Here is a 72,089-nt window from a genome sequence, read left to right as displayed (position 1 = left end):
ATCTTATACTGGTCCTGGAATGACCCAGTGACAGTAAGCCAGTAAAGTGCTGAGCATAATATCTGGCACAGAGAGCAAGAATTCAATTAATGGTAATGATGATAGCTGTTATTATGACGACTTCCATCCCTGGCCTCAGTTTCCCTGGAGGTTGGACTGCTCAATTGCCAAGGCCCTTCCAGCTCTGACAACCTGACTCATTGGCATCCTTCTTTCAGGTTTTTATTAGATCTCCACCACTGACTCATCTTCCTCCATTTCTCTCCCTTATCATCACCCTCCGTGAAAAACGAGTCCTTCCCTGTGTCCTCAGACGATTGTCCCATCATCTCTGCCCTGGGGGGGAGGGGGTGGAATAAGCCAAGTCAGCCAAGCCCCTTGTGTGCCACCATCAGTTTGAGTCAGATTCCATTGGATTTATAAGGCACCAGAGGAGTAGGTAGTCGATATGAATAACCATTGCGCTGGGGAGGGCTTTTTCTTCTCTCTCTGACTGATGACAGCTAAATTGCTGCTAAATATAGGCCCTGAATTTGCATGAAGCTGCAGCTTGCCACAGCCAGGCTGGGGGTCTTATTGACAGCTGAGGCGCTGGCGGCAGGCGGGCACCTGCTCCATACACCTCTTCTGGAGGAAGTGTGGAGGCAGGCACAGCGTGCCCCTCCCTCACCTCCTCTTCAAGCCACACACTCTTCTCTCCAAACCACCAGTTCTGTTGGTTCCATGGAAAGAGACTAGGCTGTGGGTTTGAGTCCCAGGTCTGCCATCTAGCTGTGCAATCCTGAGCAAATTACCTACTCACTCCCTCCTTCTTCCCCTGCCTTAGTTTCTTCACTGGTACAGTGGGATGAATTAATAGCATAAAATGGCTAAGATCATCTCACATAAAGAGAAGTTCTGAGGTAGGCTGCTCCAAGTTTTCATCTGGTCACACTAGCATGTTTGCTTCTGTCCTTAGGTTATTGCTTCAAAACCCTAAAATGGCAAACGTAGGCATCAAATCATGTCACAAATTCAAGGCAGAAAATAGGAGGTCATCTAGGTCCGTCACTTTTTTAAAATCAAGGAGCATAATCTTGCATAGAAGCAACAAGGAGACTTCCTTTTACAGCTCAGAATAATATAAATAACAATAATATTTATTGAGCACTTACTACCCGACAGACACCTTTCTGAATATTTTATATGAGTTAACTTAATACAACAATCTAAGAAACAGGTGCTATTTCTATGCTGCAAAAGGTTAAAAATCTTGCCCAAAGTTACTCAAAAGGTAACTGTCAGTGCTGAGATCTGAACCCAGGAAGGTCAGCTGTAGATATTAGGTTCTGTAATTAGAAGTGGAATGGTGATATGTTCATTTGTTAGGAATTGGACCATGTCTGGCGAATGATAAGACCCTGGGAATGGAGAAGGGACCTATCTCCCTGAGCACATGAGAGTTGCCCAACATGAAAACAAAGTGAGAGTCTAGAAACAAAGGCAGAAGGATAAGGTGTGGAGTCGAAACAAAGTTGTCTGCACCACTGTGTCATAGGGCTGTTGGAGGGTTCGAAGACAGAATGCCCCTGTCTCGGTCTACTCAAGCTGCTTGACAAAATGCCAGAGACTACTGGGTGATTTGCATAGTGTTTTTTACATATCACAGTTCTGGAGGCTGGGAAGTCCAAGGTGCTGGCAAGGTAGGTTTCATTTGAAGACTTGTTCCTTTGGGCTGTTGATAGCCACCAGGGCCTCACCCTCATGATCTCATCTAACCCTGGTTACCTCCCAAAAGCCTCATCTCCATTAGGCTTTGACATATGAATTGGGGTGGGGTGAAGTCCTCAATTCATCATAGTAGTCATCAGAGTTTTCTTCCTCTTCTGCAATTACTGATTCAATTAGCTCTTTGGACACATAATATGAGCTTAACTTGAAGGCACTACAGTCTTGTTGGGGAGAGAAGACAAGAAATAGTTAAGTCACACCTCACAGTGGCATTTGTTTAGGGATGTGCCAGATGGAGCAGAGGGCTCAGCTTCTCCTGCCGATCATGGTGGCCAATCCATTGAACTTCTAGATCTTTTCTGGGCTGAGATGTACCACAGTAGATCCCAGTTAACTTAGCAACAGGTTTTCAGACATCCTGGGCTCAACTATTTGAGGACAATCTCAGCTGGCAGAACTAGTTTTGGAAAAGATGATTTTCTGTGGTTGGGGGAAGCTGGACTAAATGTGGATGTGGCTCGTGCATCCAGCCTGTGACATCATCACAAGATATTTAGGGAGAGATTCTCGTGAGGGGAGACGACACACATGGTAACAGGTCTGGCCGGCCTGCCTCCGGGGTGTTAGCTGGCAGTGCTGTGGGTGGGCTGATACTTGAGTGAGGATTGAGCAGAAGGACACCACTGCAAAGTTTGGAAAACAGTATTACTAAGGGAGGAGGTTGGCATTAAGAACAATGGCTTGGAGCCATGTGGAGGAAGCCACAGTCAGGGCAGAGATGTGATTCAGCTGCCTAGAGCTCATGCTACGGTCTGAGGGAGAGGACCAACCAGAGCTGAGTTCAAGTCCTCACCAAGAAGTGTGGTAGCTGTGGTTACAGAAATGCCATAGGAAAGGTCATCAAACAAGATGTCTCTGTGGTGTTACTGCAGATGTCAATTTAGTACAAGTGAGGGAGGGGTTGTGGAGTTGCCCAATGGTGGGGTTCCCAATGGAATAGGGTCTGAATCCAAGCTCTATCATTAATAACTTGTGATCTTGGAAATTAACTGAAACCCTTCAAACATCATTTCTTTTTTACCTAGCTAGTTAGTGGTGATCACTGAGGACTACAAAAGATGTGTACACAGTGTCACAAGTACATGGCACATAATGGGAGGGAGACTCTGGGCTCTGTCCTTTTTATGTTAATGGAATGTTGGGTGGAGACAGGTCTCCTGTGTCCCATGGGTCCTCTTACCAATAGGACAGCTACTGGAAGCTTTAGTGATGAAAACCTAGTGACAAGAAGAACGTCACCTGGAAGCAGCAATCTGAACCCTGCCTTGATGGAGGATGAATCCATCGTCAGCTGTGTTCAGAAGCAGGTCCCCCAAACCCAACTTTTCATCAGGTTTTCTGCCATCCTCAAGGTCTCTGCAGGAAGAACTCAACTTTTATTTTCAGAAAGGAGTGTCTGTGGCTCTATCCCCACCTGGGATCAGCACTGAGTTCTGAGCAATGATTGCTCCAAGGTTCTACCCCTTGGAACACCCTAGGTGTGCGGCCAGTTCTAACCCAGCCCAACAGCAAGAGGTTTGTCCTAGAAACATCCGTGGGTCACAAACAAGCCTCTTGGCAGAGCAAAGACAGAGAGATATCTGGTAAAGATGGGGTGGCTGCCTGGCTCCTTTCTGAGCAGCTTCTTTGTCTATGTCATGTTTTCCTGTCTGCCTCCTCCTTCATCTGAAGGTGTCTTGCTTTCTTCCTGGGTCCCCAGCCCTCCTGCCTCCTTCTCACATCCCTGCCCTGGGTCCAATTTTGTTTTCCTTTTAGAAATCTAGAAAAGACCTGGCTCTGAGTCTTTGTCTCTTCTCATCCCCACCCTGCATTTCAGAAACAGCTGTTTTTACTCATCTTGCCAGCGGCACTATTCTTCCAGGACCATGAACTGAGGGGTGCGTCTGCCCATACCCTTGGATTCCATCACCATGGCTGGCTTCCCTTCATACAGTTCTGTCTGCAGTTGTCCTGTATCTCCATCTCCGTGTCCTTGGATGTGTCCACCATCTCCCCAGCAGGATCAGCCACCAGCCAGCCTCTGCTCAGCTGCTGCATGGATATGGGGGCTAAGAGGCTAGACACACAGACTTTAGGACATCATCTCTCATTCCCCTGAGGACTTTAAATCTGGATATAAAATCTTGCACTGGCATCCATGTGTATATCCAAAGTTTTCTTTAAGTGGTCCATGATCCATGAAAATGTCACAACCCAGTGGACAGGAGTATTTCGTTTACTTATTCATTTTGTGGTGTGGGAATCAAACCCAGGGCCTCACACATGCTAGGCAAGTGCTTTATCACTGAGCTCCACCTTGAGAGTCCTTCTCCATACTTTGTAGTCATACCTTTGTAGTCAAAGGTAGAATGGTGGTGTCTTGTTCATCTTTGTGTCAACTGTCCCTAGCTCAGTGTCTGGCACATAGTAGGTGCTCATTAAATTGGTTGAGTAAATGATCAATGAATAAATGGACTAAGATGTGTGCATCCTGAACCCCGTGGGGGAAGTGATGGGGAGAGTCCTCTTTCACAAGACAACTCACTATGCTGAGTTTCTATGCAGAGCCGAGCTCTGGCTTTCTTCAACTTCTACTCTCAAGTTTTGGCCTGGGAGGCTATGCAGGATTCAGACCCCCTCTTGGGCCCTTTAAGGCTACACATCAGTTGTGCAGGCATCACTCTTCAGCATCTGAACACTAATGATGTTTGCTGTGTCTATCCAGGCCCCTCCCAAGACAAGTGGGTTTGTTCACACCCTCTGTGACATATCAGCCTCAGACAGATCAACACATTACCAGGTCTCTGTTCCCAGAATGGACCATGATTCCCTTGACAGAACAAAGAGGAGGAGAACAAAAGAGCACTTTAGAGTTCATAGAAACTGATTACCTTAATTTATGATAAGCATACTGGTGCCCAGAGAGGTAACTCCGCAGGCCCTGTGCCTAGATCCATATCCTCGCTCCTTGGGCTCTCAGCCCAGTGCTCCTCTTGCCGGGCTCTGTAGGCTCCTCCCTGTAGCCTTTGGCATGACACACAGGGGTAACTGGTGTCCTGCACCGCCCGATAGGTTCCAAATACCTGTCCCTTTGGATGGTTAGACTCTCCCTCATTTCCCAGTGGTCAGAGCTCCTTCCTCCTATGCTGAAGTGTAGGAGGGCCTAGGGGCCAATCCCTAAGCCTGTGCATATGTGCTCTGCATGCCAACTTCTCCCATCACTTAAGGCAGTGTTTAGAGCATGGTCCCTGGAGTCAGGCTGTCTGAGGTTCAAATCGTTGTTCTGCCATTTTGTGATCTTGGGCAAATTACTTAACTTGTCTGGGCCTTAGCTTCATAATATACAAAATGAGATCATAGGGCTCTTTGAAGCCTAAATGAAGCTAGTGTTTATGTCAGTGCTAGGTGTTAGTTATTATGATTTCTGTCTTGACTTCCCTACACTCACTGGAGCTAGCTCATCTGAGACAAGGACCACCCCTACAGGGACCTTGGCCCAGATAGCCTTTTGTGCACAAGAAACGATCCTTAGCATTTCTGATGGGGCGGGGGTGGGTAGGCTCAGCAGGGGTCCCTGTTTTTAAGGAAACATGGTGTCCATAGATGCTTCTATGGTCCAAGGAGGTTGCTTCAGCCAGGTAGTGTAGGCAATAGTTAGAATCACTATGGGCTCTTGGCCTGACTTCCCAGATTCACATCTCAGCCCCACCATTTCCTAGCCATCAAGTTACCTTATCCCTCTTTGACTCAGTTTCCTTCTCAGCAAAAGGAGGATGATAACACTTGCCCTGAGCACTGTGTGAGAATTAAATAACAGATGTGACAGATGGTGTCTGATGTTCAGTATATCCTTGTTAGTAGTGATGTTAGCTAATATTTATTGAGCACTTAGTGTGTGCCAAGCACTGTTTCAAGTGCTTTTAGATATATTAATTCACTTAATCTTCACAACAACCCTATGAAACAGATACAATTTTTCTCCTGTTTTGCCAGTGCAAAAACTAAGGCATGGAGAAGTTAAAAGCGACTTGCTGGTGACTAAGATTTGCAGCCAGGTGCTTGTGCACTTATCCACCACCTGACACAGTGGGGTGTTGCACAGGTTGGTAATGGCTGCAGAAGCATCCTGATTTTATTAGAATTTGTGGTGTATCTCAAGCAGGCATAAGACTATCTGGAGCCATGTTTCTCTAGAAAATCTGGGCTGGCCCTGGCGATACAGATTAGCAAGAGAAAAAAGGGGACAGAAAGTGACCCTGGCGGAGATCAACTGCTAAATTTACTATGCAATAGCCACTGAACACGTGCCCAGACTCACAGCCCAGGGTACAACAGTTGTTGGCACCACCCTCTAGGAGCATCTGCCATTGAGACTTGGAGTGGTTTCATTACAATTGTGGCCTAAACTGGTGTTTGGAGGGAGGATAAGGGCAGTGCAGCGGCTAAGACAGGGTCTTGGGTACCACGGCCTAGCCTGGGTTCCCCAGTCCAGCCTTGGATTCCCATGGAGCTTTCTGAACCCCACCCCCCACACCTCTCCCAGAACTAACTGGGTATATCTCAGTCACCAATCTATCAGCATTCACAACCAATCCATTCTCCTGGCTTCTTCTGAAATGAAGTCAATCCATCTTTCTAGCCCTTAGCTTTCTGGGAGCTTTGCCAAGTAAGATCTCTATGCTCACTGTTAAACTCACTCTAAGAAGCTTAGAAAACTCCCAGACCAACCTATATGTGTCTCAGCAGGACCTGGGGTGAGGAAGTGGATTCAGTTTTTATGTTATTCCTATCGATCCTACAGACCACCAGTGAACCTAGCACACAGTAGGTGTGAGGATACTTATTTACCTGCCTGGCACAAGGTAGATATCAAGGTTACCACCATACCAAACACACAGTAGGAGTCAGGTCTCGTGTGCCCAACCCACAGTAGGTTTTAAGGCTACCACTGTGCCCAGCATATAGTAGGTATCAAGGGTAACCGCAGTATCCAGCACACAGCAGGAGCCAATGTTACTGATGAGCCACTATTTAGGGGATGCTGAGCAGGAGGTCGGAGGGGCAGGAAGAAAAATCACCTGGTCGGAGATGTAGTCAGCCGTAGGTGGTACATGAGCAATGGTGCTGGTAGTGGTGTGTATGGGGGGAGTCAGGGAAAGTTCCCTTTTCCCCTCCTCCTCCAGTCAGCTGGGCACATGACCACAGCTCCAAGGAACAGTGCTCAAAACCCTAGGCACACTCAACCCTGCGGCCCTCACATGGAGTCTGAAGTGTTCAGAAGTCCAATAAGCAGCATCTCGCACTCCAGGCAGACAGCCCCCTGCTCTGCAGGCAGTGCACACGGCTCCAGGGAGCAGATCTGAGGACTCTGAGGTCAGTGCACGTGGCTCCAGGAGGAGAATGTGGTCTTCCTGAGAGCAGAGCCCACAGTCAAAGCACAGTTCTGAGGACCTCTGGAGCAAGTGCTCCCATAGGAGGCTCCTGAAGACTGTGCTGGGTCACCATGCAGACTGTATGTCGCACATTGAGAGCAATGGTAATGAGGACATGCATTGCAGGAATGGGTTTCTGGCCTTCCGTTTGTGAGACTGCAGGCAGTTGTTAGTGACCTGGCCAGAAAAGAGCAGCCCCATCATGTCTTTGCTGAGGACCCAGATGGTCAAACATATTTTGGATGACAGCCTTCAACAAGAGCCCAGTTCTATCTTTGGGCCACCAGGTAGGCAGGAACAGCCTCACATTTGAGGGAGTGGATTCTTCCTCATTTAGAGTTAGGCTAGAACTAGTCTGCAGTGGAGTGGAGAGAGCCTTATTACTATATATCTTCTGTATTGACAGTTTTTCTTCTAGAAATAGTCTGTGCATACGTAATCCTTTTTTGCATTGATGATGGAACACTCAGTACCTTGCATTTTAAATATTAATTTATCTTTGATGGGGGGCTATGTCACCTGTCTTATCTTTCTTTTTTCATGGCTGCTTAATTTTCCATTGCATGATGTTCTGTAATTTATCTAACTAGTTCTCCACTGATTGACATTTAAATGATTTCCTGTCTTTTGCTATTACCACCCATCCTTAATTGTCCTTGCTTTTGGCACACACGTGAACATCTCTGAAAGCTAAGTTCCCAGAAGATAGATTGCTAGATTAAAATGTATATACCATTTTAATATTTCTTTGGGGAGGAGGGGCATGAGGTTCCTTAAGGAAGGAACGGTGGATATACACAAAGAGAATGTGGTGGATGTTTGGATGGCTTATGGAAAGAGTAATCCAAGGATACATGCACGGCACTGGAAAACCACTCCCATCACTATGAGGAAGCTAGCCTGGGGCGTAGCTCTCACTATCACTATCTCCAAGGACATGCTTACCAAAAGATTCTCCATCATGCTATATATCCCAGGCCCCACCTAGTAGCAATTGATTCTGTGGTTGGAAAAGCTCGTTCCATGTTTGGAGAAACTGGTTCCAGGGTGACTCCAGCCTTTGATGAGTTGCATCTACTCATTCAGGTAACGTGTCTCAGAAAATTCACAATGTGGGGGCCTGTTTTATCCACGGCCACTTTGTGCTATTTTTCATAATGACCAATTCATACTCGTGTAATGTACACTTCACAGCACCTAGCCCCTCCACTTTTGTAATGTTCTGAAGGAAGACCGGCTACCTTGTAGTAGCTGCTGCTTCATTGGTTTCTAGCTGGTTGCTCTCTTAATGGCTGTTGACAAGAAAACACTCCACAGAGTAATTCAGTCACATCATCCTGATCCAAGTGGTAAGGCAGGGACAGGGCAGGAGGAGGCAGAGCTCCAGGCATGGAGGGAGCTCTCCAGTGCTGGTGGGAGTTTATGGGGTACATGGGATCCTGGTGGGTGGCTGAGGATGGATGCACCTGGGCCCTGAGGAGGTGCTGGTTCAGCCCAAGTACGGCCAAAGCAGGAGCTGCATTCACTGAATATCTGGCCCACTCTTCATTTTCATAGATGCTGCCAAATTCCCAGCAAAGGGCCTGCCTCAACTTGTTTCCACTCACAGTACCCCAGAGTGCCTATTTCCTGCCCATGCTATCACCAGGTCTTATTGAAGCTCTGAATTTTTTTCAATCTAATAGATGAAAATAACGGCTCCTTTCAAAGGTACATTTCTTTAATTAAAAAATATGGTTTAAATATTAAAAATATTAGCAGCCATTTACAAGTCTTTCTTTGAGTTGTCTGTGGGTTTTGACATATTAAGCTTTTGACATATTAAGTAAGCTAGGCCTTTGTCATATGCATTACAGATTCTTTTTTTCTCGGTTTGTTTGTTGACTTTTGAATTTATTTATGGCACTCTTTGAAGTTCAGAAAATTTAATTTTTCTACTCAAATGAATCAGTTCTTTACTTTTCCAACTTGGGGCTTGTGTCTTGCTTAGAAAAAGGCTGTCTCCACTCCAAAGTCATAAAAAAATTCTTCTGTGTTTCTTTCTAGTACTCTTACGACTTTATTTTTTATGTTGAAGTCCTTGCTCCATCTGGAATTTGCTTTAGTGTGAGAAGTGAAGACAAAATTCAGCCTTGCTTTTCCAGAGGGCCCGTTGTGTGTCTCAACACACCTTATTGCATAATCCTTTTTGCCTAACTGGTTTGAAATGCCACATTCATCCTGTGCTAAATTCCAGTGTGTTCTTGGATTTCTATCTGAACTCTTCTTCTTTATTCAACTGGCTTCTCTTAGTATCAAACAGTTTTAAGTATTATAGATTTTTATTATGTCTGGCAAGTCTTGTTATTTTCCTTTATTCTTTTTTATTAAATTCAGATTTTTGTCTGGCTAGTATCTCATGTTTGTTTTTTTCCATGTAGACTTTGATTTAGCTCTGTTTTTCCACATCCCTAAATCCTGCAGATATAATCATGGGGATTTCAATGCCCGGTGAGCATCTCTCTTTCCCAGGGAGAGAACAGAGTCTCCTTGGGCTCCTAGTCCCTTTGGATAAGGGTCTGTATTCAAGTTTGAAAAACAGCATGCTCAACCCAACTTCTTGGCAGAGATTCCCTCATTCCTTCCTTTCCCCTCACAATTGGTGCTGTAATGCAAAGGTTTTAATGGTTAAATAAATTTGGAAACCCTTGGGTTAAAAAAATTAAACGATTTTTCCTTGATAACTTGTTCAGAAGATATTAATGGGTACCTGCTGTGTTGCGAGTGTTGTGTGCAACATCAGAAAAACTGAGGGAAGACATCAGATGCAGTCCTGGCCCTCAGGGGCTTACAAACCAAAACAAGCTCAGGCTTGTGACTTTTGGTGCCAAAGGGGAGCCAGCAAAGGTACAATGAGAAAGGAATGCTGGCCTGAGTTCCTGCCCTTTGCTGGATGAGGAAGGTCTTGCTGATGAGGTGAAGGTAAGTAGGGAAGGTACCACTGGAAGCCGTCAAGGCATAGCGTTTCTCAAACTTTCTGGCTGAGGAACTGTTTTCAGGTGACTGTTTGGACCCATTCCTGAAGACTGCTCTTTGGGAGATACTAATATTTTACTCCCACCCCAAGGTCTACAGCCCAGATCTGTCTCATGAGTCAGGTCTCTTTAGTGAGGCTGATTGGGCTCTCTGAGCCTTGCTGTTCTAATCTATGAAATGCTGTAACAAATTACCGTAAACTTGTTTGCTTAAACAACAGAAATTGATTCTCTCACAGTTCTGGAGACTGGCGCTCAAAAACAAAGTGTGGGCAGGACCTCACTCGTACTGAAGGCTGGAGATGAACACTTCCTTGCTTCTGTAGGCTATGGCTATGCTTTGGCTTGAGGTTGAATCCCTCCATCTATGCTTCCATCTTCCTATCCTCCTTTTCCTCTTCTCCCTCCATGTCTTTTTCTCTTCTGTCTCCCACAAGGACATTTATTGGATTGGATTTAGGGCCCACCTAGATAATCTAGGATGGGCTTATCTAAGATCCTCAATACAATTACATCTAGCTGCAAAGACCCTTTTCCAAATAACATCACATTGGCAGGTTCTGGGTCATATCTTAGGGGAAGGGGGTACAATTCCACTCACACAAATGGGAATCATGGCGATTGTTTCAGAGAATTATCATGCAGTTTCAATGAAATAAAGTGTGAGAAGCTGCCCATTCCAGAGCGGGGTAGATGCTAAAAGATACTTTTCTCCCCAACTTCTCCATCCCCAGATTCTAACCCATACTGAAGCAGGGAGGGGTGAAGAGCTTCTTTCCTTACCCTGCTTCCACTAGAAGTGGGAATAAGGGAGGAAAATCACTCCTCTTTTTCTTGGGGCTTTCTCTTCAGAGTCCTGGGTCCCTGGACCCTACAGGTGTCATTTATTTTCTTTCCTTTGGGAGGGTCCTAGCCAGCTGCTCCTCTGCACTCATGGCCTTTTCCATCCTGCACCCATCCATATCAATTCATCAGCACAGATGTTTCTGGAGCTGAGGGTTGGGGAGCTGGTAAACCCTCCCCCAATCATCTCCCACTCCTCTGACAGCTCCCCGGGGACTCCCATCTTCAAAGAGCGCCTTGATGCTTTTCTTCATCATCTCCCAAGTTTTCAGTGCAAAACAAAGACAACCTTTCCAACCTCCTCTCTTTCCTGACTTTCCTTGTCGAGATGTGCTTGTCAAGCTGATGCTGGGAAGCTCGAGTGAGATGTTGTTGGGGGAGGGAATAAGCAAATCAGAACTTGGCTTCAAGGCCCTGTGCGTCTGGGTGTGTTCATAGTCTTGTTCTGCGATGGGATTTCTCCCCATGGCCTAGACTCTCCCCATCCTTATGCCTCTTGGTCCCTGAGTCCCTCTGTCCCTAGGCCTCTTCGCACCTCCATCTCTCATCACCATGCTCTTCCTCCCACCTCTTCCCGTACCCCCTCGTAATGACAAATCGATGGTAATTGCTTAAGTGCAGCTGTTCAATTCTCAGACTGTTGAGAGAGAACTTAATGTCCAAAGAAGTCCCCAAAGAACCACATGCGGCTTGAATTATGTAAAGGTGAGCGAAGAAGGGTGAATTTCATATGCAGAAATTCTTTCTGGCATTAAAGTTTCATGGGAAAAACTGAACCCGTGGACTCATATTTCTGGTCAAAGCTTATCTTCTTTCATTCAGTACACATTTATTGAACTTTTATTATGTACAAGACCACAGTCTAGGTGCCATAGGGAGAAAAGAGAGACTAATTAATCAGTCTCAGACCTTTCCTGCTGGCTCCCCTACCCCACGTGCAGGCACCCGGGAGCCAACAAGCTAGTCTGAGGTGAAACCATACCCAGGTGGACATCAAATCATCCATCCGTCCATTCACCCACTCACTGCACGAATTTACTGAGTGCCTGCTGTGAACCAGGTTCTGGATGGGCACAGGAAGCCCTGAGCAGGGTGTAGAATGAGATAGTTATTTAAAGGAGGAAGTGATTAAGTTTTTACAGGAGGTTCCTGTAAATGAGGTGCTTTCTAAGCTGGGTCTTGACTGGCAAGTACAATTTAGGCAGAATGTTTGTGTGTGTATGTGTGTGAAATAAAAGTAAGATCAGGTTTCCCGTCTCACTTCCTTTTCTTCCCACAATTTACATGCCTTCTAGGGCAAGGTCAGTTCCAGCTCCCTCAGGAAGCTGAGCCTCATAAACTTTTTCCCTTCTGGGGCTGTCTTTTCTCGCTGCTTTACATTAACCCTGTAGGAACCTCACGTTCTTGATTTTCCTAAGAGTCACTGTATTAGTCCATTTTGTGTGGCCATGACAGAATACCTGATGCTGAAAATTTCATAAAGAAAAGAGGTTCATTTAGCTCACAGTGTTGGAGGCTGAAAGTCCCAGATCAGGTGGCCCCACCTGTTCAGCCTTTTTTAGCACCCCTCCCTGACCGGCTATATCACAACCTGGCAGAGAAGCAGGAAACAGTCTTCCCAGGAGAGGAAGAATACACACCAGAGAGCAGTAACAATCAATCCCTTTGGAGAGCAATGCACCCATAACCTGACTACCTTCCATTAAGTAAGCCCATCTTCTCAAAGATTCCACTGACTCAACACTGCCACCCTGGGGACCAAGCTTCCAGCACATGAACCTTTGGCAGACAAGCCACAGCAGCCACCACCACAAAGCATCATTTTTGTGTAGGTAGCAGCAGATCCTCTTTCTGGCTTGCCCTCTCCATCAGACTTGCATATCTAAAGGGAAGGAGGCTCAACTGAACAGTGCCCTTCATGCCTTACTCCCCACATGGGCCTCAGCAAAGAGATCAGCATGAGGCTCCTTCCGTTGATAGGAATGTAAGCCCCACAAAGTAGGGAATTTGTCTGTCTTGTTCACTATAATATTCCCAAGACCTATAATAGAACCTAGAACAGTGTCTGGTACGTGGTAGGGACTCAAAAAACATTTGTTTAGTTTGTTGAATGGATTATGCCACACTCCAACCCCCTCCAATCACTGAGGCCAAAGACAAGGAATGAGGTGGGGGACATAGGTACAGTGACAGCAAGCATCATGGTGCAGGGCTCCCCCTCCTATCTTCACATGTTTAGAGCAGTGCCTTCCCTTGTCACTTGGTGCTCCAGTGGCACTGGCTCCTGTGACCATATCAAACACACTGTTGCTCTAGGACCTGTTACATAGGCTGTTCCTCTGCCTAACTATGCTTCCCTACCATCTAACCCTACTCTCTCACCTGCCTCAGGTCTGATCTGTAGCTTTACACCTCAAGGGCTTTGGCTTTTTTGTCTGTTACTGCAGTGCATGGAACCGTGCCCAGCACACAGAGGCCACCACATAAATATTTGAATGAATGAATGGTAATGAATGAATATGGGTCCTACCACAAGGCTCTGATGAGGCTGGACAAAGGCCTGCAGGAATTCAGAGGTTATCACCCAAACAGCCTCAGAAACAAGATCCATGAGGGAGCAAAGTAGAGATGAGGAGCTTGTGGCCATATTGAGCGTGGACAGGCAGATCGTGTTAGACCATGAACAGTTGTCAAGGATAGTGGGAAGGTATAAAGGCCCCTGCAGGTCCCTGTAGTGCTCTTGTATAAATAAGAAAATAGTGCTCCTTGCTCTAGATGGATGCACACTTATGAAGTGCACTGCATGGGTGGAGACTGGATTTCAGCTGCCACCCATCACCCATGGGCAGGTGCCTCTGTACAAGCCACACTTTACATAACTCTATTTGGCAGTCTTGGACACACTCTGAGTGTCCACAGTGGCATATGTTGTCCAGTTTGGGGGAGAAAAATAAACACCCTGATTTTCAGCTTGGTGAAGAGACTTGCCTGAATTCACACATATGCTAATGGGCAGAGCTGGGATCTGAGCTCCATCCTACATGACAACTCAGAGCGTGGACTTGCATCACTCTTTATTGCTCAAAGTGCGGCAGAGGCCAGCTGTGTCAGCATTGCCCAGGAGTTCTTATGACCTGCTGTGTTTCAGGCTCTGTCTCAGACCCACTGACTCAGAATATGCATTTTGACGAGATCCCCAGGTTACTTCTGTCCACATTAAAGTTTGAGCAATACTACAACTCTCTGGGTTTCATGTTCTTTCTATTAATTTCCACTCAACTTGCAGTTGAGTCACCTCTATTTTGTCTGTGTGACTGGTTACCAAATGTCCAGTGCCAGCCAGCTTGTGGTTCTAGAAAGAACTTTTGAGATTTGGTTGTACTTCAATGGCTGTACAATGTTGAACATATCTTTCACTCCTCAGAGTGTAGGCCTCCTAATCCAGGGGTTTAAAAAAGGGAATAATGACCTAGCACTTTTGTGGGGCTCAAATGACATGATGGATATGTAAGTGCCTTGTCAATTGTAGAATTCTCTGTAACGCTAAGGATTTTTGCTTCCACACAGTATAATATGAAGGCCTCTGATGGAGACCACTTGTCTCTAGAATGCTACTTCAACAAATTAGGAGGGAGAAAAATGAATGGTCTGGGGTAAGTAGATACCAATTAGCAAGCTAGAATAGACTCAGGAGGCCACAGATTCATTTGACTTACAGGAGTAACTAGTAAATGCCTGGGGTTTCAAACAGAACTTTGATTGTGGGGTTTGATCCAGTCTGGGAAAATTATGAGTGGGAAAAGAGGGTAAGGGTTAGATGCAGTGTTTTCTAGGAAGGAGATGGAAGGATAGGAAGTCTCCAGATAAACTGCTGCTCTCCAGAGCAGCTGAGGATACTTTTCTCACTTCTGTGCCCAGAGAACACCTGGCTCTGGTACTTTTCCTTTTGCTTCCAGATGTTCTGCCCCTGTGGAAGTGGTCAGTAGCTTTGGACTTAGTTGGTTAGCCATGAGCTTGGGGAATGCCTTTTGTTAGAGAAAAGTGTCTCAGACCACAGTATCTTTCTGGGAGCTCAGAGAGATCCCTGAGAGAGATGGTGGCTGGGCGCTGCTGACCTCACTCCCTACCTCCTCCAAAAGGTTGGACCCACCAAAATCCCAAGGGATAGATAAATGAATGAATGAGACCTTTGCCTCTAGGAAGTTTTGTCTGTCACAGTAAGGCCTACCATAATCATCTCATTTCAAATTTAATCTCACACATCTCTGCCATTCTCAATCCCTATCACTTTCACATTCAGTCTCTCTCTCTCTGTCTCTTTCTCTCTCCTCTTTCCCTTTCCATCTTTTTTTCTTTTGTGATCTCATATCCTTTCTTAATGTGCAATTTAAAATATAATTACATTTATTCTTTCTTGTCTGCCCCCCACCAGGATGGAAACCCACTAGATCCAGGATCTTTACCTGCTTTAGTTAACTGATACATCCCTAAGACAGTGCTTGTTTCATAGTTAATGATCAAAAAGTTTTTAAAAATTAAATTGAATTAAATTAATTTGCGAGAATGGCAGTGTCACATATGTTTATTTTTCTTGCTCTGCCACCATATCATTGTGTAATAAGGATTCACATCTCCACTTTTTGGTGCCTCAGTCTCCCCACTTTTGTAGTGAGGAGCTTTTTGGTCTAGGGGGAACTTTCAGCTCCAATTCTGTAGCTCTGTGACGGTCATCTTTCAGGGTAGCTTTAGAAGACTGCTCAGGAGGCAGAGAAGAGAACCCTATAAAAGAAGACCTAGGTGGGGGTTCATGCTCTGACACTTCCTAAGCACTAAGACTTTTGATGAGGCATCTGACTTCGATTCCATGTAGGATGCATAGCCCGGTGCCTGGCATGTCTTAGGAACTGACTAAATGTTAGCTTCTCCCTCTTTTCACCATCTGGGCTTGCTTGCTTTGTGCCAAATAGCCTCAGCTCACATAGTCACGCAGCAATGGCCTGAAAGAAACTTTGCAAACTGTAAAGTGTTCCCCAGATGTAATGGGTTATTGTGGTTACACATATACCCACCCAATCCCTGGCCTTCCTACACACAGAGGAAATTGGGACCATAGTTGCTATTTATACCAAAACCATCTCATGATTCACCAGCCTCACTGCTCATCAGAAATGTTGCACCTGACGAGACCAAATTCACATTGGGTTTATCAAAGTCTAATTAAAACTTGATCGTCGTGTATAACATGTTGCCTTATTATTTTGGCTTAATTAGGGTGATGAGAGAGGGCTGAAGGCAGCAATTCCAGCAGTGCTGTGATGCAACATCTGGAAAGGAATGGGTCTTAGCCAGATGAGCAATTAAGTTGAGCTACACACACATAGCAAGGGTCTTTGCATCTGACAGCTGTCTGGCCAGCCCCTTCCTAGTTCAGGCTTTGTGAAAGCAAGGTTGATGTTCTTCCTTCTCTACCTTCAGAAGTACCAGGAAGTGGTCAGAACCTCAGGGAACAGGGTAGCAAAGTCACCTCTGTGGGGAATATCTTCCCCCTTAGTCACGGGGGAAGAGAGTTGGAAGCATCAAGTGGGAAGAGTAAATAAATGTTCCATGTGGTCTTGGAGTTGGTCCGCAGTGGTCACGATACTGATGTGGATCATGCTGGAAAAACTCAATTCTATTTGAAATGTCATCACCACCTCTTCAGTTTCCAACATTCTAAAATTGGGTCCTTCTGTCTTTTCTCCCAGGAACAGAGAGGATGCTTAGGGCAAATGTTCAAATAACCTTCAAAAACACTCACCAATGCCAAAGCTGAAAATTGCTCCATTAGGCTTATTATAATAGGGCAGGATAGCTGCTGTAACAAATAGACTTTGTATCTTCCAAGCATCCTGTCTCTTGGCTTTTGTACTCTGTGCAATTCTCCTTTCTTAGCCTTTGAGTGTGACTTAGTGAATGTTGCAAAAAGAAGAGATGTCATTTCTGAGATTAGGTTACAAAGACCATGAGTTTCATCTTGCTCCCTCTTGCACTCTGGCTTCTGCTTGCTTGCTGTGAAACAAGCTGCCATATTGTAAGCTCCTTTGTGGAGAGGCTCACATAGCCAGGAACTTGAAGGATGCTTCTGACAGACATCCTGTGAGGAGCTATATCTTGTCAACAGTCTCATGAGTGTTGGAAGAAGATATTTCCTTCCCCAGTCAAGTCTTGGATTATGGTAGCCCTGACTGACTACCTGAAAGGGACCTAGAAATAGAGGATCCAGCTGAACCCCACCTAGGCTCCTGACCCATAGAAAATGTGAGATATTAAATTTTGTTTTAAGCTGCTAAGGCTCGGGGCAATGTGTTACACAGCAAAAGAGAGTTAATACAGACTCCAATAAGTACAATGGCTCCCATACAATAGATATGTACTTATTGTACTTGTAACCATGCTTATAGAAACTATCATTTTCAACACTTCAAAAGGCTTCTAAAATTGCCCTGAAATTGTCTCCATTTTCAGCCCATTGGAAGGGAATAGAATTTTTTTTTAAATTTTGAAATTGTGGTAAAATAGACATAACGTAGAATTTACCATTTTAATTATTTTCAAGTGCACAATTCAGTGGCATTGAGCACGTTCACAGCGGTATGCAACCATCACCACCATTCACCTTCAGAACTTTCATCACCTTCTAAGACTAATTCATGGGACTTTTGAAGGGCCAGGCCTAGAAGTGGTCCTTATCACTTCCTTTAGTATTGCAAGAGCTAGAACTTATTTTCATGGACACATCTAACTGCATGGGTGACTGGGAAATGAAGTCTGGCTGTGTAACCAGGGAGAAAAGTAAAACAGATTTTTCTTGAGCATCTATTAACCTCTGTCATACTTATGTAAAACAGTATCTGCATTCTGAAATCAATACTAAATTATTATTATTATGATTACATTGAAAACACTCTAACTCAAGGTCAAACTAACTCTTACTCTGTACTCTTAATTTTAGACTCAAGATCTTAGAGAAATTTCTTAAAGGATAGATGACTAAAGATTTCCTGATTCATCTCTGAGAAATTTCAAAATGTATTCTGGACATGTTATGTCACCATATCAGAGTTTCCTCCCTGCACACTTTATAATTGTTCCATTAATTGTTTGGGACATTTTTTAGAACCCAGGATTCTATTCTCTGAAGACTCTCCTCTCCTAAAAGCGACTTCCTTCATCACTGTCTTGTCATATCAAAGGTGGCTGAAGTGGAAGTGATAGCTCAGTACTGTATGGAAACTTCCCTTCTCCAGTTGGATGACAGTAGCTTCTGATAGAGGGAGCCTGGGAAAGTCTCACCCATCCCATAGAGATTAGCTTTCATTGTCAAAGGCAGGTACCCTTTTGAGGCCATTTAAATCTCACATTGCCTGAGTTATAGCTAAGGCCACCACTTCCAGTCCTTAAATCTCTCATTTCTAGCATGTTTTATAGTCTGTTTTCGGTAGGAAATGTCTATGGTGAAATAAAGAAGAGTAGAACCTCTGTGACCTCTTGTAGTTTCTCTTCAAGTATGCATATTTGGGTGTAGGGTGAATGGCTTTGCAAACTCTCTATGAAAATTTCATTTTAAGACTCACTGCCTTAGAAATTGCCAAATAAACTGAAGTTTCATTTCTATTTGAGTAGCTGGAGGTTGAAGCAGTTTGGGTACTCAGGTTCTACTTATCTGACCTTGGGATATGCGAAGGTCAGCAACTATTCTTTTAGATGATGTTGGATCACAGTGACTGAGTGGGTGAAGTGGATATAGCATCGGTCTTGCCCCTAAGAAGTTCACAGCCTAGGGCGAGAGACCTAATTTCAGTAAAAGGCAGTGGGAAGAAGATAGAAATGTGTAGGAGATGTTATGGTGTCAGAGAAGAAGGTCCTCTGATCCATTCTGGGGAAGGACAGGAAATGAGAGAAACTTCTCCAGGAGGTGATATCCACGCCAAGTTGTGAAGGGTGAGTAGGAGTGAGCCAGAGAGAGCAGAAGGATGGAGCATATAAGGAGAAAAGTCACATGAATAAAATTAGAGGCATGAGAACATAGTACATACTTGGAACTGCAAGTAGTGCGGAAGGCAATATAGTAATGAAAAACAAGATCTGGAGTCTGAAATACCTGGGTTCAAACCCCAGATCCACCAATTTCTCATGGGTCATTAACCTTTCTTTGCCTCAATTTTTCTATCTGTAAGAAAGGGTGATGAAAATTTCTATAACATAGGGTGTTTAAGAGATGTACTATTTTGTCTGCCATTGGCAAAGATGAGTACATGCTGAATAAGTAGGTGCATATCAATGTGAATCTAGCTTTAAGAAGGCAGATCTATGATAGAGATGTAGTCTAGGAAATCAGCAATGTAATGACAACCACTGAAGGCATGGGAGGAAGTAAAACTGTAATAGTTTTTGTGCATAGCAAACCATCCTAAACGCAGTGACTTCTAGTAGCCACAAATTGTTAGCTATGAGTTTCTATGATCTGGGCTAGCTCAGTTGATCTCCTATTGGTTTGCTCATGTGTCTATAGTCAGCTGGTGGGTTGGGTGAGACTGGCTGGTCTCCAATGGTCTTATTTACCAGCTGCTTGGCTGGCTGTACAATGGGGTGACTGGACCGTAGTACTCTCAGCATCCAGAGCTTGCTCAGATTTACTCACGTGGTGGAGGCTCAGACTGGTGACAGGCACAATGTTGCTTTGCTATATCCTATTGTCCAAACCAAGTCAAGGCAAGTCCAGATTCAAAAGGTAGATAAATACATTCTACCTCCTCATAGGAAGAGTTGTATTATAAAAGCATAAATAGAAGGAGGGGTTAGACTTGGGACCCTTTTTATAAATAATTTACCATAGAACCTATCCAAGATAAGGATATAGAAGGAAAAGAGAAGAAAGTCCAGCACATTAACTCTGTCATTCAAGGTCAAGAAGAGGAAGACTGAATAGTAGCCTAAGAGCTATGAGAAAATCAAGAGTGTGGTGTCACAGAAGCCAATGGGAAGAGAGAATTTCTAGAGGGTGAAGTGGTTAACAGCATTCAGGTTGATGAGAATCCAAGGGACATCATGACTAAAGCGTGGCTATGAATTCCAAATGAAGGTTGGTGATCATAGTGAGGGCAGGTTCATGGTGGTGGCAAGACAACATTGGCTCACAGACAGAATGGACAATATGAATTGGACACAAAAAAGCGTTGACACATGCAAAGCCCTGAGTTCAAACCCTAGTACTGCAAAAAAAAGGCTGGCAATGTTTTCAGAAAAGTTTCATGTGAATAAAGGAGAGACATCTTTTAGAACTAATTTGGAGTAGAGGAAAGAATAGGTTCTTTATTATTGTTTTTTCGTTTTGTTTAGAACAGGGAGACCTGAGAAAGTTTCAATGTAGTTGCACAGAGGGAAAGGAAGAAAGAGAATAAATAGAACAATATTCCAAACAAGTGAGAAGGAATAAATCCAGGCTGAAGTACTACTCTCAAACAGAAGAAGATACACAAAACTGGATAAAGGTAAGAAAAGATAGTTTTAGTCTTACTTATAAGTGAGTTCATAGGGTGCTGGAAGAAGACTGAAGAAGCTCCCCCTTTCTGATGGCTTCTATTTTCTGTGGAGAGGAGTGAATTCATGAGCTCAGAGAGAAGGATTTAAGAGAGGGTTAAAAACCTTTAAGAGTCACTGTGGAGAATGAGAGAAAGCTGACAAGAGAAATAGAGAAGAATTGCCAGGCAGCATTGGGGTCCATTTGAAGTCAGAGACCATAAATTTAGAGTGGCATCCATAATTTATAGTGATACCAATCTGTGTGGAATTCCAGCAGTGCTTAGCAACCAGAGATGAGTGATAATTGGATTCATCCAAAGTTGGTGTTTTGCCAGAAGTTGTATTGGGGAAACATCGGGACAGGAGTACTGGTAAGAGAGAAAGGTTGAAATGGTAAGAAATGGTATCTGGGCTGGATAGGGAAGGAAGTATGGACAGGAGGGGGCTGATCTACAGAGAAAAATGAACGTTGGTGTCATGAACTAGCAAGGTAATTTCTCAAGTTCATCTCTAAGGAGGGAACTTTCCCAATGCATTTTATAGGCCAGGCTCCTCAGTCTTCCCTATACTTTGATATTTTTCACAGTTTACTTCCTATCAAGCCCTCCACACTCTCATTATCCTAACAGCTCACAGACCATAAAGATCTGGACAGGCCAGGTGATCAGTAGAGACAGGATAGTGAGTCACCATCCATGCCATTCAGCAAATGAAACCAGTATCCACTCTATCACCCAAGCCAAATTTTAGAGTCATTCTTGATCCCTCATTTTTCTCACTTTCCTTCACCAAATCCATCACCAAATTCTCTCTTTCCAAAATATCTCAACTTTATCTCCTTCTCTCCATTTGTACTGCCACAACCAAGGTCCATACCTCCATCATTTCTCACCTGAACTTCAGAAATACACTCTCCACTAGTCTCCTTATTCCATCTGTGCCTCTTCAAATTTACTCTTCCTACAGTAGCCAGGTAGTCCTGGCTACTATATAAACCAATATACAGGAATATAAACCAAAGCATATGTAGTCATCACTGTATTTAAAATTCTTCAGAGTTACCATTGCTTTTAAAATAAGATCAAATTCATTACCCCTGAGTTCAGGCTGAGGAGTAACAAGATCCTCCAGTAAGAGGGAGCAGAGCAAATAGGAAGTACTGAAAGTGTGAAGGTATGGATCAGTGGAGGTAGCAACAAGGAATTGGGAAGTCATGTTTTGAATAGCCCACTTTGGCTGCTGTGTGGAGGCCTGCAGGGAGGCAAGAATAACTGCCATTACACCAGTTATGAGGCATTGTAATAAGTTCATGCAGAATGAGTGGCAGATTGAACCAGTTGGATGGCTTTTTTTTTTTTGGTGGTACGAGGGTTTGAACTTAGGGCCTACACCTTGAGCTACTCCACCAGCCCTTTTCTGTGAAGGGTTTTTTAAAGATATGTCTTGAGGAACTATTTGCCTGGGCTGGTTTCAAACCTTGATCCTCCTGATCTCTGCCTCCTCAGTAGCTAGGATTACAGGTGTGAGCCACCAATGCCCAGTGAGAATGGCTTTAAGACTTATTTCAGGAGGTAAAATGTAAGGCTTGGAACATGTCTCTATCCCCTATTCTTACATCCACTGGTTAAGACCTACTCATGATTCTGAGGCCCACACTAGGTTATACAGAAGGCCAATGTTTGTGGATTGACATGATAGACAATGTCCCTATAAAGATGAAAGTGACTTGAGCATGCATATGGACTAAGGGGAACTTATAGACTGGTAGAGAGGGAGAAATCGAAAGTATCAAAAAGGAGGAGTAACTGGTGGAGTGATATTCCCAAGGAGGACAGATGAAGGGATTGACTTGGATCAGAGGAAACCTGTAGCTTTGCACCCTCAAGGGGCTGGTATTTATTTCCCCTGGGAGCACTGACCCCTCACTAGTGACTACACCAGTGTTACCAGCTCTTCCTAGTTTGAAGCCCCCTTCTGAACTTGAAGATATTTCCTGGAACCCCAAATATATACCTTTAATATCTATCAATTGAGAAAATACATAATGGCAGAAGCTCTATGAATTAATAAAAGCTTTCAAATGAGTTTCCTTTATGTCAATCACAACTTTATTCACTCTTCTTTAAAAACAGCACATCTATGGGTGAAATAACTATTTCATCCCTTGGGTGCTCTCTGCTTCCTGCTCCTCAGTTTACAGATTGCGAATCAGGATCTAGTTTTAACCATCTTCTAACAGGAATTGATCGTACCCATGACTGGCTGTCTTCTCCTAGACTGACAGATTATTAGGGAAAGGAATTCTGCTTTTTTTATACCCTGGGTATCTAGCATAGGACATGAGACAAAATGGGTCTGTAGAAATTCTTGTTGGATGAATGAAAATAGAATTATTTACATGATCATTTTACTATTATGTAACTTGAAATGTCCAGATATTCTCACATAATCAGTTTCTAAAAATAAAACATCCTGATTTTCTTTTCTCTTAGTGATTAAGATCATTCAAATGCAACCCGTTTCTTTAAGGTGCTTGCCTGTTTGAACAGAGAGAGCCTGCCTTGGCTCAGGTTCATTTTTCTGTTTCTAGACAGCCTTTGCCATGCATCATCTCAGTAAAGTGCCTGGCTCCTTCCACAGAGTAAAATGTACTAAATGTGCAAGCACATCCTGTCCTTCAGATGTTCCAGCTCCAAACTCAAATTTCTGCATTTGCACATGCTTATTTTGGCTAAATGTATCTTGTAGGATTAGTTTAAGCCGCTGCACACAGCTGACTTTTTATTTTGAACATTAATGTGCAAAGCTGGAGGGAGGAATCACCTGTCCTTACGTGAATGAAATAAAGAGGCATTTCAGTCCTTGGCACTTTAATTGGATCCTTTTGATGGGAGAGGCCAATGGAGATACCAAATCCCAGGATGTGATTCTTCAGCTTCAAGCTGTCCTTGGGAAAATTGAGAACAAGCTGGCTGTGTGCTCTTGGGGGCACTACTCACCAGGAACAAATTGACAAATGGATTTGAAAGTTCAATCGTGGAGTCAGCTGCCATTTCGCAGGTGGCCCCATCTTATCACGGAGTGAACATGGTTCTTCCAACCACCAAGATGAAGTGGTGAGAAGGTCCCACGTGGATGGTAGACTATGAGCATTATTGCTTTAAAGGTGGGATAGGCTTCATGGTAGCCTTGAAGTAGATGGACTACACATGCAGATACACACACGTAACTATAAACACACACATATGTGTATATATAAATAGAGACACACAGATGTTGTGGGGCGAGGGCCCAGACAGCTGACGTAGACTCCTGCTCTTCTTGGCAAACTTCCTTATATTCTTAGCCTCATCCCATAGCTTCTCATCTGCCACTGTTGAAACATGGTTGTTTCTGAGGATATCATTGCTCTGGGGGCCTTCTCAGTAAACCTGCATTTACTTTTTATTTCTAAACAATGTGAACAACTAGGACTGGGGGCATGGTTCAAGAGGTAGAGAGCTTGCCTAGCAAACACAAGACCCTGAGTTCAATCCCTCATAAAAAAGAAGAATTATAGTGATATATACTTGTGGGATAAAAAGTGATGTTATGATTTATGAATACAATTAGAATAATTAAATAAAGCTAATTACATACCTATCTCTTCAAATACTTTTCAAGTTTTTGCTGAGGACATTTGAAATTTGCTCAATAATTTTGAACTAGATAATGCATTATTATTTATTATATTCACTCTGGACAATTAATCTCAAAGTACAAATCTTATACCTCTGGTCCAATTGAGACTTTGGATGCTTTGCCCACCACCTCCCATCCCTCCATCCCCTGCCTCTAAAACCACCATTTCTCTGAGTTTGATTGTTTTAGATTCTACATATAAGTAAGAACATGTATATTTATCTTTCTGTGTCCAGGTATTTCACTTTTACACTTCCAACCATATTATCACAAATGACAAATTTCCTTCTTTTTTAAATACCAAAAAGTATTCTTTGATGATGTCACTTTTCTTTGTCCATCCATTTATGGACACTTAGAGTGATTCCATAATTTGGCTATTGTGAACAGTGCTGCAAGGGAACACAGGAGTACAAATATCTGTCAATACAATTATTTCAATTCCTTTGGATATATATCCAGAAGTGGGATTGCTAGATCATATAGTACGTCTATATTTGAGGAACTTCCACATAGTTTTCTAAAATGATTGTACATTAGCAAATTGTTACATATTGTACATAATGTAAATTATTACATTCCACTTATAATGTTTAAGGGTTTCTTTTTTTTTCCACATCTTCACCAACACTTGGTGTCTTTCATTTTTATGATCATAGGTATTCTGACAAGTGTGACGTGACATCTCGTTGTGGTTTAATATTTCCAGATGATCAGTGTTACTGAGTGTACTGTTCCCATATATTTACCACCTATATGTCTTCTTTTGAGAAATATCTATTTAAGTCCCTTGCCCATTTTTAAATTGGATTATTTGTTTTCTTTTGAAAGAACTGTTTGAGTTCTTTAAATGTTTTGGATATCAACCCTTATCAGATACATGGCTCACAAAGATTTTCTCCCAGTCTATAGGTTGTCCCTTCATTTGGTTAATTGTTGCTTTTGTTAAGAAGAAGCTATTTTGATGTAATCCCATTTATCTATTTTTTTTTAGTTTTAGAACATTTTTATTTTACTTTCTTTTTTATTGTTTATTCATTTATTCATATGTGCATACATTGTTTTAGCAATCTCTCCCCACTGCCCCCCTTACTTTTTTTGCTTGGGGTCAAGCCTAAAAAATCATTGCCCAGATCAATATCATGTAATTTTTCCCTATGTTTTTCTTCTAACAGTTTTACCATTTTAAATCTTACACTTAAGTCTTTAATCCATTTTGATTTTTTGGTTTTTATATATAGTGTGAGGTAAGGGTCCAGTTTCACTTTTCTGAAGCATATAGATTTCTAGTTTACCTACCAGCATTTGTTGAAGAGACTTCCCTTTTCACTGTGTGTACACTTGTTACCTTTCTCAAAATCAATTGGTTCATTTCTGGGCTCTCAATTATGTTCCACTAGTTGATGAGTTTATTTTTATGCCAGTACCATGATGTTTCAATTACAACTGCTTTGTAATAGTGTGATGCTCCCAGCTTCGTTCTTTTTGCTTATGGTTGTATTTGCTATTTTGGGGATTTTGTGGTTCTTATGAGTTTTGGGATTACTTTCTCTATTTCTGTGAAAGATGGCATAGGGATTGCATTTAATCTATAGATTGTTTTTGTAGATGAATATTTTAATGATATTAATTCTTTCAATTCATGAACACAGGATATGCTTCCATTTACCTGTGTCTTCAATTTCTTTCATTAGCATTTTATAGTTTTCAATGCATAGGTCTTTCACTTCCTTAGTTAAATTTATTCATAAATATTTTATATTTTTGTAGCTATGGCACATTATTCTCTTGATTTTTTTGAATTTTGAATAAATTAAAAGGGAAATTTAAAAATATTTTGAGATAACTTAAAATGAAGATATAACATACCAAAACTTATGGGATATAACAAAAACTGTTCTAAGAGAAAAGTTTATCACAAGTGCCTGCATCAAAGAAGAGGTAAGATCTCAAATAAACAACTTAATGCTATGCTTCAAAGAAATAGAAAAAGAAGAATAAACTAAGCCCAGTGTCAGCAGAAGGAAAGAAATAATAATGATCAGAGCAGAAACAGATGAAATACAGACTAGGAAAGTAATACAGAAGATCAACGAGACTGAGTTGATTCTTTGAAAAGATAACAAAACAGACAAACTTAGCTAGACTAACAAAAGAGAAGCCACAGATAAATAAAATCAGAAATGAAAGAAAAGACATTACAACCAAAACCACAGACATTAAAACATCATAAAGAGACTATTAGGAACAATTATATGACAAAAAATTGGAAATAGATAAATTCTTAGATTAAATCAAGTAATTTAGCCAGAATCAAGAAGAAATTGAAAGTCTGAATGGACCAATAATAAGTAATGAGATTGAATCAGTAATAATAATAAAAAAGCCTTCCATGAAAGGAAAACCCAAGAACTGATGGCTCACTGGAATTTTATCAGAGATGTAAATCCATCCTTCACAAACTCTTCCAAACAAATGAAGAAGAGGGAAACTTTGAAATTCTTTGTATGAGGCCAGCAATACCCTGATATCAAAGCCAGACAAGGATATCACAAGGAATAAAATTTCCAGGCTAATATCTTTGATGAACATGTATGTATAATCTTCAACCAAATGGTACCAGATCAAATTCAATACCACATGAAGAAAATCTTTTACTGTGATCAAATGGGATTTATCCCTGGGATACAGGATGCTTCAACATAAGCAAATCAATACAGTGATGCATTATATTAAGACAATGAAAGACAAAAACCTTCAGATAATCTTTATTAGATACAGAAAAATCATTTGACAAAATTCAATTTTTTCCACGATAAAAAAAATTCAACAACTCACATATAGCAGGAATGGACCTCAACACAAGAAAGGCTGTATAAATAAACTCACAGTTAACAGTGTATTTAGTGGTGAAAAATCGAAACTCTTTCCTTTAAGATGCTGAACAAGACAAGGATGCTCAGTTTTGCCACTTCCATTCACCATAGTATTGTTCCCAGAGCAATCAGAGGAGGCGGAAATAAAAGGCACCTAAATAGGATAGGAAGAAGTAGAACTGTTGCTTTTGCTGATGACAATATCTTACATACAGAAAACACTAAATTTTCCACAAAAAACTGTTAGAAGTAATAAAGAAATGCAGTATAGGTGCAGAATACAAAATCAATACACAAAACCCAAAAGCCTATATTTTCAAAATTGTGTTTCCAAACTCTTTAGGACTGGGAGGGAAGCTGGTGTTCTTATTCCTCATAGCTGCTTCTAGAGCATCTCTCTCCTTTGAAAACTCCCAGGATAAGTGCCCATCAATGGATGCATGAATAGAGGAAATGTGGTGTATATACACAATGGAGTTTTATTCAGTCATAAAGAAGAATGAAATTATGTCATTTGTAGGGAAATGGATGGGCCTGGAGGTCGTTATGTTAAGTGAAATAAGACAGTCTCACAAAGATAAGTATTTCATGTTTTCTCTCATATGTAGAATTTGGAGGGAGGCAGGGAAATGGCATTGCTATAGTTTGAATATGAAATGTCCCTCACAGGCTCATGTGTTGAAGGTTTTGACCTGAGCTGGTGGCACTATTTTGGGAGGTTTTGGAGACTTTAGGAGGTGGGACCTACCTGGAGGGAGTAGGTCACTGGGGGGCATGTCCTTCGGAGCTGTAACTTGTCCTGGGCTTCCCTCTTTCTCTCTGCTTCCTGTCTTCCGTGAGTGAAGACCCTCCCATGCCACCCACTGCTGCTGCCATGATGCTCTGTCTCACCAGGGGCCCAGAAACACAGAGTTAAATGACTGTGCACTGAAACCTCTGAAACTGTGAGCCAAAATAAATTTTTCCTCCTCTTAAGTTGTTTATGTCAGGTATCTGGTTACAGTCACACAAAGTCTGACTAACACAGACATGAAAGTAAAAGGGGGACTGTTGGGACATGGAGGGGGAGAGAGAGGAGAAAAGGGGGGAAAAGAGAAAGTAGTAGGGGGAGAATATGATCAAACTATATTATATGCATACATGGAAATGTCATAATGAAACACATTACCTTGTACAATTACTATATTCTAATTGAGAAAGCCACCAGTCCTCTGAGGCTCATAAAGAAGAATATATCTCACCACTATCACACACAAGTCACCACTGAGCCTGCCACTAGCCCAGTCTTAACCCCTCATTCATGGAAGAATTATATCCTACTTCTTTATCTCCCCCATTACTGAGTGCTGAGTACCCTGAAGTCCACATGAATGACTCATCTAATGCCATGTTATAATGGGCTGAGTGCACACCCTTCCCCCTAAATTCCTATAGTGCCAACCTAACCACTGCATCTCAAAATGTGAGTGCACTTGGAGATAAGGCCATTAAACAGCAATTGAGGTCAAATGGTGGGGAGGTCCTGAACCAATATGACTGCTGTTCTTACAAGCAGAAAAAAGTAGGACCCTCCCCACAAACACCCAGACTGAGGGACAGCCACAAAGGGACATGGTGAGAAGACCATCATTTTGAGCCAAGAAAACACCTGGAAAGAAGCCAAACTTGTTGATAGTTCAATATTGGGTTTCTAGCCTCCAGAATGCTGACAAATTAAATTTCTGCTGTTTAAGCCACCCAGTCCCTTGTGTTTTGTGATGGCATCTTTAGTACACAAATATACGCAGCCTTTAAATTTTTCTAGTTTCTTTTTCTCCAATGACAATTTCTTCCACCTTACTACCGATGTCTAAGTCATCCCCCTTGGCTCTAAAGTATCCCCAAATAGTACTACTACCTCTAAATAATAACTGCCAGTTGACTACAGCCTGTACTTACATTCCCTTTCTCACATGCCCCCACAAGATCATTCTAAAATCCAATTACTAATTCCCACCCCACCCCAAACATACACACATGCATGCACACACTTTCTCACCTGCTGTTAGCTCCTCTTTGTCTTCACTTTGCTTCTTTACCACAAATCTTGTGGCTTTTTGCTGTAATTATTCCCATAAGTCCCTTGTCCCCCCCCCTTCATTTACCAAACTCTTCTGATAAACTCCAACTATGGGTGAACTCAATTACTTGTCTCTTCCAGGCATATATCTAAGCATCACACATCCAAAGTGATCAGCTTCTTTTGTTTTATTTTTGAAACTGACCCCTTTCTTCACTGAGATTTACCCTAAAGAATAGTATACTAGTTTGCTGTGAGAACAGCCTGTTTTAGGAGAACTCTCATCAGTGGTCAACAAACCCACAGTTGCCCCAATACTTCATTTCCCACTCCCTAAGGGGCCTATTCATGCTTTCTCTCTGGCAAACCTCCTATGCCCCAATTTTCTTGGCTCCTTTCATAGCAGTGTCTAAAAAGAGATGCCACATGGACTCTACACATTGTCATCCTCAGCTATTCCTTTACTTAGAGCAATGTAGATTCAGCTGCCATGCCTCAACAGTGACTGATTTTATTAAGTTACCATCAACCACCTTGTGACTAAATCCTGTGGACACTTTTCTGCCTCATTTTATTCTTACTTAACTTTTCAGCTTCATTTAACACATGGGATTATTCTCTCCTCAAACATTCCCCATGACATCATTTTCCAATTTCCCCCAGCTCTGGCCACTTCTCCATCTTCTTGAAAGTTTCTTCTTTTCTAGCCACCCTCTCTGTGGTCTACTGTGCCAGCCCCGGCACTCGCCTTGGGACCTTTTGTCCTCTCTGAACTTTCCTCTCATCTATTTCCAGAGCTTCGAATACCACCAGAGCCTGGTGACTCCCTAATTAATACCCCCAAAACAAACTGTCCTTGGACTTTGACATGCTAACATCCTACCACCTCACTACCTTCCACTTGGTTCTCAGCTACACTGGGCTCCCCACATCCTGACTTCTCTCAGCTTTTCCTACCTCTGTAATTTATACTGCCTTCTTTTCACTTTCTCAAGTTAGAACTGGTTACCATCCCAGCTTCTCTTTCTCTTCCAGTACCTTCCCTTCTGTCAATTTAGTAGCAAGATCAAGTCTCCATCTCATGAATAGCTCTTGAAATGATAGGTTTTCCTCTCTCTGCTTCTGCTACTTACTAATCCCAGTAACTGTCATCTCTTACTAAGACAGCTGCCCTTTTTTTCTAGGTTCTCTGATTTGGCTCTTGGCTTCCTCAGTTTATCCCTCACCTAGTTGCTACTGTAATCTTTTAAAAAACACAAATTGGACTGTGATGTTTTCCAACTTAAAACCCTCCAATCACTTTCCATTATACTTTAAAAAAATAAAAAAGAGCACTCCTTATGCTGGCTTAACTATGTGATCTGGACCACATTAGCTCAACGTTTTTCTTATTCTGTTCTCTTTCCCATTAACTCTATTCCAACCCCATTGACTTTAACCTTCTCAAACAAGAAATTTGTTTTTGTTTTTTACTGTAATCAGCCTTAATAATTCCTGCTGTACGTGTCTTTGACATTCTTTTCTTACTATACATGACTGGTTTCTTATTTTATATCTTATTTGTATTTTAAAATAGTTCTTAATTTTAAAATAAAATTTATATATATATTGAAACACACAAATACAAGCTATACAGATTCAACAAATTGATGGATAGCTCAGTAATCCACCTACTCATTAAGAAAGTTCCCTCTCAGTAAATTCTCACCACCACCCCAGAGGCAAACTACTGTTTTGATTTTTTTCACCATTTTTTTACATATGCATGGGTTAATACAATATGAAATCATTTATGTATGGCTTCCTTTCTTGTAGCTTATCTTTTTTTTATCATTAGTTAGTATTCCATTATGTAAATAGATCACAATTTTTAAACCTGTTCTCATATCCGTGAATATTTGGGTTGTTCCATTTATTGGTTATTAGGATTAAATTTTTCATGAACACCTTTTGAATGGACATTTGATTTTATTTCTCTTGGGCAAGTGCCTGGAACTAGAATTACCTTACCACAGGGAAGTGCTAAGCTTAACTTTAAAAGAAACTGCTAAAGCAAAGCTTTTTCCAGTGTAGATGTACCATTTTACAACCCCACTAACAAGAGAGGAGAATTCTGGTTGCTCTACACTCTTAGTAATATTCTGTTTTCAATCTTTTTTTTCCCATTCTAATGGGTAGTAATGCAACTGATTGTGATTTTAATTTGCGTTTCCCTGACAACCAATGAGATTGAAAACCTTTTCATTTGTTTTCTGACCACTCATGTACATTCCTTTCTCTGTCTCTGAGAAGTACAGGCCTCTCTTCAAGTCCTTTAACAAGGTGTTTATTGGGTTGTTGTACTGTTTTGTTTTGAAATTGTGGTTCTTTATGTATTCTGGATACAAGTCTTTTGTATGACAAATGTTTTGTGAATATCTCCTCTTATGCTGTGGATTGTCCGTTCATTTTTTTAGCAGTGTCATTTCATGTGCAGAAGACTTCAGTTTTGATGAAATCTAATTTATCAGCTTCTTATTTCATAGTCAGTACTTTCTAGGCCAGCCTTAAATGATCTTTGACGACCCAAAGTCACACTAGTGCTTTATGGTTCTCTTTTCTCTAAAGCTTTTTGGTTCCGGGTTGCATTTAGGTCTGTTATACATCCTGAATTGATTTTTGTATACAGTGTGAAATAGGATCTGAACTTCATTTTTTCCACATGGTCATCTTAGTGTCCTTTATTGTGGTGAAATATACGTAAATAAAACTTGCCACATTAGCCATTTTTAAGTATACAATTCAGCACCATTAATTACATGTGCTGTATTGTACAAGCATCATACCATTTCTGAAACATTTTTTTCACCATCCCAAACAGAAATTCTATAACCATTAAGCCATAATTCTCCATGCTTTTACCTCCCCTCTCAGGCCCTGGTAGTCTTTGATCTATCTATTTTATGTCTGTATGACTTTGCCTATTATGGATATTTCATATAAGTGTCTGGCTTATTTCACTTATTATTCTTTGAAGGATCAGACATGTTGTAGCATGTACCAGCATTTCATTCCTTTTTGTGAGTGAGTAATATTCAAACTTTGCATATATATTCAAATTTTATTTAGTCATTTGTGTGTTGATAGACACTTGGATTATGTCTACATTTCATCTATTGTGAATAATTCTGTAATGACATTGGCCATATAAAATCGTTTTTATCTCTGTAAGCTTGGTATTAATATTCCTACATCAACTTCTTCTTTGAGGAGTTTGTTAATGTCTTTTTTTCATTGTTGGTCTAGTTAAATGCTTGTCAATTTTATCAATCCTTTTAAAAAATGAACATGTTTTCACTGGTTCTTTCTGGGTTTTTTCCCCCTATTCTGTTTTACTTATCTCTACTTTTAAAGTTTTTTCTTTCTTCTGCTGGTTTTGTTTTTAGTTTGTTCTTTTTCTAGTTACTCAAGGTGTTCAGTTGAGTTATGGCCAGAGATCTTTTTTATAGCTACCCATTTTCTCTTGCGCACTGCCTTTGTTGTGTTCCATAAGTTTTGGCTGATTGTGTTTTATTGACATAAATCTCTAAGAATTTTTCAATTTCTCTTGTGATTCCTCTGTGGTCATGGTTGTTTAAGAATGTGTTGTCTTATTCCACATATGTGTGAGTGCTCCAGTTTTCCTTATTGATTAAAGCATCATTCTATTGCAGCCAGAGAATATATTGTGTTTGGTTTCCATATTTTTAATTTTATAGGGCCTTGTTTTGTGGTCTAACATGATCTATCTTAGAGATTTCTCCATATGCATTGATAATAATGTGTTTTCTGCTCTTTGGAATGTTTGACCTATGAGATGTTTTATATGTGTGTGTGTGTCTGTTAGGTGTGGTGGGTTTACAGTGTTACTTAAATCTTCTGTTTTTATTTATTTCCTACCTAGATGTTTCATCTGCTACTGAAATTAAAAATCTGGGAATGTCTTAATTTCTCCTTCATCTCTGAAGGACAGTTTTGTCAGATGTGGAATTTTTCATTATGCCTTTTCTGTTAGCACTTTAAATATGCTGTCCCATTGCTCTGGCCTCATAGTTCCTGATGAGAATTTAATCATATCCAAGCATCCCTGGAGGATTAGTAACTTCTTTATTGCTTCTTCTAAGATTCTTTCTTTGGCTTTTGACAATTTGACTATAATGTCTCTCCTTGTGGGTCTTTTTAATTCTATCATACTTGGAGTTTCTGTTCACTTCCTTGATTTGTAGAATCATGTCTTTCAACAAATTTCTGCTTGGAAGTGAGGGGCTGTGGGGGAGAGGGAGGGGTGAGGGAAAGGGAAGGGGCAGAGGGAAAGGGGGAGTAATAACCCAATCATTGTATGCACATATGAATAAAGGAAATAAAAAAAAATCAAGATCTTTTCTGGAAAAAAAAAACAAATTTGAGAAGTTTGGGGCTATTTCTTCAAATATCCCATCTCCCCCTTTCTTTCTCTCCTTCTGCAGCCCTTGCAGTGTGTGTGTTGTTTTGCTTGATGGTGACCCTCAGATCACCCAGACTGTGATTTCATGTATATTACCTTTAATTTCACCACTTCTTTCTACTGCTTCCTCAGTCTACTGATGAGTTCTTCCAATGATATTCTCATTTCTGTATTCCTGAGTACTGACAAATCTGGTCTGATAGTCTGCTTATTTTTCAATTTTTTTTGTACGCGTGTGTGAGTACTTAGAGCTCCTCATTGTCATTTTGTTTATATCACTGTTATGAAAAAAACTTTATTTTTTTTTAACTTTTATTGGCACTTTTTTATATATATATAGTGTGAGTCATTTTCTGGAGACTTTATATTCTGTTTCAGCAATTATTTATTTTGCCTACTTTTATGCTAATACCATACTTATCTTGATTACTGTAATTTTATAGAATTCATTCAAATCACACAGTATAAGTAATCCAGTTTGCTCATTTTTAAAGATTATTTTGGCTTTTCTAGGACTATTGCATTTTTCTCCTTTTATAGATTGTATTTACATACTTTTAAAAATTCCATTACACATTATAATTCTTTCATTTAGCTATTAAACATAAAGAATTCAAGCAGAAAAGAACAGTATATTGTATTTGCCCATGCACTTGTCATTTCCGTTGTGCTTCCTTCATTTCTGATGTTCCAAGTTTCCTTCTGGTGTCACTTTTGGTGTGTCTTAAATACTTCTTTTAGCAATGCTTTTAGAGAGGGTTTGCTGCCAACACATTCTCTTAGCACTCCTTCATCTGAAAATGTCTTTATTTCATCTTCTCTCCTGAATGAGTTTTTGATGCTCTTGTTGTTTTTGCTAGATAGAATTCTGGATTGAGAGTTTTCCCCAGAATTGAAAAAAGTGTTGGGATATTTCCTTCTGGTCTCCATGGCTGTTGCTGAGAAATCATAGTCACCCAAATGATTGTTTCTTTACAATAATGTGTCACTTTCCTCTGGATGTGGCCAGGATTTCTTTGTCTTTTGCTTTCAGCTGTTTACAAGATCTCAGAAGCATGTATATGGAGGGTTTACTGTGTTTGCAATTCACTGAATTTATGGAATCTGTAGGTGGGTCTTTCATTAAATTTAGGAAAAACAGCATCGTTTTCTGTGACTTTTTATTTTTCCATTTGTTTCAAGAATGCTTACATGGGCTGTTGGAGCATTTTAGGTTACATTTTCAGATAATTTCAGCATCAGTCCCATCTCATAGTTGACACTTGCTGACTGTCTTTTACCAAGAGAGTTGAGATTATTATGAGGAATTTTGGGATTTTATTGTGGCAATTTTGAATATTGTGTAAGCAAATGTTGCATTTTATGTATTCATATACAGATGCTGATACTTTGGAGACAATCAACCTAGTTAGCATCACGCAAGTACAATTCGAGGGTAAACCCAAGAATTAAAAGCAATTTTATGAGTTTTCTTTTTTATCTCTTTTCTCTGTTTGATTTTCCAGATACTTCCTGATTTCCTGAAGCAACCCTTTTTGGTCCTCTGACCATCAAGTGAGAGCTTTAATTACCCTATTCTGCTGCATGCTTCTGTAATTGCATCAGCATCAGGGCCAAGCTGCATGAAGAAAAAGACAGAGAAGATGGAAAAAAGTCAGTGGAATTTTCCCCTACCTTCTTGAGATTACACCAAGGTCCTCTGTACTCACACTGAGTATTAGGTGATTGCTCTCCCACCCCTTTAGGCAGAACTTAAAGATCTTTCTTGGAGTTCTTTTTTTTTTATTATTATTATTTCTTCCCATCCTAGTGCTCACTTCTAGGTTTGGGGGCTGTATTAAAATCTGGAGATAGTAGGAGAGAAAGAAAAATCTAGTGAATTCACTACCAGTTTGGTACTTTGCACATTTTTTCTTCCCCAATCTACTTGCTACTGTTTTCAGAGTCCTCACATAGCCGGTCTATTTGCTTTGTCCACATTTTATAGCTGCATTTGATGGAAAGGGAGTGTGGAATGTGCTTAGGCCATCTCACCCCAAACTGGTACTGCTTTGATAGCTTCCTAAGACAGAAGTTTAGATAACTGATTTTGACCTTTCTAATAGAAGTGTCTAAAATATAAGTATCTCTTTAGGCATTGCTTATGTTGCATAACACAAATGTTGATCTGCTGTCTTATCATCATTCATTGTCAACTAGCTTCTAATTTCCCTTGTGATTTCTTTTTGGACACATGGGTAACATTTAAAGTCTATTATTTAATTTAGAAATATTTATGGTTCTTCTGAATATCTCATTATTACTTAGGTTTAATGTTGGTTAGAGAATGTGTCTTGGTAACATTTCAATATTTTAAAACTTTACAGAGACTTGTTCTTTGGTCCAACACATTATCTGTCTTGGTGAACATTCCATGTGTCCATGAAAAGAATGTGTTTTCCTGGTCAAAGCAGTTGGTAGGGTTATTTAGATGCTTTAAAATATTACTAATTAAAAAAATCAGCTATTTCATCAATTGCTGACTACCATGATTATATATTTTTTTCTAATTCTTCCCTTAATTCTATCAATCTTAGCTTCTTGTATTTTGAAACTCTATTATTAGGTGCATATGTGTTTGTGCCTCAGTCCTTCTGCTGCAATGACAGAATACCACAGATTGGACAATTTATAAATAAAAAAACTTTATTTGGCTCATGGCTCTGAGGGTGAGAAGTCCAAAAGCAGGAAAATAGCATCTGACATGGGCCTTCATGTCACATCATCACATGGCAGAGGGTAAGATCCCCCAGGAGAGACTGAGAGAGCAAAAGGGAGCCACTTTCACAACAAGCCCACTCCCATGATAATGACATTAACTCATTCATGAAGGCAAAGACTGCCAGATCTAGTGAGCTCTTCTTGGGTCCACTTCCTAATCACTGTTACATGGATTACATTTCTAACACATAAACTTTTGGAAGACCCTTTAGGAAGACCCACTCAAACCACAGCAATTTGTATGCATTATGTATTCTAAAAGTGACACTGTCATACTTTGGTTTAAAAAATAATCTCTGATAATACTCCTTGTCTTTAATTCTATTTTGTCTGTTATTTATGTTGTCATTTCACCTTTCAAAAATATTTTTATGCATGGAAAAATTTTAAATACTTTAAAACTATTTGTATAAGTGTTATCTTACAGACAGCATAGAGCTAAGCTATTGTTATTTTCCCTTCTAAAAATATCTGCCCTTTCCAAAAGCCATGTGTATTTAATGTAATTTTTAATAAATATGAGCTTAGGTGTGATTTTTAATAGAATTTTTTATTGAAATAATTATGGATTCAAATGTAATTGTAATGTGGTTAAAGGATACAATGTTTTAGATATAAAAATATTCTGAAATTCTGAAATGTATAAATGGATTCTGAAATTCTATTATATATCTAGTGCCAATAGAATCAACTACTGTGTACTTCACATTTGCTAAGAGTATAGAGCTTATGTTAGGTATTCTTTCCACCAATATAATAATAAGATAATAAACAATAATAATAATATAGCAATAGGCAGGAGAACCCTTTGGGGGATTATGGGTTTGATCTTGGCATTGATGGTGCTGATGGTTTTGTGTTTACTTATCTCCAAGCTTATCAAGTTGTATTCATTAAATATTTACAAGTTTTTTATGTCAAGCATACCTCAGTAGTGGTTTTTTTAAATACTTTATTTTTATTATTGTTTTACTGGGGGTACATTGTGGCATTTACAAATTTCTTACAATATATTATAGTTGAATTCACCCCCTCCATCATTCTCCTTTCTCACCCCTCCCCTCATTCCTTGAATAGTTTCAACATGTCTCATTTTTCCATTCACAAATACATGAGCTCTTAATATTTCCACCAAATTCACCTTCAAACCCCCTTTCCTTATATCCTCCCCCCACTAATACCCATCTCCCCCCAAAAATCAATGATGAATGAAGAAATGGACAAATGAACTGAATGAAGCATTTTCAAAGGAAGATGTCCAAATGGCCAAAAAACACATGAAAAAAATGCTCAACACCCCTTGCCATAAAGGAAATGCAGATAAAAACCATGTTAAGATTCCACCTCACTCCTGTTAGAATAGCTCTCATCAAGAACACATACAACAGCAAACGTTGGTGAGGATGTGGGGAAAAAATGAACCCTCATATACTGTTGGTAGAATGTAAATTAGTACAACCACTGTGGAAAACAGTCTGGTGGTGCCTCAGAAAAACTAAAACTAGATCTGCCATATGATCCAGCAATACCACTCCTAGGGATATACCTGAAAGAACATAAGTCAGTAATGATTTTTAAAATGCTAAAAAGAATTAAAGAAGGAATACAAAGAACTATTGTGCTTTTTGCCTATTTTTTTCCAATGGTAGCATTTTGCAAAACCATAGTATAACATCACAGCTAGGATAGTGAGATTAATACAATCCATCAATTTTATTCAGACTTCCTCAGTTTTGTCTGCACTTATATGTGTGTGCGTGTATGTGTGCATATGGGTGTACATGTGTATGTAAGTTCCATCCAACTATAACATTTATATTAACATTATCAACCACCACAGTCAAGGTGCCACAACATCACTTATAATCACACTCTCCTCTCCTCTCCCCCAGGCTGCTCACTTCTCCCTCTGAAACCCCTAGCCATCGTTGATCTATTTTCCATTTAAAAATTTTTGCTAGTTTGAAAGTGTTATAGAAATGGAATCATACGGTGTGTAACTTTTTGTGATTTGCTTTCTTCTCTCATCTTGATCCCCTAAAGATTCATCCAAGTTGTTGTGTGTATTAATTGTTTTCTGATATTCCCTGGTGTGCGTATTCCATGGGACCTGGGTATCACAGTCCTTTAACCAGTCATCTGCTGAAGGACATCTGAGTTGACTCCAATTTTTACGATTACAAATAGAAGAGCCAGGAACACTGACATATAGGCTTTTGTGTGAACATAAATTTTCATGTCTCTGGGATAAATGCCCAAGAATGCTATTGCTAGATTTTATGATAATTACATGTTTAGTTTTCAAAGAAACCGTCAGACTATTTTCCAGAGTGGTCGTATCATTTCACATTCTCCATAGCAATGTATGAGTGATGCAGGTTCTCTGCATCCTTGCCAACATTTTGTTTTTTGCTATTTTTTATTTTAGTCATTCAGATAGGTGCATAGTGATATCTCATGTGTCTTTAATTTACATTTGCCTATGGCTAGTGATATTTATCTTCTTTTCACCTGTTCATTTCCCATCTGTACAGCCTTGATGATGAAGTATCTATGCATGTCTTTTTTTTCATTTTCTGGCTGGATATTTATTGGCATATATTAAATTGTACATAATAAGGGAATTCATCATTACATTTCCATATGTATACTTTGATTATATTCAGCCCTCGTTACTCTTTCTTATTTCCACTTCCCCACCTTTTCCCCTTCCCCTCCACCTCCACTTTCTTTTTACTGTTGAGTTCTGAAAGTTCTTTATATATTCTAGATAATAATCCTCTGCTAGATATTGGCAAATATTTTCTTTCTACCTTACATTTTCATCTTTTTCACATGGTGTCTCACAGAGCAAAAGTTTTAAATTTTTATTTCAAAGATAGAAGAGATTCAAAGCATCAAGTCTTTCCTTTTATGGATCACACTCTTTAAATGTGAGAACTTGTTCCCTAGCCCTAGACCCCAAAGATTTTCTCTGCTAAAAGTTTTTCATTTTATATTCAATCTTGACTCAATTTTTATTTAAGATGTGAGACTTAGGTTGAAGTTAATTTTCTCCTCTATGAATTTCCAAAAGTTCCAGTACTATTTACTGAAAAAGCCTATTCTCTGCCCTCAAAACTTATTTGCACCTTTGTCAAAAATCAATTGGGCATATTTGCGTGGGTCTACCTCTTTTCTGTTGACCTATTTGTTTGTTTTTTCACCACTATCACCTTTTTAAAATTATTATAGCCATATAGTAAATCTTAATATTGGACAGTTTCTCCCACTTCACTCTTTATTCAGATTGGTTTTGGCTATTTTAGGGCCTGTTGTCTTTCCACACAATTTTAGAATGAACCTGTATTTGTTCCCAAAAATCCTTGCTGGAATTTTGCAGGCATTCCATTAAGCCTATAGATGAATCTGAGGGAGAACCCATACCTTTATTATGTTGAGTTTTCTAGTCCATGGACATAGTCTCACCACTTATTTAGGTTTAAAATTTTTCTTTCACATTATTATGTTACTTTTAACATACAGGTTCTGTATGTTTTGTTAGTTTTATACTTAAATATCTTATTTTCTTTGAAGTTACTGTAAAAGACAGTGTGCTTTTAATTTTTGTTTCTGCATTTCTAGATATGCATGTTAATATGCAGAAATACAAATGCTTTTTGGTCTTGTATCCTGCAAATCTGTTGAACTAATTTACTCATTCTAGAAGGTATTTCTGGTTGATTTGTCTAAATTTTCTAAGTTGTCATCTGCAAGTAGAGTTTATATTTCTCCCTTTTCAATCTGCATGCCTGTTATTTATTTTTTCTTGCCTTATTTCAATAGCCAGGACTTCTAGTTCTGTTCGATAAGCATCATGACTGTAAGTATCTGTGTTGTTCTTGATTTTAATCTTCCACTATTGAATGTGATATCAATTGCAGAGTTTTAAAAAACATTTTATGAGCATATATTACTTGCACAAAGGGGCTTCATTGTGATATTTCCATACATGCCCACAATGTACCCTATAAAAATTCACCAGCTATAGACTTTTTGAAGATGCTTTTCATTCAGTTGAAATAACTTCTCCCATTCATATTTTTCTCATGAATAAGTATTGACATTTTTCAAGTGCTTTATCTGCATCACTTCATATGCTTTTTCCTTCATTTCTGTGATGTGTTACATTGATTGAGTTTTGAATATTGAACCAACCTGATATACCTGGAAGAGGTCTCATTTGGTTATAGTGGTAATATAATTGGCATATAATTATATTTATATGTTGTGCGATTCAGTTTGCTAATATATTTTGAGTATTCTCATGTTTACGTTTATGAGAGGTCTGTTATTTCCTTTACTCACACCATTTTTGTTTGGTTTTTAGATCAGAGCAATACTTACCTCATAGAATAAATTGGGAAGTACATCCTCCTTTTATTAATTCCTATCTCAATTAGTTTTCTATTGCTAACGTAACAGATCACCACAAACTTAATGGCTTAAAAAACAGCAAAAGTTTTACAGTTCTGGAGGTCAGAAGTCTGAAGAAGGATTCACTGAGCTAAAATAAAGATGTCACCAGGGCTGCTTTCCTTCTGGAGATTCTAAGAAGAGTCTGTTCTCTCACCTTTTTCACCTTGTAAGCTACTTGCATTTCTTGGCTTCTTCCTCCATTTTCCAAGCTATCAGCTTGACATCTGCAAATCTCTCTCTCTAAATACGATCCTGTAGCTTGCCCCTTTCACTTATAAGGAAAGAATAATAGAATTTATCCAATCTGAACAACAAAGGGAAAATAGACTGAAAAAATAAACAGAGCCTCAGGCACCTGTGGGGCAATAAAAGCCATCTGTGTCACCAGAGTCCCAGAAGGAGAGAAGAAAGTAGTGTTCAAAGAATATTGAATAAATAGTGGTCGAACAGGTTACTCCAGAGGCACCTGCACATCCATGCTTATTGTGGCACTATTCACAATAGCCAAGTTATGGAAACAGCCAAGATGCCCCACCACTGACGAATGGATTAAGAAAATGTGGTATCTATACACAATGGAATTTTATGCAGCCATGAAGAAGAACGAGATGTTATCATTTGCTGGTAAATGGATGGAATTGGAGAACATCATTCTGAGTGAGGTTAGCCTGGCCCAAAAGACCAAAAATCATATGTTCTCCCTCATATGTGGACATTAGATCAAGGGCAAACACAACAATGGGATTAGACTATGAGCACATGATAAAAGCAAGAGCACACAAGGGAGGGGTGAGGATAGGTAAGACACCTAAAAAACTAGCTAGCATTTGTTGCCCTTAACGCAGAGAAACTAAATCAGATACCTTAAAAGCAACTGAGGCCAATAGGAAAAGGGGAACAGGTACTAGAGAAAAGGTGAGATCAAAAAGAATCAACCTAGAAGGTAACACCCACGCACAGGAAATCAATGTGAGTCAATGCCCTGTATAGCTATCCTTATCTCAACCAGCAAAAACCCTTGTCCCTTCCTGTTATTGCTTATACTCTCTCTACAACAAAATCAGAGATAAGGGCAAAATAGTTTCTGCTGGGTATTGGGGGGGAGAGGGAGGGGGCGGAGTGGATGGTAAGGGAGGGGGTGGGGGCAGGGGGGAGAAATGAACCAAGCCTTGTATGCACATATGAATAATAAAAGAAAAAGAAAAAAAAAGAAATAGTGGTCGAAAACTTCCTAAATGTGGGTAAAGATACATACCTATAGAATGAACAAGTTGCACAAACTCCAACTAGGAAACTTTCTTGCAGTAACATTGGATTCACCTGAATAATCCAAGATAAGGTCCCTATCTCAACATCTTTAATAAAAAATAACTTTTGCCATGTAAAGTAATGCATTCACAGGTCTCAGGGCCTTTATTCTGCCAACCTCCTATTTCCTAGAAAAGACTGTAGCAAATTGGTCCCCATTTTTCTGTAAATGTTACTCAGATTCCTAATGAACACATCTGGGCCTGGATATTTCTTTTTCAGGAGTTTTATGGTTATGAATTTAACTTTCTTGATGGTGTCCAGACCATTCAGCGTGTCAGTTACATCCTGGTTGGGTTTTAGTAGTTTGTGGTTTTTTAAGCATTGATTTATTTCTTCTAAGTTGTCAAATTTATAAGGATAAAGTTGTTTATACTCACACAATATATAATATTCCTTTATTTTCTTTTAAAAATAGACATGTATTTTAGAGCCATTTTAGAGTCACAGCAAAACTGAACAGAAGGAACACCGATTTCCCGTCCGCCCCTACCCCACACTTTCATAACCTCTCTAACACCAACATCTCCTACTAGAGCAGTACATTTGTCATAACTAATGAACCTAAACTGACACAAAAGTGTCAATCAATTTCCATAGTTTACATTAGACATCACTTTTGGTGTTGCACATACTATAGTTTCAAACAAACTTATGATATGGTTCCACTATGACAGGCTCATACAGAACACTTTAATTGCCCTAAAAGTCCTCCTAGTCCCTGATCTTTCTTTTTCTCTTTCTTTCCTTTTCTCTCTGCCCTCTCCTTCCTTCTTTACTTCCTTTCTCTTTCAAGACAGGGCCTTGCTACATAGGTCAGGTTAGCCTCAAACTATTGATCTTTCTGCCTCAGCCTCCTGAGTGCTGGGATTATGGAAGTGCATGCCTGAAACCACTGATGCACTTACTGTCTCCACACTTCTGCTTTTCCCAGAATGTCATATAGTTGGAGTAGACAGGCTGCTTTCACTTAGTAATATTCATTTAGGTTCTCCATGTCTTCTTAAGGTTTGCTAGCTCATTTCTTTGCAGCACTGAATAATATTCCATTGTGTGGATAAACTATAGATGATTTACCAAGTCCCCTACTGAAGGACATCTTGGTGGCTTCCACAGTTTGGTACTTATGAATAACACTGATGTAAACATCCATGTACAGATTTTTTGTGTAGACATCTGTAATGCCAAGGGATGTGATTGCTAGCTTGTATAGAAATAGTGTGTTTACTTTTGTAAGAAGCTGCCAAACTGTCTTCAAGGAAGACTGTATCATGCAACAAATGGGAGTTCTCTCTGTTCTACATCTTTACCAGCATTTAGTACTCTCAGTGTTTCAGTTTTGGGCTATTCTCACATATCCATACGGACATCCCATTTTGTTCCTTTTTTTGTTTTGTTGTTTGCTTTTTGAGACGGGCTCACTATGTAGCCAACGCTGGCCTTGAACTGGGTATGTACCCCAGGCTGGCCTCGAACTCTCCATCCTCCTACCTGAGCCACCATGCCAGGCCCTCACTGTCGTTTTAATCTGCATTTCCTTGATGACATAGGATGTGGAATCTTTTCATATGCTATTTTCCATCCGTACACTTTCCTTGCTGAAGTGTCTGTTAAAACCTTTGGCCTATTTTTTAATTGGGTTGTTTGTTTGTTTATTGTTGAGTTTTACAAGTTCTTTGTGTACTTTGAATAATAGCCTTTTATCAGATGTCTTTTGCAAATATTTTCTTATAGTCTGTGGCTTCTCTTTTTATTCTCCTGACAGTGTTGTTCACGGAGCAGAAAAAATTAATTTTAATAAAGCCGGCTTATCAATTATTTCTTTCATGGATGGTGCTTTCATGCTGTATCTAAAAAGTCATTGCCAAATGCTAAGTTGTCTAGATTTTCTCTTATCTTCGAGGAATTTTGTAGTTTGACATTTTACATTTAGGTCTATGATCCATCTTGAATTAATTGTTGGGAAAGGCATAATGTCTGTGTCTGTATTCATTTATTTGCTATGTGGATGTCCAGATTTTCCAGTGTTATTTGTTGAAAAAATCCTATCTTTCCTCTAGTATATTGCCTTTATTCTTGGTATTGAATATTTTTCAGGATTCCTTCTTGATTATTTATAGTGCATTTGAATATATCTCCTTATAAAGCTCTCTTAGTCATTTTTCTGGGTACTGTAATATACATGTGTAACTTAGTGCATTGTTAGCAATCCTTAACCGCTTGGAGTGAAGCATGGAAACCTAGTTTCCACTTTGGTCTCTTTATCCTTTTTTAAATTTTATTTAATTTTTTTTTGGCATTATTGGGATTTGCACTCAGGACTCTGAGCTTGCAAGGCAGGTGCTCTACTGCTTGATCAATGCCATCATCCCCTTTTGTTGTTATTTTGGAGACAAGGTCTTGCTATCATGACCCTCCTATTTTAAGCTTCTCACCATCAGTGGGATGACAGATGAGCCATGCCCAGTTTCTTTTATAACTTGTATTTCTTTGCTGAGATTTTCTATTTTTTAATTATTACAGCAAATTTTGAAATTAACCACTAAAGTATTCTTATTTTTTTATTATTGTATTGTAGTCATACAGGGGGACACAATGTACCATTTACATATGTGCTTACAATATATCTTAATTAGATCTACCCCTCCATTTTTCACCCTAATCTCCCTACCCCCCTTTCTTACAATAATTTCAACAAGTTTCTTTGTTCTATTTTCATATACAAATACAAAACATACCCACCATACTTGCCCTCTTTTACCCTTTCCTTATGCCCTCCCTCTTACTGGTACCCACCCCTAGAAAGGAACTGTTTTACCTTCCTGTCCTTCCTTTTTTAAAAAAAAATTTTGTTACCATATCATAGTTATACAGGGGGTTCCATTGTGACATTTCCATATATACATGTATTGTTCCCTCAGTTGGTTCATCCCCTCCATTATTCTCCCTCCAACCCCATTTTCCTTCTTAAGGTAACTACAACGGGTTTCAATGTTCCATGTTCATACCTGTACAGGAGGCACATCACCATGTTCACCTTCCTTTACCCTGTTCGTTTATCCTCCACGCCTCACTAGTGTCCTTGCCTTAACGTGGCCTGCTTTACGTTCCTGTCCTTTATCGTTTAGGTGTCTGTTCATTGTTCACTGGGGATTTTGCCTTGGTATCTTACCTGTAAATATATTGTATTTAAGTCATCTAGCCCCTTCTACTACTCTTCCTCACCCTTTTCCCCCTACCCTGTATTGCTCAGTGTGTTTCATTGTATCTTGTTCCTACACAGATGTGAAGGATTTCATTATCTTTCAATCGCTACCATTGTTTTCTTCTTTTCCCCCTCCCTTAGTCTCCTCTAACAAACCCATTTTTGGAAACATGTTCTGTATATATCTATATTACATATGATAATGCTTGTTTTTGTATTGGATGTGTTTTCCACATGACATTAAAAATACAATCGTTGTCTTTCTGAACCTGGCTAACTTCACTTAACATGATGTTCTTCAGTTCCATTCATTTATCTTTGAACAACAAATTTCATTCTTCTTTATGGCTGAACAAAATTCTATTGTATATAAATACCACATTTTCTTAATCTGTTCATCAGTTATAGGACATCTGGTCTGTTTCCATAGTTTGGCTATTGTGAATAATGCTGCAATAAAATGGGTGTACAAGTGTCTTTATTGCAACCTGACTTACATTCCCTTGGGTACATACCCAGGAGTGGAATTGCTGGATCATATTTTTAGTTTTAGTTTTTTAGTTTTTTGAGGACCCTCCGTACTGCTTTTCATAGTGGTTATACTAATTTATGTCCCTATCAACAGTGTATGAGGGTTCCTTTTCCACTGCAACCTTTCCATTTGTCGTGTTCTGGATGACAGCCATTCTAACAGGGGTAAGGTGGAATCTTAAAGTGATTTTGATTTGCATTTCCTTTATGGCCAGGGATGTTGAACATTTCTTCATCTGCTTTTTGGCCATTTGGACTTCTTCCTCTGTAAAAGCTCTTTTCAGTTCATTTGCCCATTTCTTCATTGGGTCATTGATTCTTTGGGAGTTTAGTTTTTTGAACTCCTCATATATTCTGGTTATTAACCCCCTGTCAAATGTATAGCTGGCAAAGATTTTCTCCCATTCTGTGTGCTGTTTTTCCAACCTGGTGACCATTTTCTTTGCTGTACAGAAGATTTTTAGTTTCGTGGAGTCCCATTTGTCAATCCTTTCACTTAGTTGCTGGATCATGGGAGTTCTATTTAAGAAGCTGTTGCCTATGCCTATATGTTCCAGTGTATTCCCTACTCTTAGCTGCACTAGTTTCAAAGTTTCAGGCCTTATGTTAGTTCTACTTTGAATTGATATTTTTACATGATAAAAGACATGGATTTAGTTTCAGTTTTTGCAAGCAGATAACCAGCTTTCCCAGCAACATTTGTTGAAGAGGCTATCTTTCTCCATTGTATGTTTTGGGTGCCTTTGTCAAAAATCAAGTGGGAGTAGCTGTGTATATTTATGTCTGGGTCTTCTATTCTATTGTCTTCATGTCTGTTTTTGTGTCAGCACCATACTGTTCTATGATAGCTTTTAAATATATCTCACATAATTCCAACCTCCAATTCAGTTTGAGGCTGGCCTTGATTAATTGTGTATCTGCCCTGTTACCACTACCTATGGAGGTAATTGGGATAGGATGGGGCACCAACTGGAAGCAGGGGCTCTAACCTCTCAGGGCTGTCTCAAAGATCAGCTCGATACTGGGGAGTCCGTACCTGAGGTCTCCAAAAGTAGAGGCCCATTGTTTCCTTGGCATTGGCCAATCATTATTTCTCATTCAAGTTGTGATTTTTCTTGGTGTTTGTTATGATCATGGATTTTTTTTTTTTAGTTGTATCCAGGACATTTTCCCCAGGGACTCTTGATCTTGTTTAAATCTTTCATCTAAGCTGTCAGACACCCTATTTAAATTTAGTTCATAAGCTTTGGTGTATTCTTGTGGACTGTGATTCCAATGTCAATTTTATCTCTAGAGCCTTGCAATGATGTTTTGTTCTTTTTGGTTTATTTGGTGCTACCAGGGCTCCCACTAATCCCTGCTGGTGTTGCTTGATGAGGAGGAAGGTATTGCCCCAGGTCATGTGGCTGAAGGGGAAGGACATGGGTGGACACTCCTACAGTTGTTCCCTGAATATCTGGCTTTTTGGAGAATGTGAGGAGAGTCACAGGTCTGTGGGGACCATGCCACTTTCTGTGACTGGGTCTCTTTCTCTTGTGCTGCTGTCTATCTGGAAAAGAAGTACAGGCTTCCAGCTTACTATATCTTGGTGTGCCCTCTGGGACTACCACTGACTTTGATATCTATTGGTAGAAAGGAGGGCTCTAAGGTTCAGTGGGAAATCAGAGTACCTCCCTGTTGGAAATGCTGTGCTCACTTGATTTTATTCTAGAAACTTCTGTTCTACCCAGGCAGGGGGTAGGTTGGGGAATGAGCTGCCTTCTGTTGCTAGATGGGGGCTCAGGGAAAGGCAGACTGGGTGGGCTTCCTCTGTTGGGTGGAAAAACACTGTCACGATGCTTTTTGTTCAATCCTGGGGTGGCACACCATTTCACATTATTCTTACTGCCTTCTTACTCTTAACTAGAATTCTTCTTCGGCTATCTCTTGTGTCATTTACAGAATTTATAACCACTTACCAGGAAGTAGCGGGGTCCACACCAGACTGTATGGATGGAAGTTCTGCTAATCACTCCTTTCCTTATCCACTTTTTGTTCCTCTATTAGTCTTTTGTCTGTCTTTGAGTTCGTTGAATACTTTTAGCATTCTATTTTGACTACTTTCTTGGCTTTTTATCTATATCACTTTGCAGTATTTTTAGTGGTTGCTCTGGCGATTGTAAAACATTTTTTACTTGTCTCAATCCCCTATGCTATCATCTAGGAGTTTTATAGTTTTGAACTTTACATTTAAGCCTTTGATCCTTTATGAGTTTATTTTCGTGAAGGATGTAAGGTCTGTATCTAGATTCATTTTTCTTTGCACGTGGATGTCCAATTGTTTCAGCACCATTTGTTGAACAGACTGCCTTTACTGTCTTGTATTGTCTTTCTTCCTTTGTCAACCATCAGTTGGCTCTGTGTGGGTTTATTCTAGATGGTCTAGTGTGTTCCATTAAGCTATTTGTTTATTATTTCACAAATGTCACATTGTCTTGTTGTTGTACCTTATAGAAAGTGTGCAAACTAGGTCATGTCAGTCTTCCAATTTTGCTCTTCTCCCTCACTGTTGTGTTGATTCTTCTGAGTCTCTTGTCTTTCTGTATAAATATTTTTTTAATTTTTATTTTTTTATTATTCATATGTGCATACAATGCTTGGGTCATTTCTCCCCCCTGCCCCCACCCCCTCTTTTACCACCCACTCCACCCCCTCCCTCTCCCCCCACCCCCGACAGAAACTATTTTGCCCTTATATCTAATTTTGTTGAAGAGAGAGTATAAGTAATAATAGGAAGGAACAAGGGTTTTTGCTGGTTGAGATAAGGAGAGCTATACAGTAAGTTGACTCACATTGATTTCCCATGCGTGGGTGTTACCTTCTAGGTTAATTCTTTTTGATCTAACCTTTTCTCTAGTTCCTGGTCCCCTTCTCCTATTTGCCTCAGTTGCTTTTGAGGTATCTGCTTTAGTTTCTCTGCATTGAGGGCAACAAATGCTAGCTAATTTTTTAGGTGTCTTACCTATCCTCATATCTCTCTTGTGTACACTTGCTTTTATCTTGTGATCAAAGTTAAATCCCCTTGTTGTGTTTGCCCTTGATCTAATGTCTGCATATGAGGGAGAACATACAATTTTTGGTCTTTTGGGCCAGGCTAACATCACTCAGAATGATGTTCTCCAATTCCATCCATTTACCAGCAAATGATAACATTTCATTCTTCTTCATGGTTGCATAAAATTCCATTGTGTATAGATACCACATTTTCTTAATCCATTTGTCAGTGGTGGGGCATCTTGGCTGTTTCCATAACTTGGCTATTGTGAATAGTGCCACAATAAACATGGATGTGCAGGTGCCTCTGGAGTAACCTGTGTCACAGTCTTTTGGGTATATCCCCAAGAGTGGTATTGCTGGATCAAATGCTAGATCAATGTCTAGCTTTTTAAGTAGCCTCCAAATTTTTTTCCAGAGTGGTTGTACTAGTTCCCCCGAATCCTCACCAACACCTGTTGTTGGTCGTGTTGCTGATGATGGCTATTCTAACAGGGGTGAGGTGGAATCTTAGTGTGGTTTTAATTTGCATTTCCTTTATTGCTAGAGATGGTGAGCATTTTTTCATGTGTTTTTTGGCCATTTGAATTTCTTCTTTTGAGAAAGTTCTGTTTAGTTCATTTGCCCATTTCTTTATTGGTTCATTAGTTTTGGAAGAATTTAGTTTTTTAAGTTCCTTATATATCCTGATTATCAGTCCTTTGTCTGATGTGTAGCTGGCAAATATTTTCTCCCACTCTGTGGGTATTCTCTTCAGTTTAGAGACCATTTCTTTTGATGAACAGAAGCTTTTTAGTTTTATGAGGTCCCATTTATCTATGCTATCTCTTAGTTGCTGTGCTGCTGGGGTTTCGTTAAGAAAGTTCTTACCTATACCTACTAACGCCAGAGTAGTTCCTACTCTTTCCTGTATCAACTTAAGAGTTTGTGGTCTGATATTAAGATCCTTGATCCATTTTGAATTAATATTGGTATAGGGTGATATACATGGATCTAGTTTCAGTTTTTTGCAGACTGCTAACCAGTTTTCCTAGCAGTTTTTGTTGAAGAGGCTGCTTTTTCTCCATCATATATTTTTAGCACCTTTGTCAAAGACAAGTTGGCTATAGTTGTGTGGCTTCATATCTGGGTCCTCTATTCTGTTCTACTGGTCTTCATGTCTGTTTTTGTGCCAGTACCATGCTGTTTTTATTGTTATTGCTTTGTAGTATAGTTTGAAGTCGGGTATCGTGATACTTCCAGCATTGTTCTTTTGACTATTGCCTTGACTATTTGTAGCCTCTTGTGTTTCCATATAAATTTAACAGTAGATTTTTCAATCTCTTTAATGAATGTCATTGGAATTTTGATGGGAATTGCATTAAACATGTAGATTACTTTTGAGGGTATAGACATTTTTACTATGTTGATTCTACTAATCCATGAGCATGGGAGATCTCTCCACTTTCTATAGTCTTCCTCAATCTCTTTCTTCAGAAGTTTATAGTTTTCCTTGTAGAAGTCATTCACATCTTTTATAGGTTACACCTAGGTATTTGATATTTTTTGAGGCTATTGTAAATGGAATTGTTTTCATATATTCTTTTTCACTTTGCTCATTATTAGTGTATAGAAAGGTTAATGATTTTTCTATGTTGATTTTATATCCTGCTACCTTGCTGTAGCTATTGATGGTGTCTAGGAGCTTCTGAGTAGAGTTTTTTGGGTCTTTATGATATAGGATCATGTCATCTGCAAATAGGGATATTTTGACAGTTTTTTTAACCTATTTGTATTCCTTTTATTCCTTCTTCTTGCCTAATTGCTCTGGCTAGGAATTCCAGTACTATGTTGAATAGGACTGGAGATAGTGGACATCCTTGTCTAGTTCCTGATTTTAGAGGGAATGGTTTCAGTTTTTCTCCATTAAGTATAATGCTGGCTGTAGGTTTGTTGTATATAGCTTTTATAATGTTGAGGTACTTTCCTTCTATTCCTAGTTTTCTTAGAGCTTTTATCATGAAATGGTGTTGGATCTGCATCTACTGAGATAATCAAGTGGTTTTTGGCTTTGCTTCTGTTAATGTGGTTTATTACGTTTATTGATTTTCGTATGTTGAACCACCCCTGCATCCCTGGGATGAAGCCTACTTGGTCGTGGTGAATAATCTTTTTGATGTGTTGTTGAATTCGGTTTGCCATTATTTTGTTGAGGATTTTTGCATCAATGTTCATTAAGGAGATTGGCCTATAGTTCTCCTTTTTGGAGGTGTCTTTGCCTGGTTTTGGGATAAGTGTAATACTGGCTTCATAAAATGTGTTTGGCAGTTTTCCTTCCCTTTCTATTTCATGGAACAGTTTAAGGAGGGTTGGTATCAGTTCTTCTTTAAAGGTCTGATAGAATTCAGCAGAGAATCCATCGGGTCCTGGACTTTTCTTTTTGGGGAGACTCTTGATTGCTGCTTCAATTTCATTTTGTGTTATAGATCTATTCAGGTGATTAATTTCTTCTTGGTTCAGTTTTGGATGATCATATGTATCTAGAAATCTGTCCATTTCTTTAAGATTTTCAAATTTATTTGAATATAGTTTCTTGAAGTAGTCTCTGATGATTTCCTGGACTTCCATGGTGTTTGTTGTTATCTCCCCTTTTGTATTCCTGGTTCTACTAATTTGGGTTTTTTTCTCTCCTCATTTTAGTCAGGTTTACCAGGGGTCTATCGATTTTGTTTATTTTTTCAAAGAACCAACTTTTAGTTTCATTAATTCTTTGTATGGTGTTTTTGGTTTCTATTTTGTTGATTTCAGCTCTTATTTTTATTATTTCTCTCCTTCTGTTTGTTTTGGGATTTGCTTGTTCTTGTTTTTCTAGGAGATTGAGGTGTATCATTAGGTCATTGATTTGGGATCTTTCAGTCTTTTTAATATATGCACTCATGGCTATAAACTTTCCTCTCAGGACTGCCTTAGCTGTGTCCCATAGGTTCCGGTAGATTGTGTTTTCATTTTCATTGACTTCCAGGAACTTTTTAATTTCCTCTTTTATTTCATCGATGATCCATCATTACTCATTAGGTAATGAGTTACCTAGTTTCCAGCAGTTTGCATGTTTATTGTCTTTACTTTTGTTGTTGAGTTCTACTTTTATTGCATTGTGATCAGATAGTATGCACGGTACAACTTCTATTTTCTTATATTTGCTGAGACTTGCTTTGTGCTCTAGGATATGATCTATTTTGGAGAAGGTTCCATGGGCTGTATATTGTGTAGAAGTTGGATGAAATGTTCTGTAGACATCAACTAGGTCCATTTGATCTATTGTATATTTTAGATCTTGGATTTCTTTATTGATTTTTTGTTTGGATGACCTATCTATTGATGATAATGGGGTGTTAAAGTCTCCCACAACCACTGTGTTGGCGTTAATATATGCTTTTAGGTCTTTCAGGGTATATTTGATGAAATTGGGTGCGTTGATATTGGGTGCATACAGGTTGATGATTATTATTTCCTTTTGGTCTATTTCCCCTTTTATTAGTATGGAATGTCCTTCTTTATCTCATTTGATCAATGTAGGTTTGAAGTCTACTTTCTCAGAGATCAGTATTGCTACTCCTGCCTATTTTCGGGGGCCATTGGCTTGGTAAATCTTCTTCCAGCCTTTCATCCTAAGCCTATGCTTATTTCTGTTGGTGAGATGGGTCTCCTGTAAGCAACAAATTGTTGGATCTTCCCTTTTAATCCATTTCGTCAAGCGGTGCCTTTTGATGGGTGAATTAAGTCCATTAACATTAAGTGTTAGTACTGATAGGTATGTGGTGATTCTGTCATTTAGTTGTCTTAGTTGTTTGAAGGTTTGATTGTGTGTATCTAAATTGAGGTTACTCTCTACTGTCTTGCTTTTTCTTTTCCTGTGGTTTTGGTGCTGCCTGTCTTTTCATGGTTAAGTTGGGTTTCACTTTCTGTGTGCAGAATCCCTTGAAGAATCCTTTGTAGTGGTGGCTTTGTGGTCACATATTGTTTTAGTTTCTGCTTATCATGGAAGACTTTTATTGCTCCATCTATTTTGAATGATAGTTTTGCTGGGTAGAGTATCCTGGGGTTGTAGTTATTTTCATTCTGTGCCCGGAAGATCTCACCCCACGCTCTTCTTGCTTTTAATGTTTCTGTTGAGAAGTCTGCTGTGATTTTGATGGGTTTACCTTTGTATGTTACTTGTTTTTTCTCTCTTACAGCCTTCACTATTCTTTCCCTAGTTTCTGAACTTGTTGTTTTAATGATGATATGTTGTTGGGTAGTTCTATTTTGATCTGGTCTGTTTGGTGTCCTGGAGGCCTCTTGCATCTGGATGGGAATATCTTTCTCTAGATTTGGGAAATTTTCCATTATTATTTTGTTGAATATATTACATATTCCCTTCGCTTGCACCTCTTCTCCTTCTTCGATGCCCATGATTCTCAAGTTTGGTCTTTTGATGGAGTCAGTGAGTTCTTGCATTTTCTTTTCACAGGTCTTGAGTTGTTTAATTAATAGTTCTTCGGTTTTTCCTTTAATTACCATTTCATCTTCAAGTTCTGAGATTCTGTCTTCTGTTTGTTTTATTCTGCTGGATTGGCCTTCTGTTTTGTTTTGCAGTTCTGTTTCATTCTTTTTTTCTGAGGTTTTCCATATCCTGGGTGGTTTCCTCTTTAATGTTGTCTATTTTTGTCCTGAGTTCATTTATCTGTTTATTAATCGTGTTCTCTGTTTCACTTTGGTGTTTATACAGTGCTTCTATGGTTTCCTTTATTTCTTCTTTTGCTTTTTCAAATTCTCTATTTTTGTTGTTTTGGAATTTCTTGAGTGTCTCCTCTACATTTTGGTTGACCAAATGTAGTATCATCTCTATAAAATTCTCATTGATTACCTGTAGTATTTCTTCTTTTAGATTATTCTTGTGGGCTTCATTGGGTTCTTTGGCATAGTTTATCTTCATTTTGTTGGAGTCTGGATCTGAGTATCTGTTTTTTTCATTTCCCTCTGGTTCCTGTACTAATTTTTTGCTGTGGGAAACTGGTTTCCCTGTTTTTTTCTGTCTTCCCATCATTGCCCTTGGTGTTGTTATTGTCCCTGTATTGTATGCAATTAAGTATTTTCTGGCTGTAATAATAGCACTAGTGATATTTAGAATGGAAGGGTGAGAGAGGATGGAAAGGAAAGAAGTTAAAGGAAAAGGATAAAACAAATAATCAAGTAGAAAACAAAACAAAGAAACAAACAAAAAAATTTTCAAAGATATAAACAGGGAGAGACAGTGTACTAATCAACTGTAAGCTGAAAAGGTATTAGAGAGACAGAGAGAGGATTGAAAATAAAAAATAAAAAGAATGAAGATAAGAATGAAAATAAAAAATAAGTAAATGGAGGAAAAAATAATATAAAATAAAATAAAAAATAAAAAATAAATTAAATAAATAAAACAAACAAAAAAAACCCTCCAAGTTCAAATGCAATGAAGTTTCAGTCTTAATAATTTTGGTGTTCGTCCCTCAGCCTCCAATCTTGGAGATGGGGCCTCAGATGTTGTTCTGTAGTTGTCTCATCAAAGGGGTAACATGAAATAGAACAAAACTGCACAAAACAAGAAAGAAAAAAAAAACCCCACGAAGTGTCCCTAAGTTCAAATGCAATACAGTTTCAGTAAGTTTTTCAGCATGCAGGTGTAGTTCAGTTGTTTTCTCATCAAAAGTAGGGAGAGAGAAAAAAAAGAATCTGGAGACAGTTCTGAGAATGGTATCTGTGGCTGTGGCTTGCCTGCCCGCTGCTGTCAGCCTGCTGTTGCTGGCGGTGTTATTTATGCAGATCTCTTGGGTGAGCTTAACACTCACCTGGCCCTGCAGGCTTTGTTTACTCAGAGTTCTCCTGTGCTGGAGCCTCTGCTACAAGCTCCCCCCTTTCCAAGCACACTGGGGGAGGTGGTACTGCACCTCCTTCTCAGGCCTGCGTGTCTATTTACAGTTCATGTGGGAAGTGGGTCTTCCCCCCTCTCCTGTGGAGTTTTCCTCCCTCCGCCACTCTCACAAACTTTCCTGCTCCTGGTTGCTGGGCACATGCCCCAGGTACCGCCCTCTCTAGCCTGGCTTGTTTATTTACAGTTCCAGGAGAGATTCTCCTCCCCCCCTTCGGTGCTCAGGGCACCCCACCCTCTTTGCTATGTGTGTTTATTGTTCTTATTGCTTATTATTCAGTTTTTCTTTTTTCTCTGGGTGGGGGTTGGTCTGTCCAGGGGGCTATGCTGATCTGGCCCAGGGTTGTCTGTGGGAGTATGGCGTACTGCTTAGCTCACCTTGTGGTCCATGTCTTCCCAAGCCATCTGGGCGCGGGCATCTGACAGCGGCCTGGGGGCCCTCCTGGTTTCTCCGTTCAATGTGAAGTGGAGTTGCTCTGCTCAGGCTGTGTGTGGAGGGGTCAAAGTTTTGACTCTTCTCAGTGGCCTTGCCTGCAAGGTGTGTCTCCAGCATCTCTCCAAGATTTCACTTTAGGAGGCATGCTTTCTGCTTCCTCCCTCTAGCTGCCATCTTGGAAATCTATTCTGTATAAATTTTAAATTCAATGTGTCAATATATAAAAAAATAATTTGCTGAGGTTCTGATGGCATTGATCTATAGATTTAATGTAATTCAAATCAAAATTTGATCTAAAATCAAATTTCAGTGCAATCTTCACAATATTGAGTACACCTGTTCATGAACATGGAAAATCAGTCTATTTACTTAGATTTCATTGCATTTATATTTTAGGGTTTTACAGTTTTCTTAATATAGAACTTATACATATTTTGTGACACTTACAGTGAAGTATTTCTTTTTAGGGGTACTAATGCAAATGGTAACTTTCAACTTCAAATTTCAATTTTTCATTGTTGACATATATGAAATCAGTGCTGTCTTGTATGTTAACCTTATATCCTGTAACTTTGCTCTAGTTGCAGGAGGATTTTTTGTTGATTCTTTGGGATTTTCTACAAAAAAATCATGTCCTCAGCAAACAAAATTTTCTATATTCCTTTGCAATCTGTATACATTTATTTTCATCTCCTTTTGCTATAGTTTGAGCTTGTCTCCTCTAAAATCCATGTTGAAACTTAATCATCAATGTAATGAAATGTTGTTGAGAGGTGGGGCCTTAGGAGGTGATTACATCATCAGGGCTCTGTTCTCCTGAGTGGGTTAAGCCCCTAATAAAAGCCTCAGAAAAAGAGGTAAAGGGAGAGGGAGAGGGAAAGGAGGAAAGGGAGGTGTGGGGGGAGAGGAGAGAGGGAGAGAGAGCTTCTTTTGTTTATTTCATCTATTCTTCCATGTGAGGACACAGCATTCCTTACCTCTGGGAGATGCAGCAACAAGGAGCCATCTTGCATTTTACAAGTGGAGACTAGGCTCTTACCAGACACTGAACCTGCCAGTACCTTGGTCTCGAACTCCCAGAACTGTGAGAAATAAATTTTTTTTCTTTATAAATTACCACATCTTGGGTATTTTGTTATAGTGGCAGAAACAGACTAAGACACTTTTCTTACTGCATTTCATAGAACTTTCAGGAGAAATTGTGTGAAAGTACATCCTTGCATCATTCCTGATATTAGCAGGAAGGCATCTAGTTTCTCACCATAATTAGCGGTAGGTGTTCTATAGATATTTTTGTCTATTTGAGGAAATTCACCTCTTTTCATAGTTTTCTGAGAACTTTTATTATGAACAAGTATTGTATTTTGTCAAATGCTTTTTTTGCATCTATTGATAAGACCCTATATCTTTTCTTGTTTAGCCTGTGGATGTGATGAATTTCATTGATTAATTTCCATCTAGATAGTATTTAACAGAATTTCCTACAGTTGTATATATATATATATATATATAGTAGGATAGACAAACATGCATGATTTACTTTTTAAGTTTTCTGTCATCTCCATTAAACTGTAAACTCTAGCTCATGGCATATCATGCATTCATCATTATTAGACAAGTCAATGAATTATCCCTCACTCATATTTGTTGGTTCCTATTGAGGCACTATGGAAGGAGAATGGCAATTTGTTGGAGTCCAGCTACAGGATAGTGATGGAGGAGACTGGAGGGAGAGATGCCCTGATAATCTATTCCTCCCTGGTTCCAGATGGCAGATTTTAGCCTCACTGGTTAGAGGTTTGAAGCCAGCAGCCAATAGAGTTGTTTTGTAGAGAGATACCATGGACATAGGAAACAAGCAAACTGCTTTAGGCCTAGGCAACAGAGTGTGACAGAGTTGTTGAGATGACTGTGATCCTGTTTTATAAATGTTGTAATCCAGCAGGTGGGAGCTTGGAGCTATGGTAATTTGAGCATTAAATATGACCTCCTTTGCATCTGCAGGCTGCATTTGAAGTTTATGCAGCTCATAAAAGAATTAGAACTTGATATGTCTCAAAATGTTTTGATTTTCTAAAAATCCAACCAGTTTCTTTTCTAGGCATTTTATCTTTTCTCTGAGTCTCAGTCCTTGGAAACATTGGTTCCACTTAACTAGTCTCACGATGTCAGATGTACTCTCTAATGGTACCCAAGCTGCAGCTGGTGGATCCTTCTGGATCCCATGAACTGCTGTAATCCCACAGCCCTCCAGTCTAGAAGAAGCCTGTTTTGTCATCACTGGCCATGATTTTCCTGATTTTATTAGCATTCACTGTGTAGATATTTGCCGGCTTGTAATGGCTTTTACTCTTTGCTGTCACAAAATCTCAGACTTTCATGCTGGAAGTCTCCTGAAAGCTGTCTGTGGATTTTTAAAATCCCCCCTGTGGGTTTGGTTTTTCTTTTCTTTTTTTTAATAGAATCTTGAGTTTGGGGGAGCTATTCTTTCCTAACTCTAACTGCTCCAGGGCTTTGGGTAGAGTTGGTCCTTGCCAACTCTTAGGTGGGCCTAATTTGACAGAGCTAATTAGGAACTGGAATTGGTTTAAGTATGATCACATGGTCTCACTGGGCTCCAAAGAGTGCCACTCCAGAATTTTATGTAAGACATTAAGAGAATTTCTCTTTCTGCTGGATGTAAATTATAGAGGATGGAAGATCTGGTGAACTGTATCCTTCCTGTGGCTGTGAACCTGTTAAAGGCAGCACATTGGGGACATTGGGACTGTACCAAGAGTCAGATAAAATGGTCCTGGTGACATTGTTTCAACTTGTTCATCAAGCCAGGCCTGAAAGCCTGAACTTCTCACTTTTGTGATCCAACAACCCTCCCCTTTCTAATCATTAGGTCATTTTGAATTGGATTTTTTTTTGTGATTTTTCAGCCCCTCCCCACCCCAAAATCCTAAACAACATGTTATCTTCTAAAATATTCCAGCCAAAGTTTCCCTATTTATTTTACCCTTCCTGTTGCATGAGTGCTGACTGTGGTGCATGGTTCTTGACCTCAGCTTCCCCTGGACTTTGGGATTGACTTTGTGCTCTGCTTGACTTGATCTTGAGATCTCCTCATGGGAATTCCTTTGTCTAATCCCCAAATCCCACAATCTATCTGCAGTGCTGTTTTCTTGGTCACTGATACCACCTTCAGCCAGACCTCAGGATTTTGGTTTCTAACCAGGCACTCTTGAGATTCCATCTCTGGAGTAAATATCAGTTAAGTTACTAAACCTCATTCAGAACTGTCCACAGGAAAAACTTTCCCTGTTAACAGTGACACTTATCTTTATGTAGTCAGAACCAGGCAAAGAACTCTAAGCCACTGCATCTTCTAACCATGGAGTATCCATGTTTATGCCCGTCCTGGGCCTCTGTGAGAAGGAAAGTCATTCTGACCTCATGTCTCAAGTTTTGTTAGCTTGCAGAGAGAACCAGGGGGAAAGAAGAGGGAGACAAGGGCACATGTTCCAATAGGATGCTTGTACTTCTTTGTGGAAATGTGAAGAAGTCTGCTGGGAGTCACAGTCATGGGTTCCAACCTGGCTTCTAATATTAGCTGAAAATCTGTGTGTTCACATATGTTGATAAAAAACCAGTGAATTATCCCAAAGCCAGCCTCAGAGGGTGTCTGTTCCTGCTGCGGAGACACTCGTATTCTTGAAAGTGTCAGTGGCAGCAAAGGTGCCATCAAGGAAATAACACTTCATCCTTCTGGATAATCCTGCACGACAGAATGAGTCATGGATGATCTTGCTTGCTTTATAAATGAAAATAGCAGAAAACAAGAATTACAGGACCACAGAATGTGTAGCAGGAACTGGAGAGCCTGAAAGTAGCTTAAGTTGCTCTTTCAATATCCACAGAAAGAATCCAAGGTCCAGGGATGTCAAGTGACTTGCCCAAGGTCACACAGAGTCAGGATAAAGATCTTAGTGTTTTTGCTTCCAAGGCAGTGCTCTTTCACCACATCCCTCTGGGGTTTTGTAGTCTTTGGTAGAATTGCTTCAGAACCCTACATGGACAACTGACTTTTTAAAAATTATTTTTGCAATACTGAGGATTGAACTAAGGGCATTTTTTTTTTCTAAGCAAGAGCTCAAATACTTGAGCCAAGCTCCCAGGCCATTTGGAAACAGGGGGGAACTTTAAGAAGTGATTAGGTCATAAGAACTCCACCCTTATGATTAAGATTGATGTCATTATAAAAGGGGGAAATTGGGCTATGTTGCCTTTTTTTTTTTGAGACAGGGTCTCACTATGTAGTTCAGGCTGCCCTGGAACTCACTATGTAGCCCTGGCTGGATTTGAACTTGCTATCCTCTTGCCTCCACCTCTTGAAAGCTAGAATTACTGGTGTGCACTGTGATTGGGCCTCCCTCTCTTGCCCTTCTGTTTTCCACCATTGGATGATGGAGCAAGAAGGCCCTCACCAGATGCCAGCCCCTTGATCTTGGATTTTCCAGCCTCCATAACCATGAGCCAATAAATTTCTGTTCATTGTAAATTCTTCAGTCACAGGTATTCTATTATAGCAGCACAAAATTGACTAAAGCAGAAGGGAAAGCCAGTTTCAGCGGGGGCTGGGAAGATCTTCATTGAAGAGGTGACACTGCAGCTGAGATCTGGAGGATGAACAGGGGCTAGCTATGCAAAGGAAGGAGGCGAGCACCATTCTAAGTCAAGGAAAGAGTATGTACAAGGGTCCTCATGCAAGAAAAGATTTAGTGCTGAAGGACCTGAAAGGAGCTCAATGGAACTGGAATCTGATGAGTAGTAGAGCTGGAGACAAGAGTGCAGAAATCGCAGACACTGACTTGTGAGCATGGTCTCGTACTATGCTGGGGAGTTTGGATTTTATTTTAAGAACAGTAGTAAAACAAAGAGAGTTTTCTCAGACTTCCCTTCCTGTTGAGAATTCTGGGTTAGGAAATATTCTCAGAGACAAAGGAAAAACACCTTTAGTTTCATTCCCTGTCTCCAAAATTGGCAGGTTTGCCTGGCCAAACTTCCTGTCTTTGGGGACCAGCTGAGGCACAGGCCCAAAGCTATACAGCTTCCATGATGAGCTCCACACTCCTAAACTGCACGGTGGTTCCCTGCCGAGCTTGGGGACTGTATCTTTCCTAGGTAGGACTCATTTTCTCTTTTTTTCATACCATAGGAACCAGAATGTGTTAGTGCCATCTTCTCAGCCTCAGCCAGCCTGGCCCTCATTTCCACCTCTGATATCCTGGCTCCAGAATCACAGCTCCCTTTGCTCAAGACTTCAGGCCCTTCATCAACACAAACCTGATAATGTACTCCTCTCCTCTCCCAAAAGTCCTGCCCCTTGTCTCCCCTGGAGTGCCCATGCTCTAATTAAATGGTCAAGCCATTCTGTTCTTTGCAGAAATCTTTTCTTTGCTATTACCAGTGAGCCAATGCTGCCAACATTTCACCAACAACTCCTTTCATCCTTTCCTCAACCTTGTCCCAACAAACTGATATACTGAAAGACGTCTTCCAAACACATAATATCCAATACAACAGCTAAACTTTACCAAGCACAAAGAGCTTTCCAATACAATGCTTATTCAGTCTGTGTACAAGACCATAACGCAAGGGTGACAGATTACATTTACCAAAGATGACCACAGTATCACTGGCATAACTACCCTTACCCCCCCCATTAAGAAGCATAATTTAATTGTCTTTCACTGGAACCTGGCTATCCTGTGAGTCACTCATAATCAGTAGTGTGGTGGAAGTGACTGATTGACTTCTGAGGCTCAGTCATAACAACTGATGCCACTTTTCCTTGAGATGTTCTCCTTTGAAGCTCTGAGTTGTCATGTGAGATGTCAAACCCCAAGACTGCACAGCTGGAGGGTCCATGTGCAAGCCTCCTTGGAGCAACTCACTGTGCTCTCATGCAACAGCTGGCCCAGATGGCCAGCCCTGTGAGTGAGCCATTTTGGAAGTCAAGCTCAGTAGAGTCTTCAGATGACAGTAGCCCCAGATGGCTTTGGACTACAATCCCAATGAGTCCCCAGATCAGATCTGCCTAGCCTAGCCTAACCTTTCTCACATGCCTGACCCACAAAATCATGAGCAGTATTTGTAACAAAGCAATAGCAATCAGGACAATAGGGTTTGTTATCGGCCATGTTCTGCAGATGAGGAATCTGAGACTCAAGCCAAGTAAATCACTTTCCGAAGGTCAAGGAGCTCTGAATGGTGGGATGAGAATCTTAGGTGTTTCATAGCACAAGGCCTGTGCTGTCATTATCCATCTATTAAGCTGGGTTCTGTACAACCTGGCTATGGCTTTAATATAAGGTTCTGGAGTTACGGATTTCCTAACATCCAACCAAGAGTGTTCTAGGCTCATATTGGAAATTGGTCTTAGCAGCTGCTCTCTGGCCTCCAAGGTGATCCAGGCATCAAGCCCACCCTGTCCAGTAACTACCAGCGAGTCTTCTTCAGCTTCAAAAGTAACAGAAACTGCAGTTTAAGGACACATGGAATGGGCTCTAACACTGAGAAGCTGTATGAACTATGAGCAAGAATTTCCTCTACTTCTCTGAGCCTCAGGCTTCTCAGATGGAAAATGGGATGATGATTACTGAAGCTAATTCAAAGGGCTGTTAAATGAAATAACGTATAGAAGGTGCCAACCACATTTCCTAGCGGTCAGTATGTTCTGTTCACACTTTCCTCCTTAATTAGTGACTATTGTTATTACAGGCTGGGGACAGACACACATTAAACTTGGGGAAGAAACAAGCTCCTTCCCCCTCCTACTGTTCCACAGAGTCCCTTTAACAGCTCTTAATTCACCCAGTTGTCCTCACAAAAGCACTAATTAGAGGTAGACACTTTCTCAGGTGAGTAACAAAACACATGCTGAGTAAGAAGATGCTGTCCCAACACCATGTCCCAGCTACTTCTTTCTTCACCTGCAGGCAGGATTGTCACAGTGGAATGATTAAGAATTTGGGTACCTGATTTCTCTGGCTCTCAGTGTTCTCATATAAAAAATGGAAATGGTATTGATTACTTCCTAGTGGCTGTGAACAGTCGATGAAATGATTAACATCTGGCAGTGGAACGCTGTGCTTGGAGAAGACTAGCTCTTCTTCCTTTCTGTTCTTCTGTGGGTCACTCTCAAAGGGTGGCTGCACATATGTCTCCCCTCCTTCCCCCAACGGTGACCAGAGATCTCTGTGCTTGTAGCAAGGGCTTTCAAGCAGTTAAACTCCTGCTATGGAAACTCAAGCAAAGCTAGGGTCCCTGCTGTTGCATTCTCCTGCTTCACCCCTCCCACTCCTGTAAGATAGGAATACCAGTTTGTAGTTTGTCTGGGGCTCTGGGCTGTCACCTAGACTTTGGGAAGCCCATGAAGAAGCAAAAGGATGCTAACAACTTCAGTTCAGAGGATAAATACTGGATTTGACGATCGGAAGACTTTCCCTGTAGGTATGTCTTCCCTTGGCAATGGTCTGAGCCTCAGTTTCTTCATCTGTGAAAATGGAGACAATCATATACCTGTCTTATTTGTATTACAAGCTATTGTTGAGTTTTAAAGAGAATAAGTGGGTACGAATGGCCTCTACAGATGTCCTTTATTTCTGTTAGTCTTGGGTGGAAATCCAGTCTGCTTACACGAACTAAGATAGCATTAGCAGAAGTGCTTGGAGAGAAACCAGGGGCAGAGCTGTGTTCTGTGTACTGAGCACCCCTTCCATTCTCATGCAGGAAAGTCACCTTTTTTCAATAGACTCATTTTTCTTATTGCTGAAAATGGCACCATCCTAGCTTGCCCTGTAGAAGCCAACTCTAGATTCCCTATAGCCGACTGTCCATATCCAGTCACCATCAGCTCTGATGGATTTAATGAGAATAGTTAGTAGTTACAGAGCATTGGTCATGCACCAGGTTCTTAGCACTTTACATGGATCGTCTCATTTCATTCAGAGGACAACTACTAGGAGATAGTCGCTTTTATGATCCTTAGTTTTCTGGTTTAGAAAACAGGCACAGAGAGGTTAAATAGCCAAGGTCACAAAGCTGGTAAGGGATCCAGGCAGGCTTCCAACTCTAGAGGTTGACTCCATAGCTTTTGCACAAAACTAAGGCTCTTCCATGGTGCTGCCCATCTCCATCATCTCTTGTTGAGATTCCTACAGAATCTCTTAACTGGTGTAAGGGCGTCTGGTCTCATCCATGTATAAACCTTTCTCCACACAACTACCAGCAAACTCTTCCTAAAAGCCCTGATCAAGGGCTCTCCATTGGAAAAATGAAATGAAGACCAGGATCTTCTAATAGGCCCAGAACTCCCTGCATGGTTTGGCCATGCCTGGCTCCCACCTGCCTCTTGCCAGCCTTCTCCCCATTAACTCAGTTCATTTATACTCAGGAACCCTGGAGGGTCTATGTGTTTTTATTCTGCTGCATCTTGGTGTATTCAGTTTCTTTTTCCTTCTGAAATTCCTCTTTATCACCTGGGAACTCCAACTCATCCAACTCCAACACAAAACCTTCCCTGCCCCACCAAAGCCCCTCCCTCTGCTCCCTGAGCACCCTGGACTTGCTCCCATTACAGCATCTGTCACCTTAGAATGCAACAATTTGTCTTCATGCCTATCTGTGCCAACTGACTACAAGTTCCTGGAGGCAGGGTCCTGCTTTAGGTCTCCAGTGCCTCCCATAAGGCCAGTATAATAGGGCATTATAAACATTGGGAAAAAAATACTGTTAGAATAGATGGAACTGGAAAATGTGTTAGGTGAAATAAACCATACTGCAAAAGAAAGATATCTCATGTTCCTTCTCCTATGCAGAATGTAGGCCTAAAAGCAAAAAGAAAAGATACAAATGTTAAATAGACTATTTGGGGTTAGGAACCAAAGGGAGGGGGAGAGGATGCAAGGAGAGGTTGAGGGGGCCATGTTAAATAGACTATTTGGGGTTAGGAACCAAAGGGAGGGGGAGAGGATGCAAGGAGAGGTTGAGGGGGCCATGAAAGTGATTCAAGTGTCTCATGCATTTATAAAAATTGGTCAAAAAGTGGGGAGGGAGGGTAAGAAAGAGTAATATAGGAGGTGAGTTTGATCAAAGTTCATTATATGAATGCATGGAAATATCACAATGAAACCTCTTTGTACACTAATAAAAAAAAGAAAAAAGAATGAAGATAAATTCTTCGGGTGCAAAAAAAATTATTCCTGTTACTATGATGATACACTACAGCTATCAGTAGTAACATTAGGACTCCAACCTGTCGTCTTGGCTTCCTCCAAAAACAAAGCCTCAGCGACTCTATCTGGTCCCTCTTCTAGCTGACACTTAAACCCAGGAGGGCATGGGGTCCACATTCAGTTTCCTCTCCCCATTCTTTTTGTGTCTTTCCCTTCTCACTACCCCTGTGCCCCAGATTCTTTCTCATGCTGGAGGCCCCTCCATCACCAGCTCAGGTCAGACAGGATCTACTCCTGGGCCACCCTTTGGGCTACCTGCATTCTCTTCTAGCTTTAGCTGAGACCAAGCTTTGAATTTTCAAGAGACAAATTTATTAAGCAACTAGGGAAGGCCAAGGTGCTAGCAAAGGTGGGGTTTTATGAATCCCAGACTTCTTGTGTCTGCCTTCTATGCTAGACGGTGAGCTGCTTAGACAAGGCACTGTGCCTGGGCTGTGAAATGAATGAGCGACTTGTTGGCAAAGGATTTGGCTTAATTATTTCATCAGGATGCTGCAAAGAGCACCCCCAGTTGGGTCACTTGATATAAGGTCACCAGAAAATATACTTTGCACAATGCCTGGTCAACAGATGCAGGAACTGTTGTTCTTCAGGACTTTCCAGCACACAAGATGCCTCAGGACGCAGCCCAAGTCAGGGAGGGGTGTGGGAAGAAGCAGAAGGAGCCACATCTTTCTGTGTCCTGAGACCAGACTGGAATGCCAATTCCCCTCTTGAAAGGGAGACCAGCACCTGCTTATCTCTGCTCCAGCCCTCAGGGCAGACCTGCAAAAGGCTGCCAGGGAATCTGCCAGGTGTTTTATTTTTGCATTGGTGTGTAAATGACATCTAGCTGCCTTTCTGGCCAGAGGGAGCTTTCTGCTTAATTTAGGCTCTGGAGAGACTTCTCCGGCAAGCCTCTGCACCGGTGGTGAGACTTACCTAATTGTGCACGCAGGCCCACCTCCCTGTTCTGCTTCAGGAGGCTTGGCTATTTATTGCTCATCCTGCAACATATAAGCTGCCACCTCTTCTATGAAGCCTTCCTAGCCACGTGGCTCACAATCCTCTCCCTGCCCCCATGTCACATAGACTATATCATCCACCTGTCACCCACCAGGGAGCAGGGCTCCCATTAGCTGTTGCTATTTTACTGTCAGAGCATGATTCATAGGCTTAAAACAACAAACATTTGTGAGCTTGCAATTCAGCCCAGTGGTCCTGTTGGTCTCTGTTGTGTCCCCTCCTGAAATCCCTTTTCATTACCTGCAAACTCCCACTCGTCCAACTCCAATACAAAGACTTTCCTGCCCCTCTTCGGACACCTGTCAGTCAGCCAGGCTCTGTAGGACCCACCACACATCTCCAGCGCTCCAGCAAGCTGGTGTGAGCTTGTTGGTCCTTCAGTGCAGAGTGCCAGGCTGAGAGCAGAAGCATGGGACCTCTAGAGGCCTTAGATCAGAACCATCACAACGTTCTGTCTGCCCCCATCCATTGGTGAAGCAAGTTACAGAGGCCAGCCAGCAAGCTCCACTGGGGAAGCGGGGAGGAGTTAGGGCTCATGTGCAAAGAGGCATGCAGATAGGAAGGGAAAGAATCTGTGGCTCCTTCCATTTCCACCAAAGGTCCGTGATGCTATTTCATTAAGAAAGCCTGCACTTGACAGGTCTGAAGCTAAAATCCAGGAATATGAGTTCCAGGTAACCCTGAGGAGAAAATCCAGTGCTAACCAATAGTGTGGACTTTGGAGTCTTCAGACCTAGGTTCGAATTGTGTCTCTGCCACTTATTTATCATGTGACCTTGGGCAAATCATTTCCTTCTTTTGAACTTCTTTGTCCTTTTTTGCAAAAATAGAAATACCAATAATGCCAGCCTTGCAGAGGAGTTGTAAGGCTCGGATGACACATGAGTATAAAGTCCTCAGCACAGTGCCTGACTCAAAGTAAACGCTTAATAGAAGTGGCTTTCGTTATTATTGTTGTTAAAAATAACAGCTATTATTTTACCTTCTGTATACTAAAGCAATGGAATTCCCTCTCCTGAACTCTTATACTGTGAGTTCCTCTAGGACAGAGCATAGCTTTGTTCATAATAGGAAAAACATTGAACTCAGCGTAAATATCCAACAGTAGGGGGTTGGTTAAATGAATTTTAGTGTATTGACCCAAAGGATTGCAATGTAGTCATTACGAATGATGCAGTGCTCTGTGTTCTGACATTGAAAGCTGCACATGATGCATCGCCAAGTGGAAAGGAAGGTTGCAAAACAGTACATGGCCATCCGTGTAAAATGTATTTATGTGTAGACACATGTATGGATGTATTGGTAGAACGCTGTGAAGATGTCACAGTCTCTGTCGCCATGGGGTGAAGTTACAGGATTGACCCCTATTATCCTGGCTTTTCCAATGGAATGCATTGCTTAACTGATGTTTTTAAAAGTTGCAATGGGAGAGCCACTCTGGGTCACCACAAAGGCAGGCTTCAGCACATTGCTGTGTGCCAGACTTTGAACTTGGCACTTTGAGCTTTTGAGCCTATTAATGCCAGGCACTATGTCAGTGCCAATGGTTCACTGAGGCTGACCCCCCCACGAGGATCTGGGGGTGCTTCCCATAGCTCCTCCAAGGCTGCAATGATCACTCCTGACCCCTGCGTGAGCTTCTTTTCCCTGAGGGCCCCAAGAGTTGCCTCATCTTCTCCCTGCTCCTTGTACAGACTGCTCCAGGAGATCCATGAAGACAGAGTGGGGCTGTCTCACTTCCCTTCCAAGTACTTTGGAGATGGAAGGAGAAGGACTGGGCCCAGGTGCCCAGGATTGCAGCTTGGGCCATGGCAATGGAAGGGCCTGAGGGTCTGGACCACCCAGAGCCAGGACTCCCTCCCCCTCCCTCATTGGCAGTTGCAGAAGGGAAGGTGCAAATCAAAACCAGCACCTATGGGGAGGGTGGATCTGAACCATTTGAAAATCAAGAATGTCCGTTAGTCATGCAGCCACCCATAATCTCCCCCAGGAGACCCCTCAGGGAGTACTGATTCTTCTCAACTGACCTAACTCCCCTAGCTGCCTTGACTCTGGGGTTTTTGCAATTTCATTGCCCAAATCACCTCCATTAGGTCCTTCCCTCACTACTGACCTAGCGCCCCCTGTAGGGCCTCGCAGGTCAGGATAGCCTCTCGAGTGTGCTGAAAGCAAAATGCACAGCCCTGACCACTTAAACAAGAGGACATTTCATGGTTTTAACCTAAAAGATATTTGTCATATCCAGCTTTGGCTGGATTGAGGCAGCTGGGAAAGATAGACTGGTTGCTGCCATTGTGAAATGATTGGGAGTTTACTGATTTATTTGTTCATGTATTTATTTGGCAGTATTCAGGTTTGAACTCAGGGCCTCCTTCTTGCTAAATAGGTGCTCTACTTCTTGAACAACACTACCAGCCCTTTTTGCTTTGGTTATCTTTCTCACTTTATGCCTGGTCCAGCCATAAAGGCATTTGTGCTTTCCTGTGTGGCTGGGATGACAGACACTCACCACTGCCCCCAGCCATTGGTTGAAAAGGGGGTCTTGTGAACTTTTTTCCCAGCTGGCCTCAAGCTGCAATCCTTCTGATCTCTGCCTTCCAAGCAGCTAGGAAGCATGCCCAGCCCAATACACCAGATTTTTGAAAACTATTTAGCTAAAATAGTTCCCTACTATCTCTTTGACAAGGTCCACAAAGTCATTTCCCTGGTTACTCACAGAGAAGCAAGTAGATGTGGTACCTGCCCTTGTCATGCCAAAATGCAAATGGTCATGGGTGGGTGTGGATGCGGTGTTAAATCACAACATTGGTAATCCTGAGGACATTTGGGAACTGAGGCACGCTTTCTCCTACCTCTCTTTGCCAACAATTAAGGCAGGCTGGCTGTGAATCACCTTGTCTAACTCCCAAATTGGGTTAGAATCCTTCTGTTAGACAATCATGCCTGCAGAACTTGAGTGAAGTTAGAGGCCTGTGTAAGTTAGGCTATAAACTGGAACTTGTTTCCCCATCTGATATCCAAATTGAGGAACTCTGCCATCCACATGAGGCACTGAAATGAACCGCAAAGCCCAGGGTTCCGTGCTATTTATGGACCCTCGATCACCAGTGTGTATGGCAGTGGGGGAGCCTCTGGGATTTCAGTGGAAAACGAAACTTCATAGTGGAACTTCTAGGCTTTTCTTCATGCCACTTTCTGACTCTTTCATTTATTACCTGTGCTCTTGAACAGACACCTAAGTCTGTCTGTCTCAGTATTTTCATCAGAAGAATGGGAAGATTAAGAGCACATACCCCATAAGTTATCATGAAGTTTAATGAGCTATTCCATTGAAATGCAGAGATGCCATTGGGCAGAAGGAACTCAGTAAACATTAATGGCCACTATTATGGTTAAAGTTCATAAGAGTCCAAGGGCACAGAGGCATCCTAGTACCAGAGACCTTTAAAAAAAAAATAAACAAGGTAAATCTGGCATGGGTGACACCAGGGTCAGGATTGTCTGCTTTAACAGAGTTCCAGTTAAAGCACTTCCCTGATGTCACACCTGCACACTTACAGGCACACCTGCATGTTGCTGTCCACCAGCCTCAAACACTCCTTGTGCAGCCTGTGATAAGCCCACACACCCCTGACTTATTTTCTCTCTCTGTGTCCTGAGAACTGCTTCACAGCTCCTTCCTCCTCCTCTTCACTCTTAGCTGTAACCTTCCTCCTAATTCCCTGAGAAAATGGAAACACTTCAAGGGTAACTTTCATAGGTTACTAAGGCAAACAGCCCAAGAGAGCTGCCTTCCCTCCTGTGCAGAAGACCTGCATGTGCTTCTGTCCTGCCCCTCCCCAAATTATGCCCTGGATCCCCTCCTTTCTTGCCTCAGAAGGCCATTCATCCATCCTAAAAAGTGTCTTGTCTATTTCTTTTATGACAGTTGAATTACTCTTACGCTTACAGGATTACTCTTATGCTTATAGAACCATTCCTATAAGCATCCAAACATCATTATGAAAAACAACAAATACTGGTAATTACACTTCTCCTACACCATCTCTCCACACCACGCTACAGTAAATCTTTGCAGAAGTATTGCCTGTGTATGCTCTGTCCATATCCTTACCTCCTATTCCCTTGAACCCAATAAGCCAGCTTCCATGCCTGCTGTTCCACAAAACATCTCTTGTCAAGGTCACCAGTGATGTCATTCTCGGGCCTCACCCCTCTCAGCCTCTGCAAGGCAGCTGACACAGTTGATTGCCCGTCTTTACTGAATGCTTTCTCCCCTTGGTTTCTGATCCCCCTCTTGCTAAGAAACGAGAGGTTCCATGGGTGGTATGTGTATGTATGAAGCATTTGCCACCAATTTCTGAACCACTGTGGGATCTCACTTCATGGACATATTGCATCTGCCATAGAAGACTCTGGTGGGCAAGGAATGATCTTTCATTTTTCAAACCCCTCCCCCATCTTGGGAATCTCATGGCTGTAACATGAGTTGGGCACAAATTAAAGACTTATTGCTGGATTGATTACTCCAAAATGAGGAGGAGCCATGAAAAGCTGGGAGATGATCTTCAGTGGGTTTACCATCTGACTCTGTAACCAGCAATTTCACTAACTGACTTCCCTTTGCAATTGCAGTGAGCTTGCTTGCCTATATTCTTTTCCCACCAAAGCTGTTAGACAGTGTAGGTTATACCCCCCAAATTTTAGTGGCTTAAGAAATAAAAGTTCACTTCTCAATCATGGAAAAATCCAGATAGATGTTTGAAGACTGGTCTTCCATGAAGGAATTCTGAGTCCCAGGTCTAACCTTCTTATAGTTTATCACCCCTTAAAGCCTTAGAATTTTCTGCTAGAAGCCCTAAAGGCAGACATGAGAAGAGAACACACATCATGTACAAGAAGAACAGCTCATATGAAGCAGGCATAGGAGTGACCAACATGCTGACTCTCCAGTCACATGGTCACACCCAGCTGCAAGGGATGCTGGGATATAGCATCCAGCTATGTGCATAGGGGGAGAAGGAAATGAATTTGATGATTAGCAGTTTAGTCCCTGCCACAAAGAGAGCTTGCCCCAGGTCACAGAATGACAAATTCTGTTTCTTGGCTAACCTTTGATAAGTTAAAATCACAATATCTCTAAACATCCTCTTCCTCAATCCTATTTTCTGCTGACTCCATTAACCAACTCCACGAGGGTGAAATGTTTAAGATCCATTTTCCCAAGTGTTGGATACATCTTCATTTTTCTAGAATCTACTGATGGGTCTATCTCACAGTTCATCATGTTATCTGAGAGCTGTGGCATTAGAGGCTTGGCGAAGACTTCCATCTTACTACACTGTTATTATTTGTTATTGAGAGTCCCAGGCAGAGGCAGCGACATAGGCAAAAGGCCTTGAGGCAGGAAAGAACCCAGGGTGGCAGAGGAGCATCTGTAGCCTGGAGGCTTGGCACGAGGGCCCTGGCATCAGGCATCTGGAATCCCCACTGCTAATTAGGTGAGCATAGACAAGTCAAGTGACATCCACTGCCGTTTTCATTTATGCAAACTAGGGATAATAGAGGCGTTGCTCTCATAAGTTTTTTGTGGGGATTGAATGAGGTAACATATCTGAGGTGCTTAGAACTGTGTCTGGCATGTTAGCCGTGATTATTGTTAGTCTACACTATAATTGTGACATAAATTATCAGCCATCCTTTGCCTGGATTCTTGATTCAGGGAATATTTCCCACTAGACAGTCTCTGCCTTTCTATTCCAATGTTCAAATGCCACAACCACAGCCATCTGAGGAACATGGCACTTTTTTTGAGACAAGGTCTGGCTCTGTTGCCCAGGCAATCCCTAAACTTACGATCCTCCTATCTCTGCCTCCCAAGTGCTGGGATTACAGGTGTGCTCTCAGATTGCACTGCTTTATTTCATACTGGAGTTTGAACTTGCCAGGCAGTCACTTGACCTCTTGAACTATACAGCAGCCCTTTTTGCTCTGGCTATTTTGGAGATAGGGTGTTACTTTTTGCCCAGGCCAGCCTGGACACAATCTTCCTATTTTACACTTCCTGCCATAGCTGGGATGACAGGTGTGCACCACTACTCCCAGATTTTTTCCTATTGAGATGGAGTCTGACCAGTTTCATTTGCTAGGGCTGGCCTGGAACTGTGATCCTCCTGATCTCAGCCTTCCACATAACTTGGAATGACAGGTGCACATCACCACACCCAGCTTTTAGTTGAGATGGGCTCCTGTGAATTTTTTACCCAGGCTGGCCTTGAGCCATAATCCTCCCGATCACAGCCTCCCAAGTAGCTGGGATTTCAGGCATGAGCCACTAGCTCCCGGCTCAAATTGCACTTTTGTTGTAGTTGCTGCATCTCCACTGAAATCCAAAGTTTGGCCTGTGACACATCTTCTCCAGTGGTGTATGTTCTAGTGCATGAACTTTGATCAGTATCAGATCTGT

The sequence above is a fragment of the Castor canadensis genome, chromosome 7 (genome assembly GCF_047511655.1).
Source record: "Castor canadensis chromosome 7, mCasCan1.hap1v2, whole genome shotgun sequence".
In the NCBI taxonomy this organism is placed as follows: Eukaryota; Metazoa; Chordata; class Mammalia; order Rodentia; family Castoridae; genus Castor; species Castor canadensis.
This window is presented reverse-complemented; position numbering follows the sequence as displayed.